This window comes from Amblyomma americanum, chromosome 9 (genome assembly GCF_052857255.1).
Source record: "Amblyomma americanum isolate KBUSLIRL-KWMA chromosome 9, ASM5285725v1, whole genome shotgun sequence".
NCBI lineage: Eukaryota > Metazoa > Arthropoda > Arachnida > Ixodida > Ixodidae > Amblyomma > Amblyomma americanum.
In genome coordinates this window covers 43,535,640-43,607,728 of record NC_135505.1, presented here as the reverse complement: position 1 = coordinate 43,607,728, position 72,089 = coordinate 43,535,640, and the positions used below count along the sequence as shown (strand labels likewise).

At 45.7% G+C, this 72,089-nt stretch overlaps 1 protein-coding gene and 1 pseudogene across 1 annotated transcript; one reads left to right on the top strand and one right to left on the bottom strand.

The window, feature by feature from the left end:
* The first annotated feature begins 20,686 nt into the window (after positions 1–20,686).
* On the top strand, positions 20,687–44,350 carry LOC144103316 (uncharacterized). Its single transcript, XM_077636069.1, has 7 exons — positions 20,687–20,742; positions 28,538–28,597; positions 28,665–28,736; positions 29,033–29,092; positions 31,920–31,979; positions 33,703–33,759; positions 44,258–44,350. The coding sequence occupies exons 2-7, from the start codon at positions 28,544–28,546 to the stop codon at positions 44,348–44,350; spliced, it is 396 nt and encodes a 131-aa protein (XP_077492195.1). The 5' UTR covers positions 20,687–20,742; positions 28,538–28,543.
* A 23,958-nt stretch (positions 44,351–68,308) lies between these two features.
* On the bottom strand, positions 68,309–68,472 carry LOC144105828 (U2 spliceosomal RNA; annotated as a pseudogene).
* Between the last annotated feature and the right edge of the window lie 3,617 nt (positions 68,473–72,089).

The window sequence follows — 72,089 nt, the reverse complement described above, 5'->3', positions numbered from 1 at the left end:
ACTCCCGGCCTCGCCACGAAACTACTGTCTCGCTTTCACGGACCTTACCGGGTTGTCCACCAAACTTCTCCGGTGACTTATATCGTTGAGCCGCTCGTTCCCTCTTCGGACCACCGTTTCCGGGGGCGCGAAACTGTGCACGTTGAGCGCCTGAATCCTTACTATGACCCTCCCATCCTCTCCTCTCCGTAAGTCGCCAGGATGGCTCCTTTTTCGGATGGAGAGTAATTGTAATGGGACCGACAGGCGCAGCGCAGCGAAGAAGCGGACGAGTTCAAGCGGGACAACGAAGTAGCAGACGAAGTGCAGCTGGGTGTTTCGAACGACGCCTGTGAGTGTGCCCGTCGTGTCGCCGGTCAACCAAGACCAACCGACCTGTGCTTCAAATAAACGCCTTGACAGTGTTTATGACAGCAGTGATTTTCTAAACAGCACAAAAAAAAACTTTGAAATGATTTCGGCAAAGCGCCACAAAACCACATTCGGTAAATTATTAGGATTTTTTTTTGTGGCGCTTTGCCGAAACCACATTCGATAAATTATTAGGAGCCCCGCCGCGGTGGATCAGTGGTTACATCGCTCGACTACTGATCCGGAATTCCCGGGTTCGAACCCGACCACGGCGGCTGCGTTTTTATGGAGGAAAAACGCTAAGGCGCCCGTCTACTGTGCGATGTCAGTGCACGTTAAAGATTCCCAGGTGGTCGAAATTATTCCGGAGCCCTCCACTACGGCACCTCTTTATTCCTATCTTCTTTCACTCCCTCCTTAATCCCTTCCCTTGCGGCGCGGTTCAGGTGTCCAATGATATATGAGACAGATACTGCGCGATTTCCTTTCCCCAAAAACCAAATATTATTATTATTAAATTATTAGAACCAGGAACTGTTCTAGGTTTCAAATCTAACAGCAAAGAAAATAGAACAGGGAGGCTAATAAAGTGTACTTCTGACACTGGAAAGTATGACGCGTTATGCACACATTGTAAACCTGTTTAGAAAAATACACTTTGAAAATAAGCATTAAATTTCTGCGCAATGTCAGTCGTATCCATCATTGTATTCCAAATTCGACCGCCGCGGCCAGGATCGAACCCGCGTCGTTTGGGTCAGCAAATGATTTCAAGAACGCATCAGCGGAGCCATGTTATTAACCAAAGCTGGTCCCTCGGCACTTGACGCAGAAAACGTCGCGTGCGAAGGTACTGGACTCAAAACATGGATTAACTTATATGAGCGTAAAAAGGGAGTAAGCTGGCCTTTATCGCATTCCGTTTTAATGAAATGGTACTGTGACCAAGTGCAGGAGTAGATTTCGGTCACCAAAGATACAAAAATCTTACTAGTGGCCACGGAGGTGCACTCCCACGTAAAAGCTGTAATTTGATGCAGTTAGCAATGGGAAATGGCTTTCAGACGTAGTTCCGGAGGTCTCGAGGTCAGAAAATATAGGAGGTTGAAATCTTTGTAACAGTTGGAACTTCGCCCGTTTAGAACAGTGAATTTGTATAGCGTATAAACCTTAAGTATTTCGTGTTTCTAATGATGAAAATCTACCCCGAAGCTTGGATCGGATACCCTGGCTTTAAAATGAAGCGAGCCAGAAAACAACTTACTCCATTTTTAGATCTTGTACAGTCTTATTCGTGCATTGAGTGTAGACAAGGTGGAGATAGAAGCTCCTTCTCCATGTTTTTTAAGATCGTCTAAAGAAAAAAGGCCTGCCACTGCCTGCGTTACCAGCGCACGTGAGATCAGCGTGGTAGGCAGAACATTTGCCGCCTATTAGTACGGCAGCAGGGACGCCTTTTGTGAGGGCTGCTGTGACTTCGAAACCGAGGAAGTGGACGGAAGCGTGTGGAACGCATAATGGGCTTGTTGCCTGGCGGGTCACGCTACATGACGTTTTGTTCGTTGGAAACAAGACTATGGTAAACGACCTGAGCGCCCAGGTTCCTTAATATTTATTTATTTGTTCACAAACTTACCTCTTTAAAAAATTGCCTCAGAGACATCACTACATCGAGAAAACAGTTATTTCATCTTTGATACAAAACAGTAATGTGCTTTAGGTACATTTAATGAATATCCCCCTTCCCCACTCTCTAATATAGAGCAGCTCTCTACAGCATTCCGCTAAGCATCATTTGACCGGTTATTAAAGGACAGAAAGCAGTATACAAGGGTGCCTGCCTTAAAATGATGTATAATCCTGTTGAAATTTCTAAATTCGCTGCGTTTTTAATCCTTTTGGACGTCATCATTAACTTCTCGTCAACTAAGTTCAGTGCAAGAAAAACGCCTAATTTTTATCTTCCAGTGAACCCTGTTCGTGCACCAGCTGCTGCTAGCGTGCCCTCTGAACTTCATAACTTCATTAGAGTGAAATCAAGGAAGAAACTAAATCCTCATCATCTTTATGATATTTCCCCTGAAGAGCAGAGGCTGAAAACATGATTAACCCTTTCGGCGCTTGTGGCGGCATTTGACACCAAAACACCAATTTTCCGCTCACAATTTAGTAATTGACGAAAATGCCATTTTTTAATAGGATAGTTACTGCAGGATCCGAGTATCGCTGTTCACGCATTTCCGTTGCGATTGTGCGGTCTAGAGAAGAAGATGCAGCAGCATATTTGGCATGGGGTCAAGGAGTCGAGGTATAGCAAATAAGTAGATTTAAAGCTCACTTACAATTCCTTCCTTTCCGTTCAGATTTTTAAATGTATTGTGAAGCCGCTATCCAGGCTCATATCCACGTCGTAAGAAATATTCAATGCGTATGGGCTGCGCTGCAACGCGTTTCTGGCATGTGTCATTTTGACACCATCAGGGTTCAACAGTTCAACGGTTGCCAGCAGCGGGCAATCAGCGATGACAAGAATCTTTCTAAAGTAAGTTTTCCTAGTCTTCTTGCAGATGACCCGATACTGATGAGTCTTAAACTTAGCTTTTTGATGAACTGGAAACGGAAGTTCTCGCTATGATAGAAGGTGACTGTTGGGAACGAGCCTGGAAATAACAATGCGGATGTCGGCGAACTGCGACCGGAGGGAAGGAACCGTGAGAATACATGGAAGCCTGACATAGTGTTTTTGCTTCTTCTACTGCTCTCGTCCGCCCCTTCCCCCACTCCCCCTGTCAGCGGGAGCAGTGAGCTATAAGTAGCGACCAGTAGTGATGCAAGACTATCGATGGTACTATCGATGCTATCGATAGTTGTGCTCACTATCGGATTATCGATGGTAAAAAAAAAAACTTTCGATAGTGGTATTGATAGTAGTAGCAATAGTATTACCGATAGTACTATTGATACTACTATCGATTGTAATTCCTACTCTTGATACTACTATCAATAGTAATATCGATAGCACTATCGATAATACTTTCGAACTGTTCCAGAAACATTTTAAGCTGAATTGTGCCTCTCAGGCGTCTCAATTTTTATTTTAACTCTAGCAAGCTCTCAAAACCCCGACAGTTATCTTTAAAATTTGTTAACTTCTATACAGCACAGCATGTAGAAGAAAAATGCACTAGGCTCACACAGAGCATGTGCCACGCTATCATGAGGCCCCGGCAATTACCGTTCGTTCTTCTTGTGTCGTCTTGTTGCATTCTTCGTTGCACAATTGCATTCTTCGTTGAACCACAGTTGTTCGAAATCATTCGAACTGCACAACGCACCCCTCATAGCCTGAGTCTCTTTCGAGCATTAAGCCTCATTAAACCGTGAAACCAACAAGGTATCGCAATTGTTTTGGCAATATTACTAGGCAACGAATACAGAATATTGATAGTGTTACCATCCGTAGTTTTACTATCGACAGTCTTACTATCGATAGCCTTACTATCGACGGTCGCATAGCCTCACTATTGATAGTACTATCGATAGTACTGTTAATAGTCTATCAATAGTTTTTACACTAGCACTATCGAAAGTTTTTACACTATCGATAGCACTACCGATAGTCTATCAATAGTAGCACTATCGATAGTTTTTTTACACTATCGGTAGTACCGATAGTAGCACTATCGGAAGTTTTTTTGCACTATTGATACTAAATTTTTCGATAGTTTTGCATCATTAGCGACCAGACCATGCACCCTGCCTTTCGTGCACCGCCGCTCGTGCATCACGTGTGGTGTACCTCGACGTTGGGATTAATGCCGCGTGTTCGGCTACTTTGTCTTGAGATCGCGTGTTCATTGTGCTCATGAACTGCTTTTGCTTGCTCTTCGGCCGAGACACATCCCTGCCATATAAGCCTAAGAATGAGGGCAACTTGTCGCCTGTACAGGACAGCATTTGGTCAAGGTGCAGGCACGAAAGATTATCTCCCACTATAAGAATTTTTCTATAGCAAACAGGTGGTTTGAAAACAGGCACAAACTCATTGCACCTCGGGCAATCTGAAAACTTAGAAGTGCTCGGCTCCGCGCTTTGTGTTACTGAAGCGCTTTATGAAGTTCAATAGATGAGGGCATTAGAGATTTAGGGGAATTCTTCAACTCGTTCACAATCGCCTTCCAGGAAGGCTAGCAATTTTTTAACGTGTGTTGTCGACGTGACGCACTATTAGCGGGAACCCACGTCTATCCGCGACAAGATCGAGCAAAAATGATAAAAAAACGCATCGTAAACGTGAGAGAGCCGCCTCATTTGTGACATCTTAAAGATCCATGTATCCCTTAAACACTAATAAAAGGTACATTAGAGTTCTCCAGAGTGCAAAATAAATTTTTCGTTCGCTTCTTTATTGTGAAATGCTGTAACGAAGAGGGTCTATTCGGCATTTTAAACCGACAGAGCCCTTATGTTCTGTTTGACACCATACGTTCAAATCAATACTCACAGCGTGAACTTTAAATTTTTAGCGTGTGGTTAAGGAGCCTTAGATATTGTAAAAACACAGTGCAGAAAATTTGCGACCGAACTAAAACATCCAGGGCCGAAAAGGTTAAAGCAGCAAAGTGCATCATTGCTCATTTGATAAGATAATTAGACTGCCAATTCATTCAGCTGCAAATCCTACACCTAAGCTCATCCGCAAAAACATTTTGCTCACGTCTAACTTATTAATCCAGAATTCCAGTCATCTTTCAATTGCCGCCACCCGCGATGCTCACCTTGCTGAGACAGCGGAAGAGGAAACCTGCAGCCTTTCCCTCGATTTGATGGAGTGCTCAGGTATCTTCTGGAGGAGGATTTCTTGGACGAGGCGCCGGCTGAAAGCAGCCCTGTACTTCTCCAAAGGGTCATGGTAGAGGTTGTCGCTGCTGTCCCAACCTTTGCACACGTGCCTGCGGATTGAAGGTTACGCTGCTTGACGGCAAATATTTCTGCATTCTCGTGTCGTACGGGTGCCGTTCTTTCATCGCGTTGAGTAATGAACAGCGTCCGCTTCAGCAGTCTGCTATAGGCAGTGTTGACATGTGTTGGACGCGCCAGTTGAGATATGGCGTATGGAGCTTTAGCCCAAGAGTCCATATGGACGCTTACAAACGAGGCTGCGAGGGATGCTGGATTAACTTCCGCCAACTTGGGTTCTTTAGCATGCACTGACATCATACAGGAAAAGGGGTTTCTTGAATTTCACGTCTATCAAAATTAAGCAGCAGTAACCAAGACTCCAAAAATAGAGCAATACTGTCGCCACACATTGTATTCTTCAAAATCGAAGTGACCGAATTACGCGGTACTAGTCCTGTCCGCAAGCCTCACATCAAGGAAACACGAGGACTTTTGCTCCTCTGGCGTCTGCTGGCCAGCTTCGACGGGTACCTTAAGTAGTGAAAAAGATAACCTACAAAACCTGATACTGTGATAGGATTTACGTAAGGTTATCAGAAGACTATATCTACTTCATAGCATCTTGCGCACAGTTGGCGAAGCTGGCTTTTCAAGCGGAATGCACATACTTTTCCAGGTAGTCCGTAAAATTAAGCCACTACGTCCGAACATTTTAAGACACGACCTATAAGGAAGTTTTTTTGAAGTGACGACCACAGGTTGAACTTTTATTATGTTATTTCCGTTTTGTGCGTCGCTAAAGAAACGTGAATTGAAATCCCGTAGCTTTTCAGCTGGTGGTACTAAAGTGCTCAACTAAGCTCATTCTTTAATGACAGGCTTCCGGCTGCTTGCTTCTCTTGAGGTACACTACGAATACGAATTCTAAATTTAAAAGTGGAACACTTTTTTAGCCACCGCTAGATTCAAACTGGCGACGGCAAGAATAAAAAGGACACTGTAATCGCGGTTTGAAAGCGGCTGGTGCCGCAGCTGATCTAGGAGATCCACGACTTAAGTTTATTTGCTTAATCATACTGTTAACCCTTTAGTCAGGTTGTAGCGACCTTCATCGCGGCACCCCGCCTCCTGTGCTGGCGAGAGCGAGCTAGAATGCTTAGCTCTGGAGAGCGTGAGAATTTAATTCTGGGCAGCTGTTGAAGTCGGCGAACCGCTCGTATGCTTCGCTCCTCAGCTGGCTAGGTCTCGCCGGAACGGTGCCACTCTGAGGGGCACCACGGCATGCAGGGAGCAAGACTCCATGCAAAATGTCTACAATCTTTACAAATCTTTACAACACTGGCCTCTCAACCTCCTGCTATGTTTTGTTATGGCAGTAACGCTGGCCACCATATTTTCATAGCCACTCCATTCGCAATCACTATTGACAAAGCACCACTTCCTGAATTGGCACATACAAATGTTTCGGGCCTGCACGTTCACGCTTCAGGCAAAGACACGCCTTGGTTGACAGCTATGCGCAACAGTGTTCTAAACACATTTGGGCTCATTCGCAGAATAGCCAATGGATCTGGATGTGCCCGCTCTGATACAACTGGGTAACTTGTTCGGGCTGTCTTTTAACCTCAGCTCCTATACCCGGCTCAGTTCCAACTACTTACAATCATAATGGCCCACACTCGAAGCATTCAACCATGAAACCATGCAAGTCTTTACTGGCATACCTAGAGCAACTCCTATTTGTCTGCTGCAGGGGCGTGTGCAGCTGGCCGAATTAATTACTCAGCGACAAACCAACAGAGAGCAGAAAAGTTCCCTTCGCGTTCGAGCCTCAATCGCCTCCATCTGACTACTGTCCCATTCATTCAAACGAGCCTGCTCGCCAGTCAAGAGTTCTCTTTGCCGTAACCACCAGCTCCTTGTGTGAAACATGATCGTGGTATCCTTTATATAGATGTCGCCATAAACCCATCGGGGCGATCAACTGCTTTAATAAGTCCAACACACTCTTACTTCTACAGCCCCCAAAGCTACTGTTCTGACACTTCATGTCCTCTAGCCTTCGACTGCGAAAAATTGTAAATTCCATAGCAGCTTTACTTGTCGACCCTCCTTGTAACCAGGTGCACCTATTTACTCATTCTCAAGTAGCTCAGAAGCGCCTAAAAAAGTCCGTGGTACCCTTAGGGTTTCCCAGGCCATATATGCTACTTGTAAATCCTACCCGTTGCCTATACTCATTCACTGGCTTCAAGCTGGCGCAGATGTACATAACTTCGCAGCTGACGTGCTATCTCGTTTAACAGACGTACCACAAATTCCCCCTACCTCCTTGCCACCAGATCCACTTCTGAGGAATTTAACACTTCAGCCTTCCTCAGGCAGAGTACACGTGCTGTTATTCTCACGTGCACCTACTTCCTTACCCATAACCTATCACGAGTCGAGGAGGTCTCTCTGAGGCGGCTCCGCGTCGGGGTGGCCCTCATGCCGCAGTTCGCCAGCAGTGAGAAGTGAGAAGAGTCCTAAGCCGGAAGACTGCCCTCACCGCGAACCACCAGCTTACGACACCACTGTCCACTGCCTGCTGTGGACTTGCGCAGGCACTTCGCTGGTGCACGCTCGTGTTCTTCAAGATGCAGGCCTTTCTCCCAATAATGACTGTAATTTTCATTTGTGGCTGACGAAAATTGTTAGCGCTCGAAAATTACGTGACTTTTTACACATAACCGCAGCTCATACTTTTTTAGCGTTTCATACCATTTGTTACTGACATTTTTATGCCGTGTGGCAAATTTAGCGCTACAAATAATGAAATATTATAACTATGTCATTTTGTCCCTTTAACTTTGATTCTCATTGGAAAAATCTTGAGAGAACAATTAAGCTCCTCCTGAAGGGTTATGACACGATAGCTCGAATGGGTCCCTTGACCAGCCTGTGGCCCTCTGGGTATCACTTCGCAGACGCGATCGCTGTTCTTTGCCTTTCATCATCACTTAGCGCTTAGCCTGTCCTTATAAATACAATGCTATAACATTAGAAATCCCTCCCGCGTAGGTACTCCTTCTCTGTCGTCTATATATGTTCTTCCAACGCACGAACACACGAGAAATTGGTCTTTCTCTACTTTACTTCCACAGATCGCGGAGACTCCACATACTACTACCAGCGCAGAAGTGAAGCAATGCGCCGCCGCTGGGGCAGGTGGCTGCTTGAAATAGGGCAACCGGTTGGGCTTGTGGCACCCAGGTTGCTCTTCACGAAGAACCCCTTGCGACAAATCAGTAGTTTAACTTGCATCTGCCAAGGTAAGCAGTTTCCTCGGAGTTGGATGGGAAGGTTGTGATAAAGTCACAAGGCCACGTTAGCTAGGTTGGGGGTGGTCCACCCGCTTTTTCGCTCACAACGCTGCCAGCACCGGCGGCTACGCCACGGGATATTCTGCAGGACGTGAGCCTTAACGCAACCGCGTTAACAAAGAGCGCTATCACTTACCCGTAGAAGTCGTCGCACGGGTGCACGCTGGTGTCCAAGGAGCGTCTGAGATCTTCGTCCAGGGTGAGGCAGCCGTCCCGACAAGTTTTCAGGCGGCCCAGAAGCACGACGGGCGTGACTACCAGCGTCGCCGACACGGCCGCGGACAGGCTGACCGCGAACGAGGCGTACCGTAGATAGCGACCCGCGTGCGAGGCGTCCTCTGGGGGCGAGGACTCGCGTTCGGTGTCCCCTCTGAGTGCCTGGTCCCGCGCCTGCTGGCGTCGCTCGGAGTACTCGATCCCGGGCCGCTCTCTCTGGGGCCAGCTGTCGGTCTCTTGCTGCGTGTAGAAGCGGTGTCGAGAGACCGGTAGGGGGATGCGCTTCATGGCAGTCAATGAAAGTTGCTCTTCTTTTGCACAAAGGACGCAAGATGCACAGCAGTAGAGCGTGAAGCGTCCTGTGACCAGGCACGATCTTCTTACTCTTCTTCTGCGCGTGCCAGGTCGTTGCAGGTGGCATGAGCGCGCGAGATTTCATTTGCACACAAAATGCAGCGGACGCCATGATAAAGAAGAAAAATTATTACAGATGTACAAAAAAATGCGCAGAGAATTATTCGATACGATGAAAGAAATTTACTCAAGCAGTACTGGTTGCACATTTACATTTTACATTGAACGCCCCCATCGCTTCTTTGAATAGGATTTCGGCTCGGAGTTTCCTTGCAGCTGGAGCGTGGGCTTCTTGTGGATGGTGGTTGGTGGGCAGCCTTCAGAATGGTGCAGGTGGGTTTCTGGCGGTGGCTGGAGGTTAACTGTAGACTGATGGTGGGTGGGGTTGCTTCTGGATGGCTATAGTAGCGGTTGGGTGTCCACTTCCGGATGGATGGTCAGAGGAGTGCACACACTATAGGCCACAGGCTTAACACACATGGACAAGAAGAAACACTTACAAAGTACACACTGTTGAATTTTATTGAAAAGATGACTATAATACAAACGCAGTAAAAGTGTTATAGTGCGACAGTACACTTCAGTGAGTGTGCGCATCTTGCTCATGAGCAGAACAACAATTTTCAACCCTGCAGTGATGAGAGGTTGAGGTTGTTGCAAACTGCAGGTGGGGCCCTGTATGGACGCTCCCTGCCCGGGCTGCCATAATGGCGGTTGCGAGCTCCTGCAAGTTTGCGAACCATATGTTGCTGGCCACCGCGCAGCCAGTCAAGCGGCCCTCTCCGGATGTTTGGGTGAGCGGGAGCGAGAATAAAAAGCAGAAGTGCTAACGTGTTCGTTAAGATGATTTTTTTTATTTTCGCACAGACATAAACGAAAGCAAATCAGGAAGTACAAAATTACAGAGCGGAGTGATGTGAGCATAGAATCAAAGCAGGTGTAAGAGGTAAAAGACAGATATGTAAACCACTAGGTGCAAATGAACGCACAAACTGAAATGGTAAACCGCGTCTACCAACTCGCTTGTCGATGTGAAATATTGTATAACATTGCGCATCAGCGATTCCTAACATAATCAGTACGTCAAAAAATAACCCTGACAATGTTCGACTCTTCTTAGAGAACCAGCACTGTTATTATCAGCATTTAAGAAGTTCAATAGCAGACGACCGTGCGCACCGCTGCTTACTGCGCAGTTAGGCAGGTTACCGCGCGTGACGTAGATAAGGGTCAATGCATGAATATCCTCAAGCCCGACCCACTTGGAATGAATAGAATACGGACGACAGGAACTCAAAGGCTCGGTGGCGCAATAGGCATTGGAAGTCCTACTGCGGTACTGTCGGAAACTGGTGCGAAATTTTAGGCCCAATCACGTCGCCGAAATGCTGCGCAGATATATCTAGCACGAACGCGCAAACCGCTTATGAACGCTGACGTCGCGTCTGGTTGCAACGCACGGCAAATAGCGAACGTTGCGCGGTGTGTGGCGATCTCTTCTCTGCCATGCGACATTCTTGAACGGTTTTGCCTGGTGTGGTAAAAATTAATCAAAATCGCTGTTGTCGGTCGCGGTTGCGGACAAAATTGAAGATATTCGCAAAAGCTGTATGAGCCGCCTTGTGCCTCCTCGGTGAGAGAAATGCAAAAGCAGAAGCCCAGAAGCAAAACAAGTTATCCGCTTGCGTGTGCTCATTCTCTATGCTAGAAAAGTAGACGCTAGCAGTACACGCATGAATACGTTTCGGGTCGCTGCGGTTTCTGCGGGGAGCAGTCAATCCGCAAATACGGAGCTTAGTGGTTCATTTTTAATCTATTTCCTGCAGTTAGCAATGGGGACCCTTCTTGTAGTTTCGGTTTGAAAAACGACAATTTTAACCAGCGATTTCTGAGGCAGTCCTGTATTAGCAATATGATCTCGTGTTTTTTGACCCCCTGTTCGCACACTAAAGTCGCGTCGAAAAAGGATTAGAACTGTGACGTGCCACCCCAACTTTAGATAGCAACGCTTGGCGTTGCGATTAAGAACACGCCGATAGGAAAAGTGCCAGTCGCGTTCGCGAAGCACTGTGCTGCGCCATGCCATGGTGCAATTTTTGTCTCTCCAGTGGCATAATTGTGCTAATCTTTTTCACATCGCGACTGAGCAAGAAAAAACACTTTTTACCGTGTCAAAATTCTTTTTTGCAATTAAGCGTTGAGAACCATTTCGCAATGCATGCCTAACAATGTAATGGCTACTGTTCCTATGATCTTCCCTAAATCTTGTCTTCAGTGCCATTTGGCTTCCATTTTTGACTGTGAAGGAGGCTAGTCTTGAAGCGCGAAAAAGCTCAACCAATTGAGAACATCAGATTCTAACCATCGCGAACCCTAAAGATCAGCTGTTCCCGTCTTCCATTAACCCGGTACGAGTCTTTTATTCCCGGCTTGTGGGCCACGTGACAGAGATTGATATTGTACTGTTTAGGATAGGGAGTCTTCTCTGAACACAAGAACTACTTTTTGGGCTGTGTGATTCGCGACACCAACGCCACTAAAAGATTGTTTCATAATCCTACCAATGCTTTTGCGACCCGCACACAACGGCACCTTCAAACCTCAAAGTCAATGTAAACATTATTTTCAGCAACCAACGTCCTCTGGACAGGAGGGACGTTGAGGGGGGGAGGGGGGGCAAGAAAAATGCCTTAAAAAAGTCTTGACAAGGCCCGCACCCCGTGCAGATGAGAGCGACGCAGTGCTGGCATAAAAAGGTCTATGCTAATTAAAAGATAAAAAAATGAAAATGAAACAAAATACACAAGTCTGCAAAAATTACTCATGGCGAGTACAATTTCACTTCATGCACGAAAAAGAAACGATATATGAAGACAAGGGTTCACACTACAAAAACTTTGGACAACTTCGTCCTCGTTTTTAGCACACTGGCCTTAAAATATGCTTGACGAGGCCCGCACCCCGTGTAAAGCGTAGGCTTTACCTGCCACCTTAACCAAGTTGCCGCAACGATCAATAGAGCGACGCTAGGCAATAACTGTACTTCGAAAGCCTCTAATGTGCGCAAACAGCCCGGTATGTACCAAACTAAAAGGACAACGTATTAAACAGTTCGTTACCGATATTTATAGTTAGTGGGACATTGGTCAGCTCTAGTTACAGGGCCTCTCAATGGTAGTAAACTGTAAAGATTATTTTGGCTCTTTTACCATCCCTACAGTTGCGACTTGTGACATCAAGACTGACAGCTAAACAACCAACCTCACTGGACAGTTCCGGTATTGGAGGCGGATCTGGCCAATGGCGAAGAATTAAGCGAACGAATGAATAGCGAAAAAGGCCTTCTGCCGAATACAGTGCCAGCAATTATATAGTTCGCTGCAGGTTTCCGCTAAAGCTGTTACTGTTTGATGTTCGCGCCCGTGCAGAACAAGAAATTCGAGCGACTTTTTTTAATTAATATTTTAAGCAGGAAACGCTTTCAGGTCCTGTTGGCGGCATAATCAAGTGGCCATAGTCTGCAGGCTATGCCGAACTTGAAACCAGTCAGGCAGTCCATCAGCAAGAGTGGCAGATCGGGCTAGTTGGTAATTCATTATGCGATACAGCGCGAACAGAGACAAGGACGATGAAAGACACAACACCACAGCGCTGTGGGGCATTAAAACTCATTACATGGTGAAGGAAGAAACATGGGAACGATAAGACAGAGCATAGGCATTTCGCAGAAAGAATAACAAGGAAAAAAGGGTAATTAAAAGAACTAAAGCAGTGCGAGGGAGAATTTAAAATGCAGGGCCAAAAGGGCGAAGAAGAAGAGGCTGCTCATAACATGGCGGCACACAAGCCTGAAAACTACTACAAGCCAAAAGGTTCTAAAATTGCTAAAAGTCAAAACAGAACGGACAAATTACTCAGATGACATCTGGCTCAAATAATCTAGTTCTCGTTTCGTCAGGGCGATCGAGGAAGAGCTAACACAATCTTCACCAAGCTTCAAGATGTGCACAGCCTCCATAATTTCGCGGATGGTTTGATGGGAATTTTTATCTAGATCAGTGCATTCATGTGGTGTTGTGTCTTTCTTCGTCCTTGTCTATGTTCGCGCTGTATCGCATAAGCAATAATTGCAGATTCAGCGAGTAGAAAAAACTTTATGTAAGGATACTGGAAGATATCAATTATGACTGCACAGCCTCAGTAGTTCTGCATAAAGTAAGCAATAAAGTTCCAATGATGAAGGCCGTCAGGCAAGGAGCGACGATCTCGCAAATGCTTTTCACTGCCTGTTTACAGGAGGTATTCGGAGGCCTGAATCGGGAACAGTTGAGGATAAGCGTTGATATAGAAGAGGCTTAGGGACTTTCAATTCGTTGAATGCATTGCCTTGTTAAGTTACGCAGCAAATGATATGTAAAGCATGATCAAAGACTTAGTCATTCAAGCATAACGGTGGGTCCAAAAAGTTATATGCAGAAAACCCAGGTTATGTTCAACACTCAGGTAGGGAGCTGCGGCTTATAATTATTGGCGAGGTGCTGGAAGCGGCATGAGAATACGCCCACTTAGGGCAGTTACTAACCGAAAATCCGGATCGCTGGAAGTGGAAGAACAAGAATGAGGTGTAGTGATTTGGTGAGATTCTCTCAGATCGTGAAGGGAAGTTTACTGGTATCCCTAAATGGAAAAGTTTATAACAGGCGTATATTACCGGTACTCACCTATGGAGCAGAAATATAGAGGATAGCGACAAGGGTTCAACTTAAGTTATGCACAGCGCAACGAGCTATAGGAATAAAAATGAGTTTTAACTGTAAGAAATAGGAAGGGTGGGTAAGGGAACAACTACCGGTACGTGACATGCTAGTAAAATCTAGTTTTTTTAATGGTTTCCAACAGAAAATGTAACGTGAAAGAGAGATAACCAGTGGTAATTAGGGTAACGGACTAAGATTGAAGAGAAAGCAAGTGTAACAGGAGCGGAAGAGATTAATAAGATAGAGGGGTTTTGGAAAAAAGACGATGCGCAAAGCAGACAACATAGGAGGCTGACACAGGAAACATGCCATTTTTTTCGCCTGTCTTGGACCTGTGCTGTCTTTTTCACACATCGTGTTTCTCAAAACAATGAACCAGCTAGCATCCCAGAGTCGATTACTAAATTTGCGCGGGTTATGCGGCGGTAGCTAGAACAGGGCAACGTGAATTTTACAGATGCGTGAGAGGTCTTTGCCCTAAAAGGGTTAGGCTCTTTGCCCTAGAATGGATGATACGGAGAAGTTTAAGATTCACAGGAAAGCTTTGTTCACGCTGTTTTGTGTCTCGGAAAACAGTGAAGTCATTATGATACCGTTATGTCAGCCCCACGAATATGTGTATTATGCTTAGCAGCACAGATGAGATGTCAGCCAAGGTCCAGGTTAATTATCCTGCAGTTGCCGCGAAAAATAATGACTCGGAAGAGATAACTTGTAACTTGTAACTCCTCAAATATGTCTCCCTTTGCGTATGTAATGTCTCTTGGCCTAGAACACAAATTTATTCTTTAAACTCACTGGCCACGAACAATATGCGTAATGCTAAAAAGATATGTCCGCGGTATCTGCCAGTGTGGCTAAGTAGTAAGAGCTCGTTCCCAGGACCACTAAGCGTATACGCTGCTATCCTTTATTCGCTGATTCGTTCTGAGGAACAGGAGAGGCAAAATACTTAATCTGCTAAGATAACACATCTTGCTTAGGCACGGACGTTGCCGGAGTTAATAACGTGAGATCTTGCATACATGAAAGGTGGTGCCCCTAGATTGGAAACAGCATATAAAGAAGCAAAAACCGATAACACTAAAGAGATTTTTCTCTTCACAGCTGTCTTAATAGCCGCAACAACAAATTCGCCAATTCAGTGTCAGGTGCAACATCATTCTGGCCGAGATGGCTAATGCACTGATTTTTTAACTATTGCTGTAGGAGCATAGCACCAATGAGATGTTTGTGGCTGGTCGTGAGTGTTAGCCATGTGACTGTTTAAAATTAAGGAAACGCAGTTATGCTCGGTGCTGTGGTTCAAAAAATTTAGGCCGTCCCAGAGAGAATGTGCTGCGGCGCACAGAAATTACGACACTCAGTTGCGCATATTCCTGGTGACATTACCCGTCTTATTCCACGGGAGAATCAAGCAGCGACGAGCCCTGCAGCGACGACAGTAGACAGCGGGCAGGAGCGCCTCGAATTTTCTTAATCTTTAGGCCGGGGCAGCTAGCACGCCAAACGTTTTGAGCCCCGCCGGTGGTGCCAACCACGTTCTGGAAAGCGTAAAATGTGGTGCGGCTATCACTAACATCCAGCCAACGATTTGTGATTCACGCCTGGTATCGTTCAACACTGGAATTACAAAATCGGAGGAGCAGTCTCTATGTGTTAAACCGCTTATTTTATAAAGTACAGTTTCTCCTTTGTAGAAATAGCTTCCTGAACCAGAGGCTGTCTTCTCGAATTATTCAGTACTGAGATATGGTTTATGTGTGCTAGCAGTTGTGAGTTTCATTTCATAGCACCATGTTTTCAGCACAAAATTATTACCTTACGATTCCATTGTCAGGAAACGCTTCAATGCGAGGCCAACCGACCTCTAATATTACTACTGAAAACGCCTGTTTCCTAGAACAGACAACTACGAGAAATCAGCTGGTGTAAGAATAACCGGACTGGCGCTGTAAGAAGTTACTTTGTTGGTGCTTAGATTGTCTGGTGAGGTGAGCAGAGTAAGTAGACTGTGCTCTTAGAATTACGGTCTTCAGCGTCATGGTTTTCTATTTTAAAGCGAAAGCCTATATTGGCTCATGCTCCCAGTCGACGTCCTGTCCGTGCGTTACATCCTGGAACACCCTACCCCCACAGCCGCGCACACCTTCCTCGCCCCCCGGCAAGAGGTGGCGGCACCGAAGCGCATGCGCAGCTGACCATAGGATCAGTGACGTAATCTGCGAGTACGCGAAGCGTTGGCGCTCTTTGGCCGGACGTGTCGTTGCAGTCGAGTGAGTGAGTTGGATGGCTTCCAAGCGGCCCAGTGATTCCGCAGAAAGCGGTTCGGACAAGCCCAGGAAGGCGGATTCCCCCAACACCAAACTGCCGAAGATCAATGAACGAATGCGTCAACGGGCTCGAGGCTTCTGCTGGGATTAAGGCGAGAGAGGCCTGCCCATTCGACTGTGGGCGCCACGCACAATGTCATGGAAATCGGCAATGGAGGGCCCACAGGATTTCGACGAACACACTTTAGATTTTACAAAGTGTTCTCCTAAATTTTCTGCTTCTGTTTGATGTTTTTTTTCTTTTTGCCACATCTCGCTCGGGGGAGTTTGCGCTGATTAATGTGGTTTTCTTTAGGCGGATATGATGACTCACTTATAAATTCGTGCTTTAAATAAGCACCACTAACACGTCATTTACTTTTCTTTTGGTAGCCTGCATAGCTCACTAATAGTTTAGTGTGACTACATTGCTCCATAACAAACAATTTGACTTACTTCTCTCCACGCATTGGATCATCATATGGCGCACTCGCTACCACGGTTTGCCGACGCTCCCTCGGTTTCGGCGCCAAGTTTCCTCTCTTGGCACTCGCCCCTCGCCTGGGGGACGTCGCTGCGCACGCCTCTCCTGTTATCCAGAGACTCTACTTTCTGCCTCCACCGATAGAGATTGGTTTGTGCTCAAGCGTATCGTCGACAAACGGTTATTCTGCAAGCTTGGCTAGCTGCAGTCGCTAGAGGCTTCACACGGTGGCCACCGAGAAACACGCCGCCACTTTCTGCTAATGGCACTCATACTAAATATGCAGCAGCAATACCCCCGAAAGGATAACATGAGCAGCCTTCGTCGTAGCTCACTCGATAGCTCACTGGACGTGATATTCGGAAGTCGTCGGTTGGGATCTGCCCGGCGACATGTGGCTGTTTTTCTTCGCATTTCTAATCAATTATCTTTAAATAACTAGCCCATTATTATTTCGTTGATAAACGCCACAAATAAAGACGTAAAGTATCTGATATGCTTCGTGATTTCGGTGACAGTTGGGTTCGTCATGTATGTCATAAAGATCCCCTCTTTTCTCTTTTTTTGTCGTCTCGAACTAGTCGGTTGTTGATCATGAACAAAAACTCGCGAACTTCACAAACATACTGGAAGAGAAAACGAAACATTGCGCTGTTTCGTCTACAGACCGCGCCAGTTTTTTGTATTCCATTTCTGTGTCCTAGTGAGGTTCGCGAATTTTTCTCTGTGAAAAACATGATGCTCCTCACAGCAGTAACGGAGTTGAAGGACCGCCTCAGCGCATTGGAGGCAGGTTGCCCATAAAGGATGAGAGAAAACTAAATGTTGCGAACGAAAGCTTTGTGGCCTACGACAATAAATGAAATACCATTTTGAACGCTGGGCTCTGATTGTTTAACATTTAGCGATTCTTAATAACTGTCAGAATTTATCGCGGAATTACAAAAAATATTTTTGACTCGAGTGAAACAAAAGATGTTCTTGTTAATGGTGGAAACTCTTTACTTATTACAAAGGTCACTGAGGATTTCGTTCTCATTTAGTTGCCGTAGCAAGTAATGTCATTGATATCACTTTGCCCGAGGTACGAATCATGAGTTTACAGTACTTTCGATGTATCGAGAACTGGACGATAAGGCCGTACTGAAAGTTAAAAAATATATATACCCTGTGCACAACATTTGTTGTTTTTAATGGCAATTTAAAACAATACATTGCACTAAATAAATAACGCTATCACACTAAGGCGGTACGTTTATTCTCCCTCGCCCGATAAAGCAGCAGACCTAATGCTTGAATGAGCTGTCAGGGGAAATACCGGCCGCAACGGTGTAGTCAAGCAATTTAAATGAACCTGATAGTCTATATTTTGTCGAAGCGCAATGTTTACGTTCTTCTCAGTTCAAGCTTGACTCGCGCTTTTCTTTTAATTGAATTATACACGGTGAATAACAGATGTTCGCTCTGTAATTGTAGGGTTATAAAATGAATACGCTTCAATAATTCATTACTTTTGAAATTTATTATATTGTTTGACGACAAAAAAGTGCTTAATAAATATTTTGTTTTATATGTGTATAATTCCAGGTGGCTGAAGAGGGACACGGCCCAGTAATGCATGCTGTTTCTGAAGAGGTCAGGGGTGCTTTTGTAGTAAGTAGGCATTTTTTCTGCTGGTTATATACTTTCAGTTAAGGCATCGCGTTTGGAAACAGTTTTATGTGAATTATAATAATATCAATGGAAGGCTCTCCTCAGAGATTAGCCGCTGTGTAGTCAGGATTGCATAGAAATGATGACGGAAGGAAACACTAAGCATAAGACATTTTTTAACCCGCAAGCTAAACAAGAAAAAGTGGATTCTTTACAAAATGCAGTAACCATTTACGGAACGGGATGTGCTTGAACCTGCTATGCCGCACAGGATGTGGAAAAATCCACAAGCTCTCAAGATGTGTTCACAGCAGTCAAAAGGCTCTGATACGATTTCGAATCGAATCTGCTAACGATTCAACGTATGCGCTGCTCTGTCTGCGCAATCAGCAAAAATTACTCACTCCATAAACGCTAAATAAAAATTTTATTCAAATTAGAGCACAAAGCTGCGTGAAACCACAGTCACTGAATTGCCTGCGGCATAATCTTTTGTTTGGTCTTCATTTTGCTTCAACAATATATGATTTAAGTAGAAACCCATGTGCTGGAACTCTGTTGAAGACGAATTGATAGACTAGTTGGTCTTGAAGCGAAAAGCTTCACTAGGCATGTCAACACCGGGCTTCGCGTGAGCCACACTACAGATTTGCCACAGCTGCGCATGCGCGAAACCAAGTGACGTCACGCGGAGAGCAGGTGGTCGCTGCTGCCGCATCCGCAGCCGTCGTCGCCGCCGAGCTCTGCCTCCGTCGTCGGACCTTTCGCCATGGAAGGAGCAGAACAAGACCCAGAAATGGTAGCGTGGGAGTTGGCTCAAGAGCAGCGAAGATATGAAAAGTGCAAGGCTAGACAAGCGGCCGGAGCGCCAGAATCACGAGAGGCACGCCTTGCTAAACGGCGGCAGAAGGATCAAAAACCAAACAAAACAAGTGAGCCGACGGCGTTCATAGAGTTCATTGGCTCTCAGAACTTTGCAAACTCCGTTGATTTGGACGAAATGAAAGGCGCAAAACCGGCTCCGTAGGTCAGTGGAGACCTCAATCTCGCTTTTCGCTTTTTTACCCTTGATTAACTGCGCTAATCCATATTAATTTTATTCATCCTTGAATTCTGCACAGCACACCAATAAAAAATATGGACGGACAGAAAGTAATTAGAACTGCGGCCGTTAAAATGACTTTGTTTCCTTACATGTTTGCTTTTCAGTGCGTTGTGGTGAGTTTGTCGAGAGTTTCTGACGTACTTGAGACTCCATGTTGGCTACGGAAGGCGAATCCTTTGTCCGGCTGTATTTGAAAAGCCTAACACTTGATGTGCTATAATAGCCAAGTGTCAAACAAGCCTTTCTGAAAATATTCTCGCCCGTTAATATGCATCACATGATAAGCTCTGTCGTCTAGAATTGCTCAGCCAGTGAGTTTAAAGAAGGGTATCGATGGACGATAACAATTCTATAGCTAGTCCTTCCACCACGTCATCTAGAACCGCACAATAAAAATGCCCTCCTTATAATTTATATGTCTGGATTACCATGCTAAGAATATTCTTTTTCTAATTCCGTGACAGTAGCATGGCTCGAGACAGCGTTTAAAGCACTTTACTCGTAGCATTGAAGGGATAAGCGAAAAACCGCAATTTGAACTACCCTTCTGACCACAAGGCCGGTGGTTAAAAAACATATGTGTACCTGCATGGTGCTTACTCTCTGTTGAAGGGTATAATTCAGCGACAAGTGTTGTCTAACTATAAAAATTAAGCTCTTGCGAAAATGATGCGGCTTAAAATGCAAGCGGAAGTTAGCAACAGCGTCACGCGAGAATATGTTTGTTAAAAAAGTAACTTATTTGCAGAACGTGCTGAACAGCTTGGTGGTACGAAAGCCGTATGTATCCAGTATAAACGTTTCCAATATTTTAAAGGAATGCATTTTTACTATTTTTTCAAACCTACCTTTCACCACAACTCCGGCATTTGGACATGGAAGTTCTTTAAAGCGGGAGCTGTGAGCACTATGCGGTCGAGACAAGTAGGATGCATTCTCGGTGCAAGGAAAACCACGGAAATTGTGAATAAAAAAAAACTTTTTTTCTATGCGGAATACATTCTGCACTTAACAGCTAGTGCGGCGGCTTCCATACAACAACAAAAAACATTCCTCTGCATTGCTTATGTGTGTGGTGATGTCTTGCTAAATACAGTTTTCTAGGATATGAGTATTGGATTCTGCAATCCGCGCCGTTTATAAAAGTAAAACCTCTCATGCTACTTTCCCTGCTTCTTAAAACTAGGAATTCAAGGAAGAAACACTACGACTTGCTCAAGAAGTTCGGGGGATACAGGATCAGTTGGTAAGTAAAATAAACGAGCAATAACCGAACTGACGCGCTGAATACCTTTTGCAAGTGTGGGTTAGATTTATAAAACGTTTTTGGTGTAATGGCTTTAAATTATTGTTCTCATTCGTTGCAGCTACACACTGCTGTCGCTCGAGGAGCTGCAGATGAGAGTTTTAAAAAGAATAAAATAAAACTGTCTCCTCTGAACTATAAAAAAGTTTGTTTTAATCCAGCTTTAAAATTGACTGTATTGTTTTTGAACAATGTTAAATTTCAAGTGAGAGCAACAGTTGTAAATGCTGCGCCTTGAGGAGCATTGCTACTCTTGTCTCATTTGTGCGGATAATGGTTCTATAGCCTTGTGTGCCTCCGGTAGCCGAGGGCTTAACAGTCACATCGCAAAGATGAAGGCTCCTTGTCAAAAACTAGATAGAGCTGTCACAGTAACCGTAATCTTTATTCTTAGCAATATATTTGGATCAGCACAGATGCTAGAGCGCACATTAAAAACGGCAGCGAAAGAAAATGAAATAAAAACAGCTATTGTGGATTTGGCGCACTAATATTGCAGAATCACAATACGCATAATGACAGCAAAGGAAGGAAGCATTATCTCAAGCCTTGTATTTTTGTAATTATTGTTATCTTTCACTAGGTTAGTTCCACAACGCAGGGTGTAGATTCTGTCACCTATCTCTAATTAACGCAGATCTGCTGCACCAATAGCACTGTACACGGTAATAATATGTAGATTCTATTCTTCTTGTAGCAGTTATTTTAGTTTTCTCTCTTGCGTAACCCGCTTCCCCAACGAACGGCCTTGAGCCTCCCTTTCTAAATAAACAGCGTATTCATTCATTCTACTAAATTAGACTCCTGTGTTGATTTTTTTCAGAGATCATTATTGATCTCTTGTCCCAATTCTTTAATCAAGAATTTTTTTTATTTGCAAATGGACCATTATATCGGGACATTGAGCATCCCAGGGTTGATGAAACTGTGCCCACTTCATTTAAGCAACAGTTTATATAATCCTGGCATGCAATAAACACTGTCTGGAATCAAATCGCTCCCAAGCTCCTCTAGTCAGTATATGTGCACGACCTTCGCCAGGGCGCGAATTCTAGCCACCGCCAACCAGCGGTGGCCTATTATCAGAGCTCCAAATGATGACTCAGACGGCGGCACTCTTGCTATCTAATTATGACCGCAGCGACTGACACGAAGGAGCATCTAGTGGCGGTGGTTAAAAAAAGTGCGTCCCGTGCTTCCACCCAGCCAACCCTGAAGAAGATGCCCAGCTGACACTGAAACGTCCGTCCTCCTATGTGACTGTTAGGAGTATCAGTTTTGCGTCTCAGCACTATTACTATGCCCCAGAAGGCATGTTCGCGTTTTAGTATGGTTTAAAATTTATGGGGTTTAATGTCCAAAAGCGACTCAGGACACCGGAGGCGTTAAATGTACCTAGGGTTCTTCAACATGCGGCTATTTTTACATATTGTAAGACGGAGGTTTATTTAAAGGAACTGCAACGACAGCAGCAGCGGCGAAAAAAGTCAGAGCACAGCCATGTCGAGCACAGAAAAAAACGTGGCGATGGCAATGGCGCTAGAGGGCAGAGTCATCTTCGTCTTTCACATGAATGTGCATCTCTTTCACATTTGAGCAGCGCAATAAAACTGCGGGACACAACGAAGAATGGACACCACAAGCGCTGACACGCAGCTAGATTTTTATTCGCGTTAAAGGTAACTTAAATACCAAGAACACAACCATAGGGAAACAAAAAAAAACAAAAAAAAAACTCAAAAGCTTATCATCATGCCCAGTTCACAGGCTGAATGAGTGCATCTTTTTCTTTACAATCGCCCCCGGGGAAAAGAGGCACCATCCTAATCTTACGATGATGATTAAATGGTGGGATCGTAGTAGGGCTTCAGGAGCTGGACACGAACTGCCTAGAGGGAGCGACGGCGCAGATTGAGAGACGACGTGAGAGGTTCCACTACGTTCCACGATAGGAGATGTCTGCTCCAAGACGCGGTAAGGGCCGTCATATCGGGCAAGAAATTTTGAGGCGAGGCCGGGGGTACCTGACAGTATCTAGAGCCACGCAAAGGTGCCAGTAGAAAATTGCGGTGTGGGGTGAGCGTTGTCGTGGCGGAATTTCTGGCGATACTGTGTGTCAGCCGTAAGTGATCGGGCTATTTGGCGACAGTCTTCGACATGATGCGTGGCTTTAGAAACTGGAACGTATTCGGAGACGTCAGAGTTGTAAGTTAGCATTGTATCTATGGTAGCAGACGGATGACGGCCATAAAGAAGAAAGAAACGAGAGCAGCCCGTAGTGGACATCGTAGCGCTATTTTATCCGTAAGTCACATAACGAAGAACGAGATCCCAATTAGAGTGATTAAAGGCGACGTACATAGAGAGCATGTCCTTTATGGTGCGGTGGAATCACTTCGTGAGGCCACTGGTCTGCAGATGACAGGCGGAGGTGGTTCGGTGAATGATGTTGCATTGGGTGAACAGGGCTTTGACAACATCGGACAAGAATACTCGGCCACCGTGACAACGTAGTTGACGAGGTTCACCATGAAGAAGGACAAAGCGTTGCAAAAGAAACGAGGCGACGTCTGTCGCGGTGGCAGCCGGAAGCGCAGCGGTTCCGGCATACTGCATCAGATGGTCAACCGCAACGATAGCCCCACGGCTGCCGGCCGCAGTCTAGGGAAGCGGGCCGTAGAAATCAATGCCGATGAGTTCGGAAGGACGTGATGGACAAAGGAGAGGCTGCAAATTCCCAGCAAAGCGATGAAGGGATGAGGCGCTGGAAGACTAGGCAGGAGCGCAGGTGTATTAGGACGAAGGTGCACATGCCGCCCAAGTAGTAGTGCAGACGTATTCGGGTGTCGGTCTTGAAAAACGCCTGCGTTACCGGATTATTGGTTTGACGTAAAAATAGGTGCATATCTGCGTGCGCAAGTGGCGAGGTATAACGAGCAACCATTTGCGGCCATCACAGCTGTCGTTGCGGCGGTAGAGCAGATGATCAACGAATCGCCAAGTGGGAAGCAAGGGCGACGAATTGTAGTTGATGGAGAAGCAGCCGTTGTGTTGGAGAGAAAAGTGAGCAGAGAAGCAATCCAGGGGTCGGTACGTTCCATGGAAGGTATGTCAGAGAAGGGTAGCGACGGCAGTGAAGCGTCAGAGCCGGATAGGCTGGCAATCTCGGCGGGAATTGTACAGCAGGAAAGAGCATCCGCGTCTTGATGCTTGCGGCCGGGCGGATAGACGACGCGAATATCATATTCCTCTAGACGAAGAGCCCATCTGCCCAGACGGTCGGATGGGTCTTTCAAGGAAGAAAGCCAACAAAGCGTATGGTGCTCCGTCACAACGTCGAAAGGGAAGCTATAGGGGTAAAGGCGGAATTTGGCAAGAGCTCATACAATCGCCAAACACTCGTTGTCAGGTACTGAGTAATTGAATTCAGTTTTTCTGAGTGTGAGGCTGGCATAGGAAACGACGTAGTCATCGAACCCAGATATGCGCTAGGTGAGCGCGGCGCCGAGGCGAACACCACTGAAATCCGTGTGAACGGCAGTAGGAGCGGTTGGGCAGAAATGACGCCGTATGGGCGGCGCAAGGTGTTGTAGGCGACTTGGCACGCTGGGGAACATAGCGATAATTCAAAACTTCCGGACAGAAGTTGTGTTAAAGACGCAGCAAAGGAAGCAAAGTTGCGAACAAATCAGCGAAAGTACGAGCACAGACCTAGGATGCTCCGTAGATCTTTGATAGATGTAGGTTTGGGGAAGACAGCCCCAGCGCGAAGTTTGGCAGGGTCGGGAGAAACGCCTTCATTGGAGACGACGTGGCCAAAAATGGTCAGTTGACATGCAGCAAACCGAATTTTTTTTTTAAGTTGAGCAGCAGTCCGGCTTCAGAGAGGCAGGTCAAGACGTGCTTCAGGTGGGTGAGATGGGTTTCAAACTCTAGGGAAAAGATTACATTGTCGTCGAGGTAGCAGATGCCCAACTTCCACCCAAGTCTATAGAGAATGGTCTCCATCATCCGTTCAAAAGTCCCAGGAGCAGTACAAAGGCCGAAAGGCTTCAAGGCAAATTCATACGAGCCATCAGGGGTCACAAACTCTGTTTTGGAGCGATCGGCTTCTTCCATGGGGGCTTGCCAGTACCTGAACGTGGATCGAGGAATCGATAGAGTTCGGCCCTCTGCAAGCAGTCCAGAGCGTCGTCAATGCGTGGTACGGGATAGACCTTCTAACCCGTGTTCTTATTAAGGCGGCGGTAATTCATAGAGAAGTGTACGGAGCCGTCTTTAGTTTTCACAAACACCACAGGCGACGTCCAATGGCTGCTTGAGGGCTGAATGACACTGTTATTAAGCATTTGGTTAACTTGCTCTTCGACAGTCTCACGTTTGGTGGCAGACGCACGATAGGGGCGCTGGCGCAGCGACACGTGTGCACCAGTGTCGACGCAATGTGTGACTGTTTAAGTTTGGCCCAGTGGTAAGAGTCGAAGGCAGAACGAAACTCATGAACAAAGGCGAGGAGCTGCGTCCGTTGGGGCGGAAGAAAATCGGTGTCAATGGAGCGAAGAATTATTTCGGTTGAGCAAAGATCGGGTGCTCAAGAAGGGGGGCCGAGTGCGGACGCGGTGAAATGCGGCGCATTGCCATTCTCCTCGCGGAGAACCAGTGACTCGATCAGTTAGCCACTGCGGAAACATTCAGCAAGGCGCAAAGCGGTAGGGGAGGAAAATGGATTTGAGACGAGTAGTACGGAGAGGCCAGCGGATACAGGCAGTACGGCATAGGGCAACAGAAGTCACTTGTGGTCCAGAAAAGTAGGGGCCGGCTTGAAGAGTACGGTGTTGTCACAAAAAGGGTCGCAAGAGAGGTTAAGCACGACGGAACAACTTGGAGGAAGGTCGGTGTCGTCGGCGGTGAGGAATTTAACACAAGAAACGGAAGGAGTAGCGGAGGGCAAAGTATTGGGCTGAGCAGAGAACCCGACTTTAGCTCGAGCACAGTCGATAATAGCTTCATGGTTCGAAAGAAAATCCCAGCCCAGAATAACGGCAGGGGAACAGGAAGGCAGCACGACAAACTCTATCGTGTAGAAGCAGTCCTGAATCTCAACCCGAGCGCTACACGCGCCCGATGGCTTCATGTGCTGAGCGCTGGCCGTGCGCAGCGGTAGTTCTGGAATTGGCGTCTTGTCCTTCCTTAACGAGTTGAAAGTTTGTAGTCCATTGCAGAAATAGCAGCGCCGGTGTCCACAAGCGCCGTAACAGTAACACCCTCCACAAATATTTAAATGAGATTAGTAGGTGATTATCGAGGCCTTTGAAAGTTCGATGGGGCGCAGTTCTTGCCCCAGGAACGGCGGCAGCTAGTTTCCTCCTGAGTAGTGTTTGTGGCACGTCGCATAGGTGAGTTTGAGCGGCGTCTCGGCGAAGATGAACGGCATATATATAGGTTCGAACGGTCCTGGAAAAGGAACGACTCGAAGGTGGCTCAGCGTGCCCGGAAATGCCAGTACGCGGGAGCTTCAGGAGGTGATGAACATCATCTTCGTCATCATCAGCAACAGCACCAGCCTGACTACGTCCATTGCAGGGCAAAGGCCTCACTCATGTCTCTCCAATTAACCCGCTCCCTTGCCAGCTCCGCCCAACCTAAGCCTGGAAACTTCTTAATATCTTGAATAAAAAGTATCGCAAAGAGACGACCACGAGAGGAAGACACCACAAACACGAACGATACTAATAGCTGGCTTTATTTTTCAGAAAAATTATCAATGTATAGTTGCACACACCTTAATATCTTCCGCCCACCTAACCATCTACAGGCTCCTGCTACGCTTGCCTTCTTTTCGAATCCACTCCGTTACCGTTAAGGAGCAGCGGTAATCTTGCCTTCGCAATACATGCCCTGCTCAAGCCCATTTCTTCTACTTGATTTTCACTAGGATGTTATTAACCCGCGTTTGTTCCCTCATCCACTCTGCCCGCTTCCAGTCTTTTATGGTCTTTTAACAGTACACCTATCATTTTTCCTTTTCATGGCTTGCGGCGTTGTCTTTAACTTAAGCTTAATCATTTTCGTTAGCATCCAGGATTCTCTCCCTGTGCGCGAGTACCGCTAATACACAGCTGTGCACATTTCCATTGAGGGATATTTCTAAACTGTCATTTATGATCTAATAGAACATCCTTTATGCGCCTCACGTCATTATTATCATTGTAGTTATTACCCTCTCAGAATCTGGATTGGCTCTCACTACCTGCCCTGAGTAGGCATATTTCTTTACCACTTCCAGCATCTCGCTGCCAATTGTGAACTGCTGAACCCTTGCTAGACTGTTGAACATTAATTTGGTTTTCTGCACGTTAATTTTTACATCCAGCATTCTGCCTGTTTTTGAACTCATTGATAATGATTTGCAGTTCACCTCCTCAGTCCCTCAGCAAGGCAATGTCATCAGTGAATCGCGGGATATTTAGGTATTCTCCATTAACACCTATCCACAACTGTTTCCATGTCAGGCCTCGGAAACCCTCCTGTAAAAAGCAGTGAATAGCATTGGCGAGATCCTGTCCCCTTGCCTGACACCCTTCCATATTGGAATTTTATTGCTGAATTTATAGAGCACTATACTAGCTACTTAGCTCCCAAATATATCTTCCAGCATTTTGACATAAAGCTCTTCACGCTGATTCGCTATGCCTGCATGACTGCTGAGATGTCCACGGAGTTGAAAGCTTTCTCCTAACGAATAAAGGCTACATATATGGGTTGTTCACATTCTGCGTATTTCTCTATCATCCCATTGACAGTGTACTTTAGGAAAGCCTGCCTGTTTATTTGGTTCAATGAAGTCTAAGGTTTCCCTGACTCTATAAACGGTTATCTTAGTAAATACCTTGCAGTGAAAGGGCTGTAAGCTGATGGGACTGCAATTTTCATGTCCTTGGCGTCTCCTTTCTTACGAATGACCAGGCAAGCCGCAAGTGCAGCAAATAGGGCGGTTGTCGGATTTCGCCTACTTGCTGCAACGTTTCGCGCTAGCGTTGTTCAGCACAGAGATTCCTGACTGCCGGACGATCAAAGACTTGAGACTGAGCAATGGTGGTAAGATAAAAAATAAGGACTTTGCTCCCATCATCCCATTCGATGTAGAGGCTCACCCGTTCGTAAGGTGTGAGACAGTCTTCTACATCATGCTCATCAGTGCCGCAGAAGATGGCGGGCTCCCGTTGGCGACGGGAAACGGCAAAGACAACAGCAGGGCCCACTTGCATGGTTTGATTGGATGTCATAAGGCATCGCTGGTTTCAGGACAGTACGGCTGCGAAGTTCCAGGGCTGAACCCGGCAGCTCCACCAAATGTAAGACAAGGATTTATTTAAAGGAGCTGGGACGACGGCAGCAGCGCCGAAAACAGAGCATAGTCAGTCAAGTCGAGCACAGACACACGCGGCGATGGCAATGCCGCTGAAGCGTAGGGTCATCTCTCCTTTGGCATGAATATGCGTCTTCTTCTTTACAATATTAATAATGGGCTTCCCTACAACATCGTGTGTAGTGGCGTTGTATATAGAAAATGGGTTTTTTTTTCCTAGGCATCGCATGAAGCAGTTGTACATTCATGCACATTTCTTTGTTGTGTGCATACTTAAGAGAGGTTCTAAAAATATGATCATAATATTCACTAATATTTGGAAGAAGAAGTGATGCTCTAACTTATTTCCTACACTCTAATTTTCAGGCCCAAATGCAGTGCGAAAGCCACCATAAAAAGGCAGAGCAGTTAATCTTAAAAATGGAGGTACGACATAATAGTGCCTGCTGTTTTGCACCCCTTATATCAACAGCCGAGCATTAATTTTTTTCAGCAACAAATGTACCGATATCTTCAAGAATCCCTGTTTTTCATCAAGGAAGAAGCAAGACACCGCTTGAACGTGGTATGCGCTATCTAAATTTATCTTTTTCACCCGCGTGAAAATCACGTTTAAATAGATTGAAGCCAAATGTATGACATCACCCTCCACTCAGTCCGAAGTAGACGAATCGCAATAAGCTGCTAATCCCAGTGGTCAATCATTATTCGTAATATTTAAGGAATTGGTCAGTTAATCATGCAAATATTCTTTGAATGGTGGGAGTAGTGTTGTTTGCAGTTCAATGAAATAACTCTGTACGATCTTTTCTGCGTAAAACAAATAGAAAAGAAACCTCTGGGTGTCCTTCTATTTCGCAGGTTGACGAAACGCTGAAAAATATGAGTGAGCAGTTCTTGAAGGAACTCAGTGACAATCGGGTGAGTGACGTCAAGAATGGTGGTTATGTTTCGTTGTCAAACATATTTCCTATCCTTGCCGTTCTTGCTTCCTGGCGAAAATTTTAGTTGATTTCTCTCGGATAAACCAGTGGAGGTTCTGGCTAGTGTGCGCGTTTTTACGTCACCCTGATATTCGAAGTTCGTGCTTTAGTGAAACTATTTACCTAAATTTCAAAATAGCTTGTAATCGCAATATACCTACTTCATATCATTATTTGATCTCTATTGTTATTTCGCCAGCCCCAATTGAAATTACGCATTGTTTTTGTTTAAAAATACACACATTGGTCAATAAATAACAAGACTTGCATAAAAACTGCTCATTATGACTCAGACTTTACAACCTAACAGCTCTAACCTTCAAGATACTCGCCTCGGTTGTCTACGCGCCGCTGCATTCGACTTATCCGCTCTTGGTTACAGTCCTTGACCACTCGCATGCCAACTTCTCCAGCATTGCCGTCGTTTTTTCCTTGATATCATCTACTGCGCTGCAATGACTTCCTGTTAACGCCATTTCTACCTTTGGAGAAAGCTAAAAGGCACCCTGAGCTAAATTTTGTGTGTAAGTTGGGTGCTTCAACACTGTGTTTCTCTTATTGTCTTAAAATTGCCATTCTGATCTTCCACAATTCAGGCCATTTCCTCCTCACTGGCCCTATGAATTTGACAGAAATCTCAACGTTCTTCGGCTGATTGATTTTTTGGCCTGGTTTTATCAATTCAAACACTATAACGCTATTCATTTAAAAGCAACAAAAAGTATTACCTGTGCTTTTGAGTGGCGCATTTTCGCTATTTTTGTGGTTGTGGACGATGGAGTTTCCCAGTGCGTTAACCGTCGTTTCGTCTCTTGGTAGTGCTGAAAAATCGTCGTCTCCTTAGGTGTGATCACCTTTTCAGCAATAGGATTAGATGTTAGGCGTTCACTCAGGTGAGCCCAAATTGTACATGAGCTTCTTTGTGCGCCTTAGTGAGGTTCATGGGGGCCACTCTGGAGCATACTTTGCGCATGCGCAGTTGGCGGTGAAAAATTTATCGCACGATCAGTCGTCAATTTGCACGTTGTGCGCTATCAATCGGATGCCCAATCGGCGATTGTTGTGAGCAATTTTACAATCCTGTGGGACGTTTTGTTCAGCGTGTCCGTGGCCAGGCGCTCAAGGTCGCACATCCACTTTACAAACTATGTTGCCTCGGGAAATCGCTTTTGAAATGATAAAACTAGCGCAGGTGACATGATTTTTTTTACAGTGCATCTCCCACAGAAGTCCTGAGAACTCATTGGATTTTTACTTCAATTTCAGCAGAAACTTGAGATTAACGAGCTGCTAAGTATTACCATACACAATGTTCTCGAGGCTACTTCTTGTCTAGGCTTATCCGATCTGCTTTCAGATTGCGTTTTTAAACTGTTCACATCGGACTTCGTCCGGAAGATTCGATTCAACTAACCATGCATGTGGCAAGGTTTCATCTGGTCTAGTTTTCTTTAGCTACACGTCGCATATGCGACGGAAACAGGAAACATACTGACAAACAGACAAGGAAATAGACTGGTAATATTACTAGTCTGTGTTCTTGGAAGAGTGGATAGAAACTAATAAAGGAAGTACACGACAAAGATACCCATCATGTGTTTTCAGTTATTAAAGGCATGAACTCCAGCCAAATATTGCAGTCTTTTGTTGAGACAACTGCTCACGCAGTGCGGTCTACTGCTCTGGTTAGGGCATACGCTTCTCAGGTTAATGTTTGTCACATTTTTGGCTTACTGAATGTACGGAGAATGCAATTGAAATGTAAATTGTGTCGGGAATTTTAGAAATGCTCCGGAGGACTTCTTCAAGCTTTCATCTAGTCAGTGTTCTCGGTGCTACATTGAACATTTTTTACTGTTTTCCAGATGTTCCCGGTAAACAATTTTACAGCAAATCCTTTTAATATTATCATTGAAAATGAGGCGCGGCAGGCTGTCACGATTATTTGAGAGCATTCTCGATGCCCGAGCGTGGTGACGCTGCCGTATATACAGAGCGCGCTGTCTGCGTAGAATATTAAAAGTAGTTATATGGCGATGAAAAACAAGGGGTGAAAAGCGCAGCAACGCAGTGGCTGGACACCTGGGCCATGCCGTGAAAGAAGGAATTAAGAAAGGCGTGAACGGGGGTGATAAAAAATTAAGTAAACCCTGTACGCCTGCATTTTCTTAATTTTGCGATTGAGTCTCAATATTGGCACTTTGCTGCGAATTAATGAATACTTTAAGACTGCTTTAAAATCTACGAGCTTTGATTTGAGGTGAAGCCCACACGGAAGCATGCGAAATATAGACTGTAGAAGTTCAATGGATGGGTGGAAGTGATATGAGAGGAATAGCTTAGCCACGCTCCTGTGACTCCCTTGCTCTAGACGCGCGTGCAACGGCCTTCCTGACGTGCCTCGCCTCGAGTTATGAGACTGGCACCGATACTAAGAACGCCACATCTAATATCGAAAGCGTCAAAAAGGGTGCAACAAAGGCTTGGGCGTGCATTGTAGGTTCCAGGGACAGAAAACACTGCTATGTCTTTGTTGCAGTTCAGGATCCATCCAGTGCCTTCCTAATTAAATTAGTATAAAGAAACTGGAAGATACTTAGGTTATTTCGTCAGGCAATCAATCATGTATTGCTTGGAAGTGTTCGGAAAAACCTTCAAGCAAGAAAGGAGCTTTATAGTGTGTCCTCAATGGAAGCGTGATAAAATTACTATATGTGCTTTTTCAATTATCAGCAAAAACATTATTGTGTTCATGTATTTCGCAGGTTGATAAAGAGCTGGATAATATGAACAAACAATTTTTTTCAGCACTGAGTGAGATGCAGGTAAGAACGCAAACAATTTTCGCCATCTTTGAACATCGATTTATGTTAATTTCTGCATTTTTATTTCTTGCTTTAAATCTGCAGCTTAATTGGACAGAAAAAGGTCAGGAAGCTGGAGTCATACGTAACTCCTGAACTTCAATTTCTTTTGTGGTCCGCATTTTCTTGCTGTTCGGTATATTAAATAAAAAAGGAATACGTTGTTCCTATTACATTGTGCCAACCCTTTATACCATTTGTGGCAAGGCGAACAGCACGAAGCACAAATATGGACAATTTAGTCAAAGATGCACAGGTCCTAAAATTCGTGAAAAAGGCAGAAGAAATAAATGGAAGAAAACATGTTTGAGGTTAAAGTGCGAGAGCGTTGTATTTTGTTAAGCCGGATAAATATCGCCTTGTTTAATTAACATCACTTTTCGGGGCAAACTGTGAGCCCCTGACTATATTTCAAGTGGCCATTAACTCTACTGCTCAGATTATTCTTTAAGTTCTATCACCAACATTCGAAATATTTGTGCTTCCTTCTTAGAATATTGACTTGTATGGCAAGTTCTTGCTGTCATGCGTATAATTGTTTTGAACTAAGCTGCTCAGCCAGATTTTAATACATCACATAAATCTTTTTTCCGCACTAGAAATTTCACCCCACATTCATTTTCCCATAGGGCAACACGCCTTCTTTAGGAGCTCGGATTCGAGCTTGGAGCCACATAATATCGCCACGCGCCCCGCACCACGCGGCTTCCGCGCTTAGTCAAAAGGTCGACGAAGCGCCGGTTGGTTCGAGAGGGGCACTCGCGCTACAGCTGGCTGAGGGATTAAAAAGACCGAACACATTCTTGGGTTCTCCCCTACGCCTACTTGCCTAGCTCTCCTTAGGTCGTGACAATATCTCGTTAGTAGTACTTTTTTTTTCTTTCACCACTCTAAAACGAAAGCATTTGTGGTATCAAGGAAAAATCAGTTTTCGGATTGTACACTTGAACGCCTATGCCTAGGCAAGGACGCATAGCCACGCCATAAAATGCTTTGATGCAACATAAGAGAATAAATTAAGCGCTCTGATCTCAGTTCTCAACTTGAGGCACGGCTTTTCGCTCTTTTAACAAGCCTTACATTGAATTTCTCTTTGGTGTCTAGATCAGGAACGGCAACTCCAAAATCGAAAATGTCAGCTAAAGCATAACGGCCGTTTCGACGTAGACTGTGCTACTGCTGTACAGCAGAGGGCGCGCTGTACCGGTGGGCGTTTTTCCAGGCTTAAGGCGGAAAGCATTTAAGCGCTCATATTAGCGGTGACGGTGTCCTTCCGGCTCATCTTGGCGCAGTGCCAGCTGTCACCCTTCCTCTCACCGGCGCGCTTCCTCCTCGCACCCCCAGCAGCAGGTGGCGCATGCGCATGTGCACATAGCAACGGTGACGTCAGTCGCGCCGCTCGCCCCAGTGGCAGCTGTGGCGTGGCGCGTGCACAGTTGTGTATAGCAACAGGAAGTCGAGGTGACACAGTAATCAGGAAGGCTTTCGCCACGCACACTTTAGGCCTACAAAGTGTCCCCGTAGTTTTTAAAGCTGCGATAGACGCTTTGAGCCCCGAGATTCGTCACTGCGTGCTTTTCGCAATCTCTTGCAAATGCGCTGCATAGGTCTTTGCATTTACGCGGCTCTGGGCAACCATTCAGGGAGCAGGTAAGAAATTTAATCTTGAATATCTTTCATGCAGGAACGAATCGCGGAATCCAAATTCGCCATGCTGGAATGGGTCCGCGACCTTAGGCAGGTAAAGTAGCCGACTTAGCCTTTTCGAATACTTGCGCTGCCCTCTACTGCTGGCAGCAATAATCGTTATCTCTAAGAGAACTCACTGAAAACAAACTCACGTGAGCGGCAGAGGTGCGGTCCTCTTACAAGTGATTTTAACTGCACATTACAAGTCGCAGGCGTGCGCTTGCAGCCCTCGTGATCTTTCGTCTTCTCGCGTCGCTGATTGGTGCAAGCCGGTATTTTGTTTAAAGAGGACAAAGGAGGAGAGGCGCGGATGCGCAGAGTGGCCACGTGATAAAGGCGAGTTTTTGAATTTAGAGAGTTCAACGCGCATATTGGTGACCTCAGTGTCTGCTCGAAGACTTCATATGTTGCAATAATCCATATGCAGTAAGTAGCTTGTAGCTGCTTAAACTTCAGAATATTTTCGTTCCAATCTACAAAAACAGTTATTATTTCGCAATAATTTCACAATGTTATTATTTCACAACGGTTAATCACAAGGTGTCCCGTTGACCATATCGCTAAATATAATGGTGGCATTTTCTTTTTTACCGCGACACTTTAAGTGTGCTTCTACCGCAATCTTAACGCATGCTTACTGGAACTCAGAACTTTTATTCTGAGGGATATTGCTCGGCTGACTTCTCAAAATAGTATTAGCGTACTTGGCTGATCAAAGCAGCCTTATTTACATAATACATGTAATTCAGGGATTTCCGCCTGGAATGTAAAGAGATAGTGAAGCATGTGAGCGCAGAAAAGGGCCGCGATGCCTCCGAAAAGAAAAGCCTCCACCACATATTACAAATAATTACTACAGCGGGGCTGTACGTACTACCATAGCAGGCGAAAAAAATCTCTCTAAAAAACTGTCAGGCAGATTTGATATCTATAAACATCTGGTGAGCACTGTAGCCTGGAAATTAACGTTTTCTTATGGTTTTTACTGAAAAAGAAGCACAGTTAAGAGGTACATAGACTAGTGATTACAAAAGGAGGTCCTAAATTGAAAACTGTCAGGAGGACCTCCTGTTATTAAATGCTTACATGAAGTAAAATAAACATATTGCAGATATACATACTAGCAACTACATAGCTAAAAACAGGTGCAATTGAAAATATTAATAATAACTAACAGTTTAAGCATGCTAAATTTTAAGAACACATTTTACAAACACTAAGAGAGAACATAGTACAAGCACTCACGCAATAGAAGTCGTATCGAATAATAACAGGTTTCATTGGCATCCTACCTGAAGGCAATTAAACAGTACATTGTTTTTCAAGTTTCTACTAAATTGTGCTTCGGTGCGGAATGATTTGATAACTGCGGTCAGCGAGTTCCAGACAGTGATGCTGAAAATAAAGCGGACTGTTTGTCATAAATATTTTTCACTTTTTCCCAGAAGTGAAATATTCTGCACTGACATAGGGGGCTCCGTGGTTTCCTAATACGAGAAGAGTCCCCGGCTGTGGTCGGTTTGCGAGTCGACCACGCACCTTTGAGAGCACCCGGGATGATGCACACAGTTGTACATTTGAAAGCGGTTTTCGTGGTGTCCTGGCTCTACGTTGGCCCAGAGGGCATCTGCAACCATAGTGATGTGCACCTAGTATGCCAGTGACTGCTGGATGTAGTTCCATGTGAATCCTGGCCTTAACAGAGACACGGACATTGCGAGCACGCAGGAATTACAGATGGAGCTACGGTTAGTGGATGAATGCTCAGAAATGAAATGGCAGCACTAAGGACGCAAAAATCTAACACGAAAGAGGTTTTTTTTTTGTGCACACAGCCAGCAGATCGATCTTTTAAAAGAATAGTCAACCCATGTTAAAAAACTTTGACAAAGCTGTCACCTTGCTTAGCGAAAAATGTATTGATTCGAGGAGAGAAGTAGGCCTTGTAGCCTGAGTTTTTATGAAATGTGAGAAAACAGCGATGAAATCGTTTGCGTCTTTAAGAAGAAAATTATTTCTGAAGTTTTTCAAAGTAACCTTCGAGTGGCGTTCAATTTTTTTCCGAGAATCAACAATCCCAGAAAGCTAGCAAAACAAGACGGACCCCTTTGATGCTTCTAGAATCCTCTGAAAAACAAGAAATTTATTCGACTGCATCACTATCATTATCAGCCTGAGTATGCCCACTGGGGGGAAAAGGCTCTACCATATCTCTCCAAGTAAGCCTTTCCTATGCAAACCGCAACCACCCTTTCCCCGCAAATTTTAATCTAATTCGATCACATAACCGCCCACATAACTTTCTACCGCCCGCTTATGAGTTTGTGGAATGCTCTCAAACGCAACGCAAGCGAAGTTCCTGTCCGAAATGAATTATCACGTGACACGCTCGCAATAAGAACTTTCAATGGCCACCACTAAAAACATCAGAGATGCGAGAAAATAAAGCCATTCTACTGCATAATAAACTATAATGTTTGGAAAGATTTTTACGTGAAGCGACGCCAGCGTTCACGAGGCACATCTACGCAATCAGAAGAATAAAGAGCCTGGAACACCGAATGTAAAGACCTGAGGGTGATAAATATGAAGGCCCACCAGTTGTGAACTGCCGCCCCCTGGCTAGACTGCTGAACGTTATTTTCGCTTTCCGCATGTTAATTGTTAGATCACCATACTGCTCTGCCGCTCCAACTCATTGATAATGCTTTGCAATTCATCTGCTGAGTGACTCAGCAAGGCAATGTCATCAGCGCGTCGCCGATTTTTTAGGTATTCTTCATTAACTATTATCCCCAACTGTTCCCAATTCAGACATTGGAATAGCTGCTGGAAACAGGTGCTAAATAGAATTGGCGAGATCGTGTATCCCTGCCTGGCGCCCTTCCTTATTGGAATTTTACTGCTGACTTTATGGAGAACTATTGCAGCCCTGCAGCTGCTATAAATATCTTGCAGTATTTTCACATAAAGCTCTTCTACATCCTGATTCCGCAATGCATGCATGACTGCCGAGAATTCAACTGAGTCAAATACTTTCTCGTAATCAATAAATGCTATATATCGGGTTGGTTATATTCTGCGCATTTCTCTTTCACCGGATTGATAGTTTGGCTATGATCTGTTATGGAATATTTTTTATTTAAAAAGCATGCCACATCATTTGCTTGAGTGAAGTTTGAGGTTTCTGTGACTCTATTAGCAATCCCCTTAGCAATTCTATCAGCAATTCCTTGTAGGCAACAGACAGTGCACTGATCGGTCTCTAATTTTAAGAGTCTATGGCTGGTTTGATATGGTTTATGAGGGTTTAACGTCCCAAAGCGACTCAGGCTATGAGGGGCGCCATAGTGAAGGGCTCCGGAAATTTCGACCACCTGGGGGTCTTTAACGTGCACTGACATCGCACAGTACACGGGCCTCTAGAATTTCGCCTCCATGGAAATTCGACCGCCGCGGCTGGGATCGAACCCGCGTCTTTCGGGCCAGCAGCCAAGCGCCATAACCACTCAGCCACCGCGGCGGCTAAGTCTATGGCGTCTCCTTTCTTATGAATTAAGATACTAATAGCGTCCTGGAAGCTTCTGGTACGGTCGAGGTTGTAAGACATTGCGTATACGGAATGGCTAGTTTTTCTAGCACAATCTCCTCTGCATCCTTCAACAGATCGGCTGTTCCTGATCCTCACAAGCTGCCTTCCCTTTTGCATTGCTCTTAAGGCTTACTTTACTTCCTCTTTCGTTACTTATAGGATGACGCACAGCTGTTCGCTGATGTCTCTCTCATTAACGTTATGATTACGTTGGGTAGTGTAAAGATTTGGGTTGAACTCTTTGGCTAATTTAACTCTCTTATCCATATTGATAATGACACTGCCTTCTTTGTCTCCTAAGGCATACATCTGCTTTTTACCTATGCCTAGTTTCCTCCTCGCCGCATTTAGGCTACCTCCATTCTTTAGAGCATCCTCGATTCTTACCATATTAAACTTCCTTATTGCGGCTACCCTGCCTTTATGTATTAATCTCGAGAGCTCTGCTAGTTCTATTTTGTATCGAGGGCTAGACGCCTCCATGCTCTGGCGAATCTTAATCAGATCTTTCGCCTCCTAATATAGCTTGCCAGTATGCTCTCGAACTATCCTACTTTCTGCTTCAACGGCGGGCTCCGCAGTGAAAGCTTTAAGATTATTATTCACTGTCTGAACATTCAGATAGTCTTCCTCAGTCAAAGCCGAATATCTGTTCTGCAGTGAAACGCTAAATTCTTCTAGTTTCTAGTTTCTACTAACTCCTTAATGGGCTTCCGAAAGCGGGTGACTGGTGCCGCTCAGGCGCATAACCTCCAGCGTAAGGGCCGAGGTGAACGCTGTTCCCCTGTCAGATAAAACGATGGTGGGCGCACCGTGCAGAAGCACAATATTTTGGATAAAAAGGTTTGCAATTTCTTCAGCGGTACTACGGGGAAGAGGTTTAGTTTCACATATCGGCTGAGGCAGTCGGTGGCGACCTCAACGTAGCGGTTAAACAGTGAGGACTCCGGAAATGGGCCGACTGAGGTCATGCCGACTTGATGGAAAGGGACCTGAGGCGGATCAATAGTCTGCATTAGGCCGGCTGGCTTAGTCGGCGGCGTCTTGCGACGTTGGTACTCGATGAAAGTTCTTAAGTAATGCTTCACAACTGCAGCAACCCTAGGCCTGTAGTACTTTTGCCGTATTCGTGCCAAAGTTCGACAAAAACCCAGGTGACCAGAATATTGGTCATCATGGCACGCCTGCAGGACTTCGTCGCGAAGAGCCGTAGGCACGACGAGCAGATAAACAGCTTCTGTCGGGCTGTATTTTTTCTTATACAGGATTCCGTCGCGTAAGCAGAACGACGACAGTCCGCGTGAGAAGATTCTTTGGGGAAGACTGAGTGCTTCGTCCAGATACTCCATGAGGGGCCGTAGCTCACTGTCGTCTATTCGGTGTTGAATCAGAACGGACGTGGAGATGGCGCCAAGAAAAACTGAATCGTCGTCGTAGTCAGCTCGGGGGTCCTCGATAGGAGCACGAGACAAGCAGTCGGCATCACTGTGCTTCCTACCGGACTTATAAACGATGGTGACATCGAATTCCTGAAGTCTCCAGCGTGGAAGCCATCCCGAGGGATCTTTGAGGTTCGCCAGCCAACAGAGCGAGTGGTGGTCGCTCACGACCCTGAAAGGGCAGCCATATAAGTACGGGCGGAATTTGGACAATGCCCACACAACGGCCAGGCATTCTTTTTCGGTGGTGGAATAGTTTGCCTCATATTGTGACAAGGTGCGGCTCGCGTATGCGATTACGCGTTCGAGACCATCCTGCCACTGCACAAGGACCGCACCGAGGCCGATGTTGGTGGCGTCTGTGTGCAGGACAGTGGCAGCCGACTCGTCGAAGTGTCCAAGAATGGGCGTACTTTGGAGACGAGTTCGGAGGTCTTCAAAGACCTTCTGTTGCTCCAAGTCCCAGAAAAACGGTTCGGAATCTTCCGTGAGACGGGTAAGGGGCTCAGCGATCTGGGATAAGTTCTGCACAAAACGCCGATAATAGGCGCCGAGACCCAGAAAGCGGCGCACGCTTTACTATCGGTGGGCACAGAAAAAGCAGATACGGCGGCAGTCTTATCGTGGTCGGGGCTAACCCCTTTAGGACTCACGATATGGCCCAGACACTTCAACTCTTGGAAAGCGAAGTGACACTTTTCGGGCTTCAGGGAAAGACCGGCCGACCGAATAGCTTCGAACACAGCGCGCAGGCGTCTCAGGTGCTCTTAAACCGTATCACAGAAGATGACAACGTTGTCCAAGTACACGAGAGAGGACTGCCATTTCATATCGGCAAGAACGGTATTCATCATTTGCTGGAAGGTTGCAGGAGCCGAGCACCGGCCGAAAGGGAGCACCCGCAATTCGTACAAACCGACCGGTGTAATAAAGGCCACCTTGATTTGCAATAGTCGCTGCGTAAATCTAGCGATAAGAAGTACTTGTCGTGGCGCAGCCGATCCAGGGAGTCATCAATGCGCGGCAGAGGATAAAAATATTTTTTGTGACTTTGTTTAAATGTCGGTAATCAAAGCAGAACCGTAGGGTTCCATCTTTCTTTGCAACTACAAGAACAGGCGACGCCCAAGGGCTCGTCGACGGCTGTATCACGTCGTCCTGGAGCATTTCTTGAACTTGGAGGCGCATGGTATCACGCTCCTTTGAAGAGATCCGGTAAGGCAGCTGACATAACGGCCGCTGGTTGGCGTCGACTATAATTCGGTGCTTTGTGAGCGGTGTCTTCCTAATCTTAGACGTCGAGGCGAAGCAGTCACAGAAAGACTGGATGACGCTTTCGAGGCGGCGTTTCTGACTAGGCGGGAGGTTCGGGTTCACGCCAGTTTTTATGGAAGTGGTCGGTGCCTTCACTGATGCCGAGGCTTCGGACAAAGCGTGCTGTCCCGCGAATTCGCCGAGTTTTTCGAAATACCCAATAACTGTTTTGCCAAACAAACACTGAGGTTTACAGCCAATATTGGTTACCAAGAGCTCGGTTCGGGCATTCTTCAGTCCTACAATTCCGCGAGAAAAACAGACTTGCCGACCAAGGAGCCGCGATATGTTGGTTTCAGCGATGCCACGAGTTCCAGTGATGTCGCAATCTGCGGTAATAAACATGCTAGCTCTCGACGTAATTAATACGTGCTCGTCAAAGACGTGTAACTTAGTCCTGCGTGGCTCGGGATCGCCGTCAACAGCGGGTTGAGTGGAAAATAACACGACAAGTTCCTGAAGGTTCAGCAAGGCGGAAATTTGGGCGAGTTGGTAAGTGTTCATTTTCGCTCTCAGCGCAACACGAACGAGACACAAGACGAAGGACTAGCAAAAACAGGCGCCTGTTTGTGCTAGTCCTTCGTCTTGTGTCTCGTTCGTGTTGCGCTGAGAGCGAAAATGAACAATTCCTGAAGGTTGATGGCCGCACCGTAGTCCCGAAGGAAATCCAAACCAAGAATCGGGTCTTTCGAGCACTCGGGCAGCAGAGCAAAGCAACCAGGGAAAGTAGCACCGCGGGTCTGGATTCGTGACGGGCAGACGCCAATTGGCGGAACCACATGGCCGCCGGCGGTGCGGATCTGAGGTCCAGACCAAGGGGTCAGAACCTTTCTGAGGGCCATGGCTAACCGACCGCTCATTACAGAAAACTCAGGGCCTGTATCCACAACTGCGGTCACAACACAAATATCAGCGATTACTGGAGTTTTCGGCACACGCTGGTCGGTCGCAGCACGTCGTTGTTCTTGAGGTCGTCGTCGGTCGGATAGTAGCCGCGAATCGTCGGGTGGAGGCTCTTGACTTGATCCAATAGCGGCGGCCGCACCCCCGGGGGACGCCGTCTTCAATTTTCCAGATGTGGGGACGCGCCTCTCAACTGGCTAGAAAAAAACGGGCGGCTTGGCCAAGAAAACCGCCTTGGGGATGGCGACCGGGACTGGCGTCGTCGTGAGGTCGTTGGCTGCACGCTATCGGACAGATACTGTTCGATGTCCCACGGTTGTTCTCCGTAGCGTGGTCGATGTGCATCAGGTGAAAACCCCCTTAAGCCCAATCTGCGGTAGGGGCAGTGGCGGAGGATATGGCAGGGCGCCCCGCAGTGGTAGCAGAGAGGCCTATTGTTTGGCGTACGCCAAACGCGCGCTTTTCTCATGGTGGACAGGGGCTCCTGCGATACGACGGGTACAGCTGCAGTTGGGTACCGCGGTGAAGGCACAGGAGTGACGAGGGAAAAGGCTTGTCTCTCTGACCCAGGACGACTTTGTAGGGCTTGACTGTATGTCGTCACATAGAGCGCTGGCTGCGGAGCTGGTGGCGACTGAACAGCTCGCCGGACTTCATCTCGGACCACGTCCGGTATGGCTGAGATGCGGGCCTGTGGAGCTTCGAAGAGAAGTTTCTCGAGTTCTTCGCGCACCAGGCTCCGCACAAGCTCTCGAAGCTCCTCAGTGGGTAGCGACGTGGGCGTATTGTGGTGAGCGGCTGCTACACTTGCCTGACGGCCGTAGTGCGCGCCCCGTTCTTGCAGAGGACGCTCCATGCTTGATGCCTTCTTGGCAAAGTCGGCCACCGTTCTTGGTGGGTCACGTACCAGTCCGGCAAACAATTGCTCTTTGACGCCGCGCATTAAGTGCCGTACCTTCTTGCCCTCCGGCATAGCAGGGTCGGCCCGATTGAGGAGCTGCGGCATGTCCTCGATGATCATGGCGACGCTATCGTTTGGCTGCTGCGACCTCAATTGTAAGGCGATTTCGGCCTTCTCCTTTCGTTCGCTGGTGCTGAACGTGGCTATGAGCTCTCGGCGAAAGATCTCCCAGTTAGTGAAGGAAGCTTCGTGGTTCTCATACCAGGTCTTGGCCGAGTCCTGTAGTGCGAAGTACATGTTCCACAATTTGCGCTGGCCGTCCCACTCGTTGAAGCCCGCCACACGGTCAAAGCTGGCCAACCAGTCTTCGACGCCATCAAACCTCTCACCATGGAATGATGGGGGCGACCGAGGTGTGTAAAGGACGAACGGCGGGGCATTCCCGGAAAGCGGACTTGTCTGGCTAGCCGTAGCGGGCGTCATGACCCTTGCCGATCTTCCGAGTTGGCCGAACTCTGGTTGTAGGCCTCGCAGGCCGCGGCTCGCCTTGTGGACTGGTGTTGCAGCCACGCGTTGGGAACTGACGTCAAGAGTGTCCTCGAGGTCTGCGTACATGGACCGTTACCCAGCGGCTCCACCACATATGTCACCGATAAACGGTCGAAGCAATCAAACCAGGTTTAATTACACGTACTGGGCGTGCAAGAGAGCAGGGAGCTCGAGCGAGGAAGAAGATAAAAACCTCTAGCCCCTAGAGTGCGCAAGGCACGGCAATTCCCATCTAAAACAGTTCGGCTGCAGTATGGCGCCATTTGATTGATTGGTATTGTGGCAATATTATACTAAAAATAAGCAAGGTGCCCTGGTCCCACTCAACGAATGTTGCACGTTATTAAATCGTACAATTTCTCGATGCTTCTTAAGAGCTACACCCTTTATTCTTCCTGACATGCCTACATTTGACTCTCAAATGATGGATGCCATCACCATTGACTGGGGGGGGGGAATTTATAAAGTTATTGATAATGCTAAAATGTCATCTTCTGCAGGTGCTGATGGTATCGGCAACAAGATGTTGAAAAACACTATTATTTATTCTTCCCTTATGTTGTGCGAAAAATTTAATCATTGCAGGCCGGCACGCTCCCTGACGACTGAAAGTGGGAAAGGTTGTTCCAGTAGACAAGTCAGGTGATGCTCACAACCCAATAAACTACAGACCAATATCATTAACCTCTGTTCCATGCAAATTACTTGAACATGTAATCTATTTTGCCCTCATGAGTTACCTTGAGTCCAATTCTTTTTTACAGCCCATCAACGTGGTTTTCGAAGAAATCATTCATGTGAAACATACTTAATAGCAATTACAAATGACCTTTTTTGCAGCTTTGGATCGTTCTTGGATTATCGATTGTATATTAATTGACTTTGCTAAAGCCTTCGATACCGTATCTCATCCTCTTCTACTTTTCAAACTTAGCAAACTAAACATAGATAGTAATGTATTAAAATGGATTGAGTGTTTTTTAGCCGGTCGTGCTCAGTATGTAAAAGTTAATGACCATAATTCCGATCTTTCTTCAGTAATATCGGGCTTTCCTCAAGAATCTGTTCTACGGCCTCTCATTTTATCAATCCATATTAATGATTCTCCTGATCTCATAACATCATCTATCAGGCTGTTCGCTGACGACTGTGTAACTTACCGAGAAATTTCCTACCCATCTGATACCTTAGTTCTTCAAACTGACATTAACAACATTCCTGCTTGATGGGTCACTTGGCTAATTAAACTTAATGCATCTAAGTATAAAGCAATGAAAGTAACACGACTACCTTACAAAGCTAACCCGCAAATATATATTCTAAATGGCTCTCCCTTAGCTTTTTTTTATGCATATTAGTATGTTGGCGCATACATTACCAATGACCTCTCATGGAAAACGCATATCGAGCACATAACTAACAATGCTAATCGCATGCTTTGTTTCCTTCGCCGTAACTTTTCACTTGTTCCGGTTAGATTAAAACTACCTCGGTACAAAACGGTCGTCGAATCTAAAATAGAATATGAGCATTCCGTTGGGACCCGAATATCAAATCACTGAATAATGCCTTAGAACCTGTTCAGAATCGTTTAGCCCGTTTTATCTTGTCTGAATACTCTCGTTCGTCTAGCGTCACACTCATGAAGGGAACTCTAGGCCTTCCGGACCTTTCACTGCGGCGTCATCTTTCTAGACTTTTAACTTTCGACAAAATATGCTTCACAAATGAATCGTTAAAACAAAGTGTTTTCACTGCTCCAAGTAATGTATCATCCCGTATTGATCACCGATTAAATGTTCGTGTTTCAAGTTGCAGAACTAACCGGTACTTTCATTCTTTCCTTGCCAAGATCAGCTCACAGTGGAACCACCGGCCCACCTGCATCGTCTGCATCCCAGAACCAGAATCGTTCAAATCTGCGCTTCTTCATCATTTATGGTAATATCTCTTCTTTTGTATTTGATTTTGATTAATCACTTACCACTCCTATCTGTAACGCCTCAACGGCTCTGATAGTACCCAAATAAAAAAATAAATGTGCACGCCTGAGATGTCACGTAACCTTTTAGACGCCTAGCAACAATGTTTACGGTAACACGAACTATGCGCTCGTAAGTCTACTTGTCAAGTCAAGTCAATTCTATTTACATCATTATGATGTGGGAAGGCTCAGGCAAAAAGCGAACGATTTTCGCTTGAGGGAGCCCGAGCCTCCCCCCCCGCCCCCCTACATAGCGTACAGCAAGGGCAAAAGTATTAAAAAAGTACAAAATCCACTACATAACAGTATATAATACAAGAAATTCAGAACAATCGGTATAAACTTTTGGTGCATGCTCATTAATACGCAATAAATAGGTGTTAACAGAGATGCAAAAGTCATTCTTGTCATACCTTTAACGCAACAGAATACATAACATTACAGAGATTGTTAACAGAGATGAAAAAGTCATTCTTGTCACACCTTTAACGCAAAGGGAATACAGCGGCTTACAAAAAATGATTTCTTAGTGTTAGTGTACTAGATGTCTCAAGCGAGAAACGTTCGAATACTAATTTATTTAGCAACCTTGCAACTGCATGACGCAACACCTGTAGACCATGTTCTGTACGGCAAAAGGGAATGGTCCAACGTTCGTGTTATCGAAACGAGTAGGGTGTTGAGTTTGATTCGAGAGATGACAGTGCCATCAAGAAGTTATAACTGTGTGAAAAAGAATTTTTGTATCTTGTAGCTAAGAAATATTCGTATAACTTATGAACGGGCATGATTTTGAATCGCTTAAACAGTTCTTCGGTATGTGCGCGGTAGTCAACATTTGCTATGTAACGTACTGCTTTCTTTTGCAGCATGTGTATCTTATGCAGGTTAGTTGAGTAGTAGTGCCCCAGACAAGGAAACAGTTGTTAACATACGACTTGAATAATGTGTTGTATATTATTAATTTAATCCATACGGGTAGATAGGAGCGAAATTTCGCGAGCATTCCGACGCACTTTGATAAATTGGTTTAAGTGGAGCTAATGTAGGGTCCTCAGTCACCATGTTCTTTAAAAGAGAATTCCTAGTGTTTTTTTACTGGTCCTACCACCTCTATTATAGAGTTGTCTATTTTTAGCCTAATATCTCATGTAACGACACTCTGCAGGCGTAATGAAAAAGTACTGCTTTTGTTTCTTACTACACCCAAACCAAAAACACCACACGATTTCAACCTTCTCAAAACCTCGTACACGCTTATTTTGATATGAGCAATGGAATCTTATTGCCCCTAAATAAGAGACTCGTAACAACTGCATAATAGAACAAATCAAAACACCACAAACAACAACACACCCACACACGTAACACAATAAACAGTAGCGTCCTAAAACCCTACCCATCTAGTGAACGTCAAGCATGCTAAAGGATGCAAGGGTTGAAGCATGCTGATATTACTTGTTAGACATTGATATCGAATCTAGAAAGACTTTAGTAGACAGAGCTGCAGTGCCACGGATTCCATATCATTCTAGCTTTCAAGCTAGTTGAGTAGTTTGATGGTTTAGGTGATCAAAAGCCTTCGATAAATCCACAAAAACACCTATGCACATCTCCCTGTCCTTCAAGTGCCTCGAGGATTATCTCGTTTTGCATGTAAGACCTGTTTTCAGTGGACCTGTTTGCGCGTAAACCATGTTGTGACCAATTAATGAGATTAGGTTTATTGCAGAAGGTCATTACTCTTGTATGAATACTCCCCCCCCCCCCCCCCCCCCCCCCCCCCCCCAGAATACATATCGGGTTCAGATAGTTAGGACATGTAACTTTTATTCGCCACTCTTGAAAAGTACAGCTACTCTGGTGATCTGCAATAATTTGGGAAAGCAACTTGTTGATAACGCCAGATTATATATATAAGTCAGTAGGGGGTCAATAACGTTAAGCACATATTTAACTGGAATAATTTGTATGCCATCAATATACATACCTCGTTGAATATATTACATACACCGCGTTCATCTTTCGGATCAAAATAAATGCTGTGGTTATTGAGGGTTTTGAGATTGAGGGTTTTGAGAACTGCTGACAACATCTTTAACAAATTTGTTAAATTCTTCGGCAAGTTCTGTGCCCTGTATGCGGCGGCCCTGAAAGACGAGATCTTTGATGATTGGCGACGATGAGGTTCTGTTTAACAACTTGTTTAGCTTATTCCATACGTCTGCACTATCTTTACAGGATTGCTGTTGGAACTGATGCTGCAGGAAACGCCGCTTTTCATTTCTCAGGAAAGAATTCAGATAATTTCTATACTGTTTAAATATTTTTAAATCTAAAAGTAACCGCGTTTTGACAAACTTTTTATATAATCTAGCCTTCTTTTTTATTTGTATTAAACATTCACGGCTAATCCAAGGCTTTCGGTTGTTATGATGTGGATTTAAAATAATTTCTCTAAATTGTTCACAGTAAATTCGCTTAAAAAGGGATATGAATGTTTCATATGCCTCATCTGCAGTGTCACAGTCGAATATACCTTCCCAGTTTCCATTCACAAGACTCGAGTAGAAAGATTCCAAGGTTACAGGGGTGATGTCCTGGATAATTTCTGTCGTCGAAGCTTGCGCACACGTTCTTTTATCTTCACTTTCAACAAAAAGGTATATCGGAAAGTGGTCGCTTATGTCATTACATACCGCCCCTGATATTACATTTTTTGCATCAATGTTGGTGATAAAAAGGTCTATCAATGTCTCTGTGTGCATTGTAACACGTGTTGTAGTTTTAGTAAAGATAGCATGTCCATTTGCTTCTACTGTCAAAAGAAAGGTCTCCTGCGCAGGGCAAGATTTTAGCACATCAATGTTGAAATCACCCGCAAGTAATAATTCCAAATTATTTACATTCACGTAGTTGAATAGCAGTTCAATGTGGAAAATTAAATTATTGAATTGACCGTTTGGTGGTCGGTATATCACGCAGTAGATGTATTTCTCGATTTCAAGCATAGGCATTCAGATATCAGTCCAGGGACAATTCAGGAATTATTTAGCATTCTAGATTATTTTTGATGAGGATTTAAATCCCCCCACCTTGTTTATTAGGTCTGTTTAGGAAGAAACTGTTATATCCGTCACGCCTGTAAACCTCTGTATCCGATGAATACCACGTATCTGTCAACATTACTAGATCGAAATCAAAAACAAACTCATTTAGAAGAATAGTAAGCTCATCTTCTTTATGCCTTGCTGATCTAATATTCAGTTGTATCGAACACAAGACGATTTCTCTCGATGTATAAAGTGTGGTGTTTATGTCGTGCGGAGACGCAGGCATTTTACAGGCGAGGTGCAAAATGTAAACAAGTGAAGACAAACCATTTTTTCCACGTCCTGAGCATTGCGAAGGTACAGAATCGACGACGACTCATCCCTTCTGGCAAGAACCCTACCATTGCTTGTCCAGAGAAATTTCCATTTCGACATTTGGTTGCTTTTAAGGTGCGGCGTATACTTTTTTTTTCATTTATGTCTCTGTATTACTCAGCACAACTGTGAAGTTGCCACTACTTTCGTGATGTTTTATTTATACATCTCTGCATAATATTTTGTCTTTCAAATCAGTACAATGAGTTTGATATCACTCTTTGAGGATGTACTTGTTCGTTGGTTGTTTTTTTGCTGTTTTTAATGTTTATTTTAAGTGTTGATTTATGAGTCAAAAGGGTACATTTGTGAGCGTTGCGTTGTCCGGTGTACGGTTTGCACTGGTTCTACCAAACCTGAGAACCTCTGTGTTTGTGCGTATGTAAATATTGCGGACAATAAAATTATATTCTTTTTTATCTATTCTATTCTGCTAGTTCTTAGGCCTGTCTGCAAAAAAAGGGTAAAAAAAACACGCATGCTGTCACGCATCCCCCTCCACGTCCGCCTGCACACACACTACACACATACATCAATCATTGCAGGCTCATCTCCACCAATTTGTTTTTTGACGGGCCATTCTCATGTTGAGATTTCAGCATAGCCTCCTAGATATACACATATGGTTTGAACTTTCAGGCCCTACCCAAGTGAACTCGTAAATTATCGCAACCTGTAATATAATGCAATAAACAAGACCCCTCGCTTTTTTTCCGCATAATAGGGTCTCGTTGAACACCACTGTATCAAAGGGTACAATTACAACCTATACAAGCAAACGCGGGCAGGCTTAATTTCCTTGTTCTCACCCTGACTCGGCCCTCTGGACGCATGCCGGATTTTCCATTCTTTCTAAGGTGCACACTCAGGTGCGGAGATACTGCGGCAAACTCTAAAGGGAACTGAGCATCCTACATGGGAGTGGAACATGAAGATCGGGTCCTTAACGTGCTCAGACCCTTCCGGACGGACAAACCACGGCGTCCAAAGGGGTGACAAAAAGTACAAAGCGGCTATTAGGAACACAAAGGCCGGTGTGCGGAGCAATGTAAATAGCGACGGGGAGGTCTCACCAAGGCGACGGGTGCGGAAGCAGTTAAAGGCTACAACGATCGCGATAGCTTCAGGTAGAGTGTTGGAGCTCAGAAAAATGATAGCTCATGGAAGGCGCGCTAGCCTGGTGCACGTCTGGAATACTACCCTCTAGCTATTTACGAAAATTAGTAAAAGCGTTCTCTTGAATACGACTGGAATTGAAACCATCATATACTTTCAAGGAAATGCCGCGTGAATTCTGCTTCGAGCGCAACTTATATACCCACTAGCAGCGATTAAAAGAAAAGTATCACTCCAAAGCCCACAATGACCAGCAGTCTGAGACACTTTATCGTGTGTGCCACTTCGAAGCGAGTGAACAGCTGTTCTGAGTATTTATTGCCTTTCACGCCTGAGAACGGGTGCTGTGCACTCCTAACTAAACATTTTAACCTCTGCAACCTGGCAACGTTTAACGCTAGAACTTTAGCTAGTGAAGCTAGCCTAGCAGTGCTGTTTGAGCAACTAGCGGGAATTAAATGGGATGTGATAGGGCTTAGCGAAGTTAGGAGGACAGGTGAGGCGTATACAGTACTAAAGGACGGACACATACTGTGCTATCGCGGGTTAGAGGATAGACGAGAACTAGGTGTGGGATTCCTCATTAATAAGGATATAGCTGGCAACGTAGAGGAGTTCTACAGTATTAACGAGATGGTAGCAGCTTTAGTAATTAGGCTGAATAGCAGGTACAAGCTAAAAGTGGTGCAGGCCTACGCACCCACATCCAGTCATGATGACTAGACCGTTGAAAGTTTCTATGAGGACGTAGAATCGGCAATGAATAAAGTAAAATCGCAGTACACTGTACTGATGGGCGACTTCAATGCGATGGTTGGCAAGAAGCAGGCTGACGACCACGCGGTAGGTGACTATGGGATAGGCTCTAGAAATAGCAGGGGAGAGTTATTAGTCGAATTCGCGGATAGAAATAATTTACGGATCATGAATACCTTCTTCCGCAAACAAGAAAACAGGAACTGGACCTGGAAGAGCCTCAATGGTGAGATTAAAAATGAAATCGACTTCACACTATGCGCTAAACCTGGCATCATTCCGGATGTGGCCGTCCTCGGAAAGGTGCGTTGTAGCGACCACAGAATGGTAAGGTCTAGAATTAGCTTAGACTTGAAGAGGGAACGGAAGAAGCTAGTGAAGAAGAAGACCATTAACGAGTTAGCCGTAAGAGGGAAAGTACAGGAGTTTAGGATAGCGCTGCAAAACAGATATTCGGCTTTAACTGAGGAAGGTGATCTTGATGTTCATTCAATGCACGATAATCTGACATCGATAATTACGGAGTGCGCAGTAGAAGTAGGTGGTAGGACAGTTCGAAAAGATGCCGGGAAGCTATCTCAGGTGACGAAGGATCTGATTAAGAAGCGCCAAAACATGAGGGCATCTAACCCTACCGATAGAATAGAACTAACGGAGCTATCAAAGTTAATAAATAGGCGCAAGGTAGCCGACATAAGGAAGTTTAATATGGAGAGAATCGAGCATGCTATAAAGAACGGAGGTAGCCTAAAAACAGTGAAGAGGAAACTAGGCATAGGTAAAAACCAGATGTATGCATTAAGAGACAAGCAGGGCAATGTCATTAGCAATATGGATAAGGTAGTTAACGTAGCCGAAGAGTTCTACACAGACCTGTACAGTTGCCAATGTAATCAGAGCGTTAATGAGAAAGACAGCAGTGCACAGCAATGCGTCATCCAGCCAGTAACGAAAGATGAAGTAAAGAAAGCCTTAGAAGCAATGAAAGGGGGAAAAGCAGCTGGGGAGGATCAGGTAACAGCAGATCTGTTGAAGGATGGAGGGGACATCGTGCTAGAAAAACTAGCCAACCTTTATACGCAACGCCTTATGACCTCGACTGTACCAGAAGCTTGTAAGAATGCAAACATTATCTTAATTCATAAGAAGAGAGACGAAAAGGACTTGAAAAATTACAGGCCAATCAGCTTACTATCCGTTGCCTACAAAGTATTCACTAAGGTAATCGCTAATAGAGTCAGGGCAACGTTAGACTTCAAGAAACCAAATGATCAGGCAGGCTTTCGTAAAGGATATTCCACAATAGATCGTGTTCAGACTATCAATCAGGTGATAGAGAAATGCGCAGAATATAACCAACCTCTATATTTAGCTTTCATTGATTACGAGAAAGCATTCGACTCAGTGGAAACCTCAGCAGTCATACAGGCATTGCGTAATCAGGGGGTAGAAGAGCCTTATGTCAAAATACTGGAAGATATATATAGCAACTGCACATCTACTATAGTCCTCCGTAAAGTCAGCAATAAAATTCCAATAAGGAAGGGCGTCAGGCAAGGAGACATGATCTCGCCAATACTGTTCACCGCATGTTTACAGGAGGTATTTCGAGGCCTGAATTGGGAACAGTTGGGAATAAGAATATATGGAGAATACCTAAATAATCTGCGATTTGCTGATGACATTGCCTTGCTGAGTCACTCAGGGGGTGAACTGCAAATCATGATCGATGAGTTAGACAGGCAGAGCAGATCGATGGGTCTAAATATTAACATGCAGAAAACCAATGTAATGTCCAACAGCCTAGCAAGGTAACAACAGTTCACAATTGGCAGCGAGAGCCAAGAAATTGTGACGGAATACGTCTACTTAGGACAGGTAGTGACAGCTGATCCGGATCATGAGAGGGAGATAACTAGAAGGATAAGAATGGGGTGGAGCGCATATGGCAAATTCTCGCAGATCATGAGTGGCAGTTTACCAATTTCCCTCAAGAGGAAAGTGTACAACAGCATAATCTTAACGGTACTCGCCTACGGGGCAGAAACGTGGAGGCTAACGAAATGAGGTCAGCTTAAGTTAAGGACAACGCAGCGAGCCAAGGAAAGAGAAATGATAGGTGCAACGTTAAGAGATCGGAAGCGGGCAGAGTGGGTGAGGGAACAAACACGGGTTAATGACATCCTAGTCGAAATCAAGATAAAGAAATGGGCTTGGGCAGGGCATGTAATGCGAAGGCAAGATAACCGCTGGTCTTTAAGGGTAACGGAGTGGGTTCCAAGAGAAAGTAAGCGTAGCAGGGGGCGGCAGAAGGTTAGATGGGCGGATGAGATTAAGAAGTTTGCAGGCAAAGGGTGGATGCAGCTGGCAAAGGATAGGGTTAATTAGAGAGACATGGGAGAGGCCTTTGCCCTGCAGTGGGTGTAGTAAGGCTGATGATGATGATGATGAATTTGAATCAGCCTGCCAAATTCTTAAAGAGACGGCTTTCAATAAAAACACCGTGAATAAGCCGATTAAACAGACGGGAAGACGACGCCAAGTCAAAAGATAAGTTCATTCGCTCAGCTCTCAAGAGCCGGTGCACACAGCGTGGAAACCAGACGGAACGAGTGCGCGAAAAGATAGCAGTCCTGTAAGCGGCTTCTATGCTTCGCTCCTGCGCGCGTGCTGAACGGAAAGCTGCTCAAGTGGCGATAAGCAGAGCCCGTCACTGCAACCGTGGTTTGGCTATCCGGCGTGTCCTTTTAATTGTCAACCGCATTTTCTAATTTTTTTTTCTCGCCACCTTAGACCTAAGAAGCCAGCTGCGTCACAGCCCACGATGAGCGAAGAACAATCTTCGTGTCGCACCCACACTATGTACTAGCGGCTGCGAAAGTTTGCGGGGCGCTAGTTCTCGGAAAAAACATTTGTTGTTGCTCCACCTAGCTACCAAATTGTCTCGTATTATCACTAGAGGGAGCAGCATGTACGTTTCTAGACATCTTCATACATTTCAGGCGGTTGGCTTAAGTTACTGCGCTGGAATATATATTTTTTCTCAGTACCCATGTCCAGTAAACTTTCCCTGCCAGACAGTACGCTAGCACAAGCACAAAAATATTTATCCGGTACCGATGGTAGAAGGCGAGGGTGGGCAGTGAAGCCAAATAAAGATAAATTGACCAATGAGGAGTTCTTCGTTCGCCTTTCATAGAAATTTCCTTTTAAACAGTCTCGGAGAATAGATGTCTTCATTTTGTGAAAAATTTCAATCAAATTTCTGTTTTTGTTTATTTTCGACTTACATTTAGCTCTCCGGCGATAATAACCCGATCGAAAATTCGGTGATGCAGAAGGCTGGCATAAGTGAAATAAGTTAGGCTTTCTTAAAGAACTCAAGGCCGGGATTTCGAAAGGCTTCCTTTCATCTTTCGGAAGAATCGGCGACCTTTGATTCTGTCCCAATGAATAAAGTGCCAGACTTTGCGTAAGAAGAACACGTTCATTGGCGGAAGCCTTCCGCGAATCAAGGCTCAATTTTATGAGTGCCCTGTTTTGGGCCGACGGCGTCCAGCCGGCTGCATGGCACGTGGATGAACACTTTGTGATATTGAAGAGTGTGGAGAATACATTCTAGCTCGAAACATTCTCATAAAACTGCAGAAAGTGATTTCCGGCCTCACGCACGACCACAGAAGTACATTTTATTGAAATCATACCGCACCGACTGAAGAGCACTGCGGGCAGGTAATAACCAAACAGCACATAAATGATTACTGAAGCAGAGCAGAAAACAGTGTAACAATAGAAAGAATTGAAATTCACTGCAATGATTTGAAGGCCAACGATAATATGAAAGTTATGAACGTACCGTCAGTCACTTTATTATTTGGGTATGGCATTTGAAAGCAGCATGATCTGTTTAGGTCGACGGCGGTACCACGCTAATTTTGGCCACATGTCGTTTGACGATACATGAAATTCCTTCGCACCGCCCTCTTTTGTTTTGCACATTTCGCAGGTCGTAATGAAAAATCTAACTTACGGCCTTGAGTTCAAAGCGCAACGGTTTAGCCGCTGTCAGAGCTGTTTATACGCAGATAGAAACAAAAAGTTTAAATGTCTAGAAATTTCTATTTTCGACATCCGCGTCTGAGCCCTTCCGTGGAGTATCAGGTACCCTCCACCAAGTGTCGATAACTGCTGTACCTAAGCAACAATATAAAATTTTAAAAAGCTTATTTAAGTGCTTTCCTGTCGTCCAACCCAATAATGCAGTACCTCCGTACATACCGAACTTTTTACAGAGGTTCTTCGTACGCGGCGTGACATTTCCGAACATATGCGATGTTTGGAGAAAAGTGCTGACTTCAATTGTTGGCCTGCCACCGACTGGCTTGATTCACAAAAAGTGCTGGCGCGTGTCAGCTCATCATAGTTTGTGACTACACGTAGCTATCAGTTGTGTTTGCCTAGCACAATTAGCAAGACACTTTTGTTTCTAAATGAGCGATTTTACGTAATTTCCAAGCAAACTAAACACGCTATAATGTACTTGGTGGACATTATAGCGAAGAACTGCAGCCACTAAGAAAGGAAATAATGTTACGTGACGGCCAGCCGAAGAATGAGAGGGGTCGACTGTTACAAATGAGATGGTCTTGAAGGCAGCTTGCCTAGCTCGAGCGCTCTGTACCGCGCCACTGCCAAGTTCGTCTTCTTCGTCACAATGATATTATTCACTTCATGCGAATGCATTCTACGCTCTCTACCTTAAATTTCATGAATAGTGGCTTACCTATTGCGCTGAAAAGAAAAGTGTATAACCAGTGTACAATCACACCTGGGTGCGAAGATGAAACTGAAGAATTTTCTGGGATAGAGCAACAACGGTATGCCAAAGCCATTTTATGAGGATAACAACAAAAACGGCTGGCGCCGGACAGCGTCTTTTGAAGACTAATTTAGAATTAAACCTTTTTTCTGCACTCCATCTAGACGTGACCTCCCTGATTATGATGGTTTCTATAATGCTATGACCATGATTTCTGGCTTCGTAGTTACTCATTCACACCCCCCCCCCCCCCCCCCCCCCCCCGGCCTTTCCCCGAGAAACACCAGAGAAACACACTTTCCATTTGTTTCACTCCCGCCTTCACACCATGTCGGAGGAGCAGAAAAATTCTCCTTTCCTGGATCATTTGCACTTAACTCCGAAAAGGTCGTTGGTCGAAAAGTTGCTCGAAAAGTTTTCGAGCAACAACGTTTTCGGAGTAAAGTGTCAGGGATCTTTTCGAGCAACGCCGTTTCAGAGTAATGTGTAAGAGATCTTATTTGCCTCTGAAGTGCCCTTGGCGGTCAGGCCACGTTCTTAGCTGCCATTTGACTCGGAACGTGTTATCGACCAGGAGAGATAAGAAAAAGGAGAGCTGCTCTCGCTGCCGGTGATGTGAGTCGTTTCGTCGCCATCCGGTTTCCGCCTGTCGCGGCGTCTTGCTCTCGTTAGCTTTGACTCTTTGGCACCAAAGTTTCACAGCCGTGTTGCTGTTCGCATCGGCAGCCATTTTCGGGAGAGGAGTAGAACCACCGGCGCTCCTTAAGCCTCCTAGCTGCTCGCGGGCGGGGATAGAAAGCGCTTGCTCCCGCCGTTCTCCGCGGAGCGCATCGAAAATGAGAAAAATATGGCATACCGCAATCCACACAGTCCACACACGACGCGTTGAAACTGGTCACATTACATAGAACCGCCGCGTTAAGGCCCGCTAAATACCTGCCTCTTTGTGCTGCACATCGCAGCTGGAGTTCGATTGTTTTATGACAGTGCGCGACGCATCGATCTAACAGTATCGTACTGAAATCGCATGTGACTGTAGGCGGCACTACAACCTAACCTTATATTGTAAGATACAATTCCGTTATCTTTACGAATTTCAGTGTGCTGAGTGAAGCCGCAGTCGTGAGTAATTAATATTTGCACCGCTGAGAGGCAGCACGAATAGGTTTACGGTCTAATATGTAGAGCGAGTGCTTCTGCAGGCGGTGATGACAGAGTTGCATAATAAGTTTCCGGTGACGACAAAGCGAAAGACGAATACCGCGGCGCCTACTTCGCGCTTACAATTAGGCAAGCCGGCGCTTTGGAGTCGTAGGAAGGACCGGAGTCGGCCCAGCCAAACAAAGACACTCTTGCCATCTTCGCACTATTTCGACACCCCGGAAGATAAGCGAGCGAAATTTCTCGCTAACTGCGTCTTGGCTTACACACCCTGATCTCGTCTAGGCTGTTTATACAGCTGGTATTCTAAGACAACACTGTCCGCATTCTCCACATCCAAATCTTCCCAAACAGTGATAAAAAATAAGAAAAGTGCGAAAATTGCAATACAGAAGGTGGTGACCGCAAGGAATGGCTTCTCGCTTACTAACTCATATCTGGAGAAGATGGTAGGGTCAGAAAATGTAACAGAGTGAGTTTATAGTGGAGGAATTGTTTTGAAGAGAAAAACAAAAACTCTCAGACTTTTTCTCCCCTCTTTTAGAAGAGTGTAGAGAAGAAGTTACGAAGCTGAAAGGTGCAATGGTGACGAAGTTGGTGCAACATATTGCAACGGGTAATCCAACCACAAAGACATTATATATCGGGACCCCTGGCCAGGTTTAAATATATTCCCCAATTATTCCGCAGTCAGGTATACAGGTATAGAATGACAGCGGCCTGAAGAGTGGATGCAAATGTCTCACCCTAGACGTAGACGAAAACGGAGTGATTGTACGCCTTCCCGTCGTAGTCCCTGCAGGAGCAGGTGTACCACCCTTCGTCGCTCCTCTTCACATCGCGAACTGTCAGCTGTGACGTCACCACAAACAGCATGAAGCGCTCCGGGTCTAAAGCTTTGTTCAAGCGGACATGCGTCTTCACTTCCATGCGGGAACTCTGCAAGAGGCGAAAAGACGAAATTAGAATCTATGCTGACGTAGCCTTATTTAATCTTGTGCAGCTCAGCAGCGTAGAGGTGTTAGGGTTAATTTTATGCTTGGTACAATACGATATAAAAATCTGAATATATCGTCGCCCAATCAAATACATATAGAGCATACGCAGCGCAGTGTACCACGGCGTGTATTAGTGTCTCATGTCTGTTCTGTAGTCATTTTCGGAATAATCCATTTCTCCAAAATTAATATGTACTAATGTGCCTCCTTTTTTTTCTGTCCTTTCGAATATTCAGTGCATATTAGGAATTCAGATTCCGCAGATTCAGAGCACATAATAAGCTGCTTCACAAGGTCACGAATTCTAGAATTGCCCTACATATGCAAATATCGGACACAAATGAATGGGGGAAAAACCGGGTCGTTTTTATTCATGGAACTTTTGATGATGCACGCGAAATAATTTCTAGCAGATATAGTAGATTTGTTCCTCCTGCGGACTCGGGCTTCAACCTCAACTTTATTTTTACATCTTCAGAGTTTGCGTATATCGGCCGCATTCACATTCGTACTGCCAGAGAAAAGGATTCCTCATTCGTGCTTATCACCCCAATTTAAGGACGGCTGGTGCCTTCCTCCGATGCCTTACTGCTCACGCAAGATTTACGGGATGGAAAATTGGCCTCGTAGCCCAGAAAACTTCGCCTAAAGCTTACGTTTTAAACTAAGAGCACACGTAGAAAGTGCAGGCTTGCCTCATTAATGGGCACTGTCACGGCTTTCGGAAAGCCGTCCGAGAACAGAAGCAGTTTTGCATTTCCCCCGTTGAAACGCATCTGCAGTGGCCGGGATCGAGCCCGCGCTCTCGTCCTCAAAGGCCGAACGCAGTGGATACTGAGCCACCACAGGGGCTATGCTGTGCATTTACTTTCTCAACGCTTCGTCGTACATAAATTGATGATGCGGCATTAGACATTTTGGCCTGGCTAAATAATTACGCTACGCTCCGTTTAGCTCAATTATGCGCAGACTTCTCTTAGCCTACAAATATTTCTTTAGACAGTCTATAGACTGTCCATAGACTTCTGCCTTTAAAGTCTATACACTGTCTATAGACAAACCCTAGAGAACACTCAATACAAATCCTATAGAGAGGCTACGGACAGTTTATAGATTTATGGCCATACACTTTTTGTACACTTATGTCTATGGACAGTCTGTACGGTATGAAGAGACAAAAAGAATTATCTACAGTAAGGTAGTAGAGTCTCTAACAAGTCTATAAACTATGTATAGGTCATTTTTATAATGGGTTCATCTCACTTGGTTTTATATTTCAACTATGAGCAATAATGTACTACCTTGGCGTCGCAAATAAGCAGCAAAAACCTGCCGCTTGCGTCCCTTGCGAAGCGAGTGCCCTTGTAATTACGTCTGGAGAAAAAAAGATGGAAAAACCTGTTTCTCACGATACAGTTCACAAACACCAGCAGTTGGTGGGAATACGGAATACTCGTAGTATGAAATCGCCGTGTCGTATTCAGAAAATCGCTAACGTTTTCAATTCTACTATTCATTGAAACCCATCATAAAAATCTGACACCTTATTACACAAGATGCACCCTTAACTAATTCAATAGCCCGTATTGCTCCGGGGACCAATTTATGAAAAATACAACACTAATCTGAAACTCGACGCAGAACAAATTATTCTTTTTGAGGCGACAAGCAAGCAACCGACTGGTTAATCTTCTCTCCAGAAGAGAATGTAACAGAAAAATCATCCACTCTCCTCATTTCCTACCCAGCCTCCATTCTCGGTGATAGGAAAGAGGAAAAAGAACAAAATTTACGGGGACACCTAACTCCACTATGTGTTGGCCATGCGACAGCACTAGCAGCTGCGGATGCCTTTACCAAACTTGACGTCACTTTCCGCTCTGGTGACGTCACTTTTCTGCCGCCAACGGGAATGCTTCCGTCAGGTGACGTCACTTCCCTCCAATCAATGAACAAATTTTATCACCGACGACCCATCTGGCCTCATGGGGCTCCCAATGCATTAAGAATTTCATGGCGCGCCTACTTAGACGTAAAACTCACGCTCTTGTTGGGGTAGTCCCAGGACATGTTGAATATAGCTACCGCTTCCACGGTGACGATGCAGTTGAGCGTGAAGGAGCCGTTCGGCACCGGGTCAAAGTTGATCCCCTTCTCGAACTTCACCTTGGGCACGATATCCACGGAGGCTGCCGGGATCAAGGGACAGAGCCAAAATTACGGTGTCAAGAAAACCATCACCACTTGAGAATGAGCATCAGAGACAAAATACTAACTATAGTTATTATTAACGAGTGTACCACCCTCCTCGCACCCGAAGTTGTCCGCGGCGCTCAACACCAGACGATTATATGGCGTGCGAACACTCTCAGTTTGAAGGTTTGAGCGGCAAAGCTGTCAGGTTGATACTTTCTAAACGTCCCAAGTTCCAAAAGTTGCTTAGTTCTTATTTAAAAAGATCATGTCGAATTCCAGTGGCAGTCCGGATCAAGATTTTCTGCTGTTTCGAGCAATTGTGTTCCAATGGAAGAATGGAAGAGAGAGTTTTCTGTTCCAAATGCAGATTGGAATCAGGCGTCGATTCCGAATCGCTCTGTACAGCAGCGTTATTTGCTCCGCCAAAACCGGCAGATTTGCCCGGAAGGCCGTCTGACGTTTTCCATGCCCCTGTATCTGCTTCCTGTCAAAACCTGCTGCGGCTGCTTCGTTCCTGTCGTCGCTACGCTTGCTTGCTTGCTGCTGGTGACAGGAAGAATGAAAAAATTGCTGATGGACTAGCTCTGTTAGGCAAGGATACACTTCGCGAAAGCGCGGAGACTTCTGCATTGGCAGAGTGCAATTACTAGGTGCGCCTTTATTCATGGTTAACGCTTGAGCCGTCGTGGCGTAGTGGGAGCGTCTCTGCCTGAAACGCAAAAGGCACTGGTTCGATTCCGAGCCTCAGCACAGGTTTTTTTATTCAGTTAGTGTGCGGTTCGGTTTCAGTGGCTCCCATAGATGCCGGCACCGAATACGTTTATTAGCGCTTAAGCGCAGGCTCTGTTAAGGCGCGTTCATATTCTGGCGTAACTAGCGCTTCACGGCGACGTGACGTCGGGCAAAGTAAGACCCTCATATAATTCCACTGCGCTTGACCGCCGACGCGTTCGGCAGCCTCGGTGCACACTGATCGCACTGGCGGAGATTTGGAGCTCGTCTCTATTTCGCACCGAGAGTTCTAGCCGCCGCCGATGCGGCCAGACCGGTTCGGCTCCGCGGCGAGGCGCGCGTTATGACGTCATGTGCCTCCTCGGAGCACCGCCACAGCGAAATCGCTAGTTCGCGGCCAGTAAAGCTTTCGCTTTAAAAGGAAAGTGCGCAGGCCTGCCCACTGGGTCAAGCCAAGCCACAATCCGGAGGCAGTACAATACCGCGACAACCTGAGGCGGAGGTGAAGCAAGATTCTAGCACCCCGCCACATTTCCAGAAATGAGCTTAATATCTTGTGTCCAAATATAACACCGTATCAGATAACAGGTGACGTGTCAGCAATACGCGGAGATCGGAGTCAACCTGGGCAACGTGGACTGAACATATTTTTCTTTTTTTTTTCATTCTTAGCCACGTGCAGCATGAGCCGCCATAGTGGCCCAGCAGTTAGCGCGTTCGGCTGCTGAGCCAGAGTTCCCGGGTTCAAACCCTGACGCCGCGGCCGCCTTTTAATGCTAAACACAAATGCGCCCTTGTGCTGTGCGATATCAGTGCGCGTTAAAAGATCCCCAGGTAGTCGAAATTATTTCTGAGCCCTCCACTACGGCACCTCTTCTTTCAATCCAACCTTTCTCCCTTCTCTTACGGCGCCGTTCGGGTGTCCACCGAGATTGAGAAAATTGTTGCGCCAATTAATTTCCTCAGAAAACAAACTTTTTTTTTTCACAGCCAAGCTGTAAACCTCTACCGTCGAAGGAAACTTTCGTGTCGTCGTAAGCAAAAAAAACGCCAAGCTAAAGAATACGCTCAAAAATGCACTGATTTTGCAAGAAACAAAACGTAGATTTACTCAGTTCTAGTGAGCGCTTTAGTATATAACACATTAAACATTTATGCATCTCAGGCGCTGCGAAAATTTCTGAGTTAATTTTTATCTACAATGGGAACACCGTTGACGCGCTCCGGTAAACATTAGATTTGCATATTCTCAAAAGGTTTTGACGTCATTAGAAGCACGGGTGTGAATTGCAAACCGCATAATGTATGATAACGGTGCCGGCATAACTGGCTAAAAGTAAAAAAAGTGAAAAAAAAGTGTAAAAGAATTGAAGGACACCTAAGCATCGTCGTTATGAACAGGACACGATAGCGTGTTGCAGCGTTGCCATGGAGATTCTCAGTGGTGGTCCAGTCATTTCATCTTCTGGAGCAATTTTTGGAGCAGAAAAATATTAATTTTGGAGCACCTCCATCAGAACGATAATTCTGGTGCAACCCGTGACCAATACGAACGGAATAGAGGAGTCACCCAGAATAGTTTGTTACTAACGAGATCAGGTTCAGACGTGTAGCTAGGAAGAAAAATAAACAGGTCTAGAAAGGTGCTCACAAAAACAGTGAGAAGACGTTTTATTAAAGCGAGCACTGTCTTGCACGCAAGTTTAGCCAAGCATGCTTGACTAAAAGTCCAAAGAACAAGTACATTTGAGCCGTTTTTTTTTCACGTTGGCCCTCTCTCATCGCCTCTTCGAATTTTTTACAATGTCATCAAACTCGCAAAGTTAATCAGCAAGGCAGAAATTCTCTTGTTCCAAAAAAGCTTGACCTTGTTGGACCTGCTCCAAACTTTTGTTCTTCAACCCAGAAGATAACTACTCCAAACCGCTTCATATTTCTCTGATATGATGCAAACAACATGATGCGCGAACATGGAAGGAAAACTCGGGAGAAGCCCTCGCTATCCGAGCTGCACGCCAAAAAGTATGCCGGAGGTCATGCGCTTTCGTAAGGACTACTGGGAGTCTTTAGCCGAAGGCGCATCCAATTGTAACACTAGGCGCAGTGGCGGTGTCTGCTGCAATGCCTGCTGCGCATGCGCAAGCGTGCTGAGACGGCGGCCATTTGGGGGGAGTGGCAGGGGGGAGTCGGTTTCAAAAAAATCCCACTTAAAAGTGCACGAAAGAGTAATCTGAACTCGCCTTCTTATCGCGGGAACGTTATCTACACGTTCCGGGCATTCTTAGGAACTTCGAATTATTGTCCTGAGCGGCCGATTTCCCTAACTTAAATTTGATTAAACGTACCGGCTCCCGCCTTCTTTTCAACTCTACGCGGTAGGTAGGAGGTGTGAACGAACGCGTCACCCAGTCCCCTGGCGGCTTGCCACTCTGCCATCGGCGGAGTGATACGTAAATAAGAGATTCCACGTGTATGTTTGTTTCTTTGAGCCTAATTGAACGCTATATTGTCTATTACAGAGGCTGTTTATTCAAACAAACATAAAAACAACATAAAAGCGAAAGCGAAGCCACCTCGGGACAGGCTGAAAGGCACTCCACGCGTTCGCTGACCCCGCCTATTAACCGCGTTGAGTTCAAAAAAAGGCAGGGGCGGGGACGTTTAAGCCGATAAATTAGAGCATTCGGCGGGACAGGACAATAATTCGAAGTTTTTAAGAATGCCCACCCGCCGCGGTGGCTCAGTGGTTGGGCGCTCGACTACTGATCCTGAGTTCACGGATTCGAACTCGACCGCTGCGGCTGCGTTTTTATGGAGGAAAAACGCTAAGTCGCCCATGTGCTGTGCGATGTCAGTGCACGTTAAAGATCCCCAGGTGGTCGAAATTATTCCGGATCCCTCCCCTATGGCACCTCATTCTTCCTTTCTTCTTTCACTCCCTCTCTTGTCCTTTCCCTTGCGGCGCGGTTCAGGTGTCCAACGATATGAGACAGACACTGCGCCATTTCTTTTCCCCAATAACCAATTATTATTAATATTATTATTAAGAATGCCCACAACGTGTAGATAGATTTCCCGTGGTAAGGACACGTGTTCTGATTCGTCTTTAGTACACCTTTAACCGCCTCTCCTGAGTTATCTTTTTACTCCGTGTGTGCGAATGAACTGGCTGCTAAATCCTACCACAAGCAGAACCACTCTGGTTTGACAACTGCGGAAACGTTTTAGTAGGTTGCCAACTGAAGGCCTGAATGGTTCCAAAATTAGTCGTTCTCCCGAGACCACGTATTCCTTTTGGCGCAGTTAAGGTGCAATATTGACCAATTTGCCTCTTGCGGAGCAGACTGGAGCAGAAAAATGTAAATGTATCAGAATGGTGCGAATGGAGCAGCTGGAGCACAACTGCAAGGCATCCACAGAACGCCATCGTCAGCTTGGCGCGACGCCTTGCCCGTTGGTCATTTTAAAGCAAAAGAAATTACACCTGTCGCACTTATCTTGGTGGACACTATTACATCGTATCTCGGACACTGCGCTTGACGCAGTCGAGGCAGACACAAGCTGACAAGCTGGAAGAATGGGCGTTTATTTGCAGTGCACGTCCAAATATATAAGACAGCTTAAGAAAGGAGGGGAAGGGAAACAAAGTAAGAAAACAAGATAGGCAACCAGATTGGCACCTGTAGCCGTCGACATCATCTGATAACTGATAAGAAGAACACTGCAGTTATAACACTTCTCCATCAATAATACTGAAGACGCTGCACAGGCCTGCGCTCTCGTGTTGAGCGTCGGAGTTCCGTGGCCACTGTAGGTCCACCGTTTCTCTCTTGTGCGTCCAGGTGTTGGGGTGATGACTGACTCTGTGGTGGTGGCGTTTCACGCGTTTCGGCTTCGCCTTTGGCCCTGCTCCGGGAGTTTCTTGCGGAGTTCTCCAGATCGACGAGCTTGCACTTTCCATGTGGCCTTGTGTAGCCGTTCTGTCTTTCCTTGCGTGAACTTGATCCACGTGTCGTCGAACGAGGCCCTCAGGCGTTTCCACTGTCGTCATCCGAGCTCCGTCTGCTGACTTTATCGTGCCCGTCTTCCATTTATCACCCTTACCAAAGTTACGGACGTAAACATTTGTGTCTGGTGCAAGGGTCCACTCATCCGATGTTCCCGATCTTCCTGCAACCAAAGGAGGAAAAGATGTGTCGAGGCGGGACCGGATTTGGTAGCCCAGAGGAAGTTCCGAAGTAGATTTGCCCGAGGCAAGGGGTGTTCTCCGGTAGTTGAAAAGTAGTCGGCAAAGGCAGTCTTCTAATCTGCCCTGGTTCATCTTCTTCAGACCATCTTTAACAGTTCGGACTGTTCTCTCTGCTTGACCATTCGACTGTGGATGAAACGCAGCCGTGCGCAGGTGGGTTATGTTATTGTTGTTCGCAAAATCAGTAAATTCTAGGCTAGTGAACTGCGCCCCATTATCTGAAACAATGGTGCGAGAAATGCCGAACCTGCTAAAGAAGCTGCGCAGGCAAGTAATATTCGAAGACGTGGTCGCCTGTTTCATTGGTACGACCTCAATCCATTTGTTGTGAGCATCTACGAGAACAAGGATCATGTGTCTTTTGATTGGCCCCGCGAAATCTATATGCATTCTTTACCAGCTTTCTTGGCAGGTCGGCCAGTTAACTGACGGAGCAGATACTGGCATTGGTCGATTTTGGATGCAGCTTGTACACCCCGCTGACAGTTATTCTGTGTCATCGCCCATTCTGGGCCACCAGAATGCTGACCGAGCAATTGATTTCATCGCCGATGATCCTTGATGCATCTGGTGCAACATGTGCAACATTCTATGTTGCGCGTTAACTGGAATGACAACTCCACGGCCCCAATACCGCAAACGGTGGGCCAATGACAGTTCCAGTCTGCGGTCGTAAAAGGGGAGTAAGCTTCGTTCTAATGCTTTAGCGCTTGGAGGCCACCCGTCCCTTGTGTACTGCACGACTTTTGAAAGTACTGCGTCACCTGCCGTCAGCGCCTGCAGTTCTTCTACCGAGACCACCCCCTCCTGGACATCTGCGAGTGCCAGAACGTTGTCAGGTGGCTCCCCTTCCTTGGTTGGCTCCGAAGTTTCTTGTGACAACCTACTAAGTGCGTCTGAGTACAGGAGCGGCTTGCCTGGCGAATACTGTAACTTGTAGCGAAATCCTCCCAAATACAGCGCCCAGCGGTGTATGCGAGCAGCAGCCAGAGGCGGCGTGGGCCGGTCCGGTCTCAGCAGGCCCAGGTGCGGCCGGTGATCTGTGACCAAGATAAATTCTCGGCCTAGAAGATAATCACGAAACTTCATTACTCCAAATACGAGGTCCAATGCTTCACGTTCAAGTTGCGAACAATTTTTTTCTGCTTTCGACAACGTCCTTGAACGAAATCCAATCGGCTTGTTGACGTTCCCTTTCGTGTGAAAAAGCCCTGCGCCTTTCTTCTTTCACTCCCTCCTTTATCCCTTCCCTTACGGCACGGTTTAGGTGTCCAACAAAATATGAGACAGATACTGCGCCATTTCCTTTCCCCAAAAACCAATTATTATTAATTATTCCTTTTTGCGATGCGTCGCACTCTAGTTTCAGCGGTTGTAAAGGGTCGAAATGAACCAACACCCCTGCTTGCTGCAAACACCGTTTTGCTTTGTCGAACGCAGTTTGTTGCTCTTCTTTCCAGAGCCAATGTGTGTTCTTTTCCAGCAGCCGATACAATGGAGCGAGCAGGGACGAGATGTTCGGCAAAAATTTTGAGTAGAAAGTGTTCATGCCGAGAAAAGAACGAAGCTCGGCTACATTTTTCGGGCTAGGGGCTTTTGTGATCGCTTCGACATTCTTTTCTATTGGGTACAACCCTTGCTGATCGATTCGATGGCCGAGATATGTAAAGGACTCTTGCCGAAATTTGCATTTGTCGAGGCGCACTTTAACACCACTGTCGCGGAAACGCTGTAGAACGGCTTTTAGCACGTCGTCACTTTCTGCTCTTTCGGACACCAAGACATCATCTAGATAAGCTTGCGCGCCTTGTAAGCCTTGTAGAACTGTTTCCATTCTGCGCTGAAAAATGGCTGGCGCAGAGGCAATGCCGAAAGGTAATCTGTTGTAGCAGAACAGAGTTAGTTATATTGATTTTAATGGCGCAAGCGCAACTGAGGCTATGATGCGCCAAACACACGGTTAGAGCTTTTGTTAAAGGTTAGGCTTTTTATATTTAAAGTTTGTTTAAAACATTGGCTTCTCTGAGAAACTTAAAAATGCTTGAAAAATCAACCAGTGCTTGATCTCCTAAATGTAACTTGTGGTGTAGTGGGATGTATTCATTGTAGAATGTTGTGAAATATTTTTTCGTCAGTTGTTCTAGTTTTGTGCATACTATTAAAATATGGTTTACCGTGAGTTCATCGCCACACATTTCGCTGTGAGGTTTGTCTTTTTTTGTCAGTAAGAAGTTGTGTGTAAGGTCTGCGTGTCCAATGCGTAGTCGACACAAAATAACTTCTGTAAAACGCTCCTGATGTTTACATGATCTCTATTCTCCCAAAACGGGTTTTATAGAATGTAGTTTGTTGTTTGTCTGTTCGTCCCATGCAACCTGCCACTTATTTCTAAGTTGACTGTGCAGTAATTTAGAAAAATCTTTCTGCGGTATGCTAACTTGTTTTATATGACCAATTCGAGCTTGTGCTGCGCAAGCATCTGCTCTCTCATTACCTAAAATTCCAACATGGCTAGGGACCCACCAGAATATAATGTTATGTTTTTGCTTTGTGATTTTAACTATGTTATGTATGATTTTTCTTGTTATGGGTTCAGCAGCATTTGTAGGGTGCAGCGCTTGGAGCATACTCAGTGAATCGGTGTAAATGATGCTATTTTTATGTTTTGTTTTACTATTTGTTCTACGGCTACGAGGATGGCATAACTGTTCGCAGTAAATACCGATGCATACTGTGGCAATCGTATCATTTCTTTGTTTTTTCTTTGAATTACTGCACATCCGACATGACTTTCTGTTTTTGAGCCATCAGTGTAAAATTCAGTGTAGGTGTCATTTTTCTTGTAGTGTAAAGAACTCTCGCAGTATGTGCTCATGTGGCATTTCCTCTTTGTTTACGTGTGTCAGTGTGAAGTCACACACCGAGGGGAGGATGTACCATGGTGGCAGATATTCATGTCTTTGTGCAATATTCGGTAGGGCGCCCAGCACTGCTAACTTTTCGCATTTATCTTCAAAGCGCATTATTATTGGCCTGATAAAATGTGGTTTATTATTGAATAATCTTCTCGATGGGCACTTGGTAACAGTGGGATAGCAGAGATATTTAGGAAGAGAACGAGTTTTTAGGATATACTTGCATGTAGGTGTGACTCTTCTATCCTCTAGTGTGAGCTCATTAGCTTCAACATAAACACTATTTGCCGGGGATGTTCTATATGCTCCAGTTGATAGGCGCAAACCAAGATTATGAACAGGGTCCAGTCGTTTCAAGTAGGATGCTCTTGCCGAACCATATACCACGCACCCGTAGTCCAGCTTGGAGCGCACTAAAGAGCGATATATTTGCAATAGGCATGCTCTATCGGACCCCCACCGTTTTCGCGAGAGTACCTTTAATACATTGAGGGCTTGGGATGCTTTCTTTCTAAGGTTGCTAATGGGTGGTTGAAATGTAAGTTTCTTGTCAAAAGTGACACCTAAATATTTATGTTCTTGTTTGATTGGCAGTGTGGTTTGATTCAAGCACAGCTTGGGATCGACCTGTAGGCCTCGTCGTAATGAGAACAGAACAGCTACTGTTTTCTGAGGAGAAAACTTAAATCCATTTTTCTCTGCCCAAGCAGCCAGTTTATTTAGTGTGATTTGTATTTGTCTCTCGCAGGACAGTATGCTGGAAGAAGCGTATGCTATATGTAAGTCATCTACATAAACTGAATACATTACAGACTTTGGTATTACTTTGGCTAAAGAATTCATTTTTACTATGAAGGATGTCGTACTTAAAATGCATCCCTGGGGTACGCCATTCTCTTGGGTGAATGTCATTAACAGAGTTGCTCCTAGACGGACTCTGAACGTGCGGTTAGTCAAGAAGTCGTTCAAGCAGTTCAGCATCCTGCCGCGGATCCCTAGCTCTGCTAGGTCATGTAGGATGCCGAACTTCCACGTGGTCTCATAGGCCTTCTCCAAATCGAAGAAGACCCCGATACAGTGTCGTTTTTGGATGAACGCCTCCCGGATGGTGTTTTCTAGGCGGAAAAGGTGATCAGTGGTCGAGCATGCTTTTTTAAATCCACATTGATGTACATCTAAGAGTCGACGAGATTCAAGTGTGATCGTCAGTCTAATGATTATTATGCTTTCGAAAGATTTAGCAATGCAGCTGGGGAGGGCTATCGGTCTGTAATTGTTAGGACTTGTTGGTGGTTTTCCGGGTTTCAGAAAAGGTACTATTATTGCTTTCTTCCACTCCACAGGTATATTCCCAGTTGTCCATATTTTGTTGAAGAATTTCAACCATGCCTGCACGGCAGTTCTGTCTGTTCTTGTTGTTGCCAGGAAGAAAGAAAAGGAAAGTGCACAGGACTGCTCACTGGCTCAAGACGAGCCACAATCGCTACCACGTGCCGATAGTAGGAGAGTTGAAAGATGGGAGAGAAAGACAGGATAGTACAGACGCGCTAAAGACAAGGCCGATCCCGGAGGCAGTGCAATACCGGGCCAACCGGTGGCGGGAGTGAAGCATCCTTCAAACACTCCGCCACATTTCCAAAAATAAGTCCATTGGACCCGTAACAGATACTCTACGGGATCCGGACGTTCCCTGCACGGCAGCCTCAGAGAGATGGGCAAGCATAGTGTAATGCACATTATCTGGGCCTGGTGCTGTCTTTATACCAGAAGATAATACCCTAATCAATTCCTGGAGTGTGTGGGTTGATTGTAGTCCTCGTGCACACCTGCTGCAAGTGGAAGTTTTTGTTTTTCTGCTATTGCTTTGTACTTCTCGAACGTGTTTGTGTCATTGGACGAACTGGAAACTTCAGCAAAATCTCACCCAGTATGTTGGCCTGTTCTTCTAATCATGTTTGTGTCCCGGGTGTAGTCAATAGAGGAAGTGTGAAAGGGGTATGGTCACTACTGAATCTACGAACCTTTTCCCACATTTTTTTGAGGTTATTGAGCTCTTTATTGAGGACACATATTTCTGCCAAGAGCATTTCTCGGCATTTCTTCGAACGAATCGCGCTGTGGCCTTGACCCTCTTAAAGGCAATCAAGTTCTCCGCTGCGGGATACCGACGCAGAGAGCCCCAAGCTTTATTTTGTTGTTTTTTGCCAATGTGCATTCTTGTGTCCACCATACTTCATGTTTTCGTGTACGAGTCCTGTTGTTTGTGGTATGGCTAGTGTAGCGGCCGATATTATGCATGTAGTAAACTTTTCATTAATTTCGTCTATGCTGAGATCTTCACAAAATTCTTTTTCTAGTGCGGCATTTGCTGTAAAAAGTTTCCAGTCGGCGAGGTGAAGTTCCCAGCGCCGTGGTCTTGTGGGGATGACTGAAGTAGACGATGAGAGCCTGATGATAGTAGGTAGGTGATCACTTCCCAGAGGGTCATTTAAAACATCCCATTTAAAATCGTTAAAAAGCGATGGAGTTGCGAAAGCTAAATCGAGGAAGCTCATTTTTGCCGAGCTTGAGCAACAATAAGTGGCTTTTCCCGTATTAAAAGACAGATAATATTTGAGAGGATAAAATCTTCGATTATTTGTCCCATTCAGTCACATCGTTCGCTTCCCCAGAAAAGGGAGTGAGCGTTAAAATCTCCAACTACCAGATATGGCTCTGGAAGTTCATCTATCTGTTCTTCTAGGTCATGGACACTTAAAGTAAAGTGTGGAGGAATGTACACGGAACAGATTGTTAGTGTTTGTAGATGACAATGCTGACTGCTACTGCCTCAATTTTTGTTTTGAGCTTGACTTCTTGAGCAGGGATGCCACGTTGGACAACAATCGCGACGCCTCCCGAGAGTCGATTTGCCTGCTCTCGACCACGTCTAAAAGTTTTATAATGTTTTAGGATATGCACATGTTGTGGACCAAGATTGGTCTCCTGAAGACATAAAACTGTAGGTAACAGTGACCCTAAAATATGTGTTGTGTCACTGTAGTTCCGCATAAGTCCTCTGCAATTCCACTGACTTAAAAAAGCCATGTTTATGTTTTTGAGAGGAAATGAAGCGGGGTTTACTTATGTGGTGGGCCCGTTATGAGGGGCCTGTCTTTTTTCCGCTGAAGAGAGCTGTTCCGCCTCTGTAGTGGAGGCGGAGTGGGTGCTGTATCCATCACCTCAACCAAGGTGCTGGAGGACCGCGGAGGGGCCGCGGTTGTGTTAGTTTCAGGCCGCTCCCGATGGGGGGAGGTCCTGCGGGATGCCGACCCATGGACCTGCGCTCCCTGCTTTGAGGGTGGCAGAGCAGCCTTCGCTGTCCCTGCCTGGGGCGTGGATGGCCCTGCCACTGGCTCTGTGAAAGCAGCCTCGGCATGTGCCGTAGTGCTGTGTGGTGCTACTCCCCCGCGCACCACATCAGCGAAGTTGGGTTTTGCTGTGAAAGAGAATGTGTTCGTAAGCGCAAAATGCCTCCTTGCTTCTTTGAATGAATTGTTTTCTTTTCTCTTTATGGTAATTAGTTCCTTTTCTTTTTTCCAGGACGGACATGCCCTGGTGTACACTGCATGGTCTCCTTCGCAGTTTGCGCAGCGCAGTGCTGCGTCACATTACTCAGAATGCTGGTCTTTCGAAGCGCATTTCGCGCAGGTTTTTTGGCCGCGGCAACTTTGTGAGCCGTGGCCCAAACTTTTGACAGTTGAAACATCGGCGGGGATTGGGTATATAATGTCTGACTTTGACTTTCAAGTATCCAACTTCGATCGTTTCGGGCAAGGTACTGGTGTTAAATGTGAGGACCAGGTGTTTGTTATCTATTTCTTTGTTATCCCTGCGGATCTTGATTCGGTGAACGTCGATTACATTCTGGTCGGTAAGCACTTCAAGCCTTTCAGCTTCTGTGATATGGATAAAGTCTGATTCAGAGATTACACCTCGGACTGTGTTTAGAGATCGGTGAGGGGTTACAGAGACAGAGATGTCCCCTATAGACGCAATGTTGGAGAGTTTGGAACACTGGATGATGTCGCGCAGTTCAAGAATTAAGTCGCCGCTGGACATTTTTTAGACCTTATAGCCAGGGCCCAAGGTATCGGTTAAGCATTTTGACACAAGGAATGGGGATATTATTCTTGCTTGTATTCCGTCACTTTCACTGTGGATTACGTGGAACATTGAAAATGTTTCTCTTTTTTGAGAAAAAATCAGCTGCTTCGTTCCGCCCTCTTTTTAGAGAGCGATTAGGTTTGGATAAGGGTGGAGCCATGAAAAAATTTAGTTTTTCGGTCATGGTGCCAGCCACCCACCATGGAGTCCAAGAAGGGAACGGGACAGGAACTTGAAAGCATGTCCTGCCCACGTCAGCTGTACACCTCAACTATAACCAAATATGACTCAACTCAGGGTAGTTGGTCACACAAGGTTAACCCTCGCCGCCAGGAAAACAGGAAAAACCAAGAAGTGAGTAGGATATAGGAGTGTTGTGAGAGAGATAGGAAAGTGGAATATGGAGAGGAGGATAGGAAAAGGCGACTGCCGATTCCCCCCGGTCGGGTCGTGCCGTCTGCTTGAAGCTGGGGCCAAAGCGGTGTATTGCCTCCGCCAAGAGGCCTTAAGGGTCCAAACGCTCGGCATCGGCTCAACCACCAGGATCCCCCTTTCCCCGGACACGGCGATGCCACGCACGGCTAGGCGCGGGTGCTCGGGTCCGTGGTGATGCACGGTTCACCATCAGCCCCTTGTGGGGATGTCCGTGCGGATGCTCGGGAACCTGCGGTGTCGCCACTCACCGACGCCTGCAAGCTGCAGGCGCCCCCCTGCGGGGTGTAGCAGAACAAACTTTCATGCGTATTAATCACTCATATCTGGCACGATTCCTCATCAAGAGAGACTTGGTTATATGCGCCTCGTAAGGCCAATGTGCTGAAATGTTTTCCACCGCTTAAGGACGCGAACATGTCATTGATTACTGGCAACGGGTGCTACTCTAGCTCACATGCCGAATTTAAAGTCCCCACAAATCCTAACGATGCCGTCCTTCTTAAGGGCGGGTACAATGGGCGTAGCCCATTCGAAATGCGGCACTGATGACAAGACGCCTAATGCCACAAGCCTACCAAGCTCTTCCGATACCCTGTCGCGTAGAGCGAAGGGAATAGATCGCGCCTTACAGAACTTCGGCGTGGCTCCCTCCTTCAGCTGTAGGTGTGCCGCGGGTCCTTTGATGAGGCCCAGATCCGAGCTGAAAACATCTGGAAACTCGGCGAGCACGTCAGCAGTGACCTGCGTGG

Coding starts and splice junctions, on each gene's coding strand:
- LOC144103316 (XM_077636069.1), top strand. CDS start 28,544: ATGCAGTGCGAAAGCCACCATAAAAAGGCAGAGCAGTTAATCTTAAAA. Junction 29,093..31,919: donor AGGAACTCAGTGACAATCGG/GTGAGTGACGTC, acceptor TGTATTTCGCAG/GTTGATAAAGAGCTGGATAA. Junction 33,760..44,257: donor GGGTCCGCGACCTTAGGCAG/GTAAAGTAGCCG, acceptor TTCCTTGCCAAG/ATCAGCTCACAGTGGAACCA.